At 42.3% G+C, this 56,637-nt stretch overlaps 3 protein-coding genes and 1 long non-coding RNA gene across 4 annotated transcripts; 2 read left to right on the top strand and 2 right to left on the bottom strand.

The window, feature by feature from the left end:
* Window positions 1–3,174: 3,174 nt before the first annotated feature.
* On the bottom strand, window positions 3,175–10,049 carry prdx6 (peroxiredoxin 6). The gene is made up of 5 exons (XM_052098224.1): window positions 9,898–10,049; window positions 7,405–7,561; window positions 4,306–4,452; window positions 3,731–3,877; window positions 3,175–3,514 (listed from the first exon to the last, which is right to left on the bottom strand). Exons 1-5 carry the CDS (start codon window positions 9,987–9,989, stop codon window positions 3,389–3,391), a joined length of 669 nt encoding a protein of 222 aa, XP_051954184.1. The 5' UTR covers window positions 9,990–10,049; the 3' UTR covers window positions 3,175–3,388.
* A 3,828-nt stretch (window positions 10,050–13,877) lies between these two features.
* Window positions 13,878–24,416, top strand: plpp6 (phospholipid phosphatase 6). The gene is made up of 2 exons (XM_052098216.1): window positions 13,878–14,361; window positions 20,236–24,416. Exons 1-2 carry the CDS (start codon window positions 13,878–13,880, stop codon window positions 20,601–20,603), a joined length of 852 nt encoding a protein of 283 aa, XP_051954176.1. The 3' UTR covers window positions 20,604–24,416.
* A 4,641-nt stretch (window positions 24,417–29,057) lies between these two features.
* Window positions 29,058–37,173, top strand: LOC127623665 (uncharacterized). Its single transcript, XM_052098078.1, has 13 exons — window positions 29,058–29,316; window positions 29,924–30,460; window positions 30,556–30,767; window positions 30,853–30,903; window positions 31,074–31,147; window positions 31,318–31,775; window positions 33,833–34,151; window positions 34,268–35,066; window positions 35,164–35,376; window positions 35,466–35,731; window positions 35,814–36,040; window positions 36,146–36,394; window positions 36,496–37,173. Exons 2-13 carry the CDS (start codon window positions 29,925–29,927, stop codon window positions 37,097–37,099), a joined length of 4,008 nt encoding a protein of 1,335 aa, XP_051954038.1. The 5' UTR covers window positions 29,058–29,316; window position 29,924; the 3' UTR covers window positions 37,100–37,173.
* A 1,618-nt stretch (window positions 37,174–38,791) lies between these two features.
* Window positions 38,792–41,002, bottom strand: LOC127623745 (uncharacterized). The gene is made up of 4 exons (XR_007968088.1): window positions 40,568–41,002; window positions 40,297–40,460; window positions 39,530–39,770; window positions 38,792–39,031 (listed from the first exon to the last, which is right to left on the bottom strand). It is a non-coding gene; the product is annotated as an uncharacterized LOC127623745 (long non-coding RNA).
* Between the last annotated feature and the right edge of the window lie 15,635 nt (window positions 41,003–56,637).

Genomic DNA, 56,637 nt, shown 5'->3' on the forward strand with positions numbered 1-56,637 from the left:
GCATCATAAAGTGTGTTCTTCTGGGTCCTGAACCACCAGTTAAAAAAAAACACTGTCCTAGTGTGTTCAAATGTACAATGCAATACACAATACTAAATATTATCTACATTGGGTACTAGACGGACTGAAAGAGCAAAGTTAAATCTGTGTAAATCACAGTGAAATGCTATTACAATCTAGTGGTACTTGTTCTTAAAAATCATCATTTTAACCTTTATATTGACAGAATAAAGGCACAAAAATACTCTACGCAACTATGTGAACGCAGACGCACCTTGCAGCACAAGCTCGATTTTACACGCCGTTGCGTTGTGAAATGTGTCAGCGCTCAATTCATAACACAACGCAAGTACACGCTGCATTCTCAGCGTTGCTGCAGGGGGCGCTAGTGGCTTTTCTTTCCATCAACAACGGTCTTAGCGGACTCAGGCAGCCATTTGAGTTGACATTTTTTTGAAAATGTATATATGACTTTTTGTCCCCAGTCCATTCAAATGAACTTGTTTTGTTCTCTGTGTCCCTCCCCACTCCTGAACTCTCTACCACATCCGGGCTGCATCTGAAAACGTAGGCAAATTAATTACAGTCTAATCAGTTAATGGCTGAACTGACAACTGTTTTTAATGAATGGAACTCAAGGAAACTGGTGCCCAACAGTTTGAAAAGCACCTTATTTTCATCCTCCATATACATTAGGGCTGAAACGATTAGTCGACGCTATCAATAACATAGTCAATAAAAAACTATTTATGACAAAAATTAAGTCAAGAGTAGCATGGAGGTTTGCTCCTGACTCAGGAGAGGAAGAAACCAGCTCACGGTCCAGATGCACAATCATTCCGGAAATAGTTGCCATCAGGGGCATGGCTTTCCATGAGCAAGCACATGTCATCTGCATTTTAGGGTCCTTCATAGACAATGAGGGGAATCCCTGTCCATTTTCATAACATTCTGGGGGAAGGAGAGTGAGACAGAGTGCGCAAATCTGTCCTCTAAACTGAAGCCAAAGAGCATCTGGCTCTCAACGTTGAGCTGCATAGCTTCCATGACCTTCACCCTGTTATACGAGCACAAGTTATGTAGATTGAATAGTTGTGGAAACCCAAACCCTGTGCTAGTCCCTGCACTCTCATCTCAATGGCTATCACCTGCTTCTCACAGCCCAGGGCCAAAGCCGAGGAGAGACCTTCCTGCTGGTAACCCTGGAATGTAGATTGTGTGTCAATGATTTACTCTGCTAAATGCCTGTGTGGGAACATTTTTCTGTATTTAATGGACACACTGAATGCTTGTGATAACAAGGCGTCCTTTCATGCCTCATTAATACCCAGCATTGATGTTTGGCTTCACAGTTTGAGAATGCCTTCGAGTCTTAAGCGGCCATCAACAGTGCATGAAAGTCCTACAACACACCAACAGGGCATTAACATGATTTGCCATCTTAAAAGGAATAGTTCACCCAAAAACTGACCCTTTGCTTTATAGGGGAGATCAGGGAGTGCTGTAACATGGGGTAACACAATCAGTTACATCAGTAAGAAATTAGCTACAGGGGTGAAATCATTATCATACACGACTAGAATTTGAAGTGACTTTGTGAGACAAAAACTATTTTGAGGAAGAGTAAAATGTCACATTGCTTTGCACAGTCAACACATTTTTCAAATTTGTTCGGCGTTTTGATTTAGTTAATCTTTACCATTTTAAATTAAAATGTTTGTCTAGGTTTGTCTATCCTTCGTACTACCCGGGTAGTAGATGGTAACAACACCACTCTTTGAAACAAAATGTTAGAACACTCCCACTGATCTCCACTAGTTTGAATGAATCTTGAGACTCTGAATCAGTGATCCAACACTGACACCTATTGGTAGGCACAACCAATGTTCTTTGATTTCTTTACATGAATACACAATTTCATTTAGTTTTATCAAAATAATGACATCACTAAAAGCCATCTGCCCTAACACCGTACTTTATTTTATATAAATAGCTATAAAAGAAAAAAGAATGCCCAGGGCTGCGTTTCCCAAAAGCCTAAGCAGATTGTAGAAACCACTGGCGTCATGGTCTCTATGATCAATTTAAGCTTGCGATGATTTCGGGAAATGCAGCCCAGGACATGGAGGCTGAAGGTTAAGTTCACCCTTGAGAGCATCTCGACATATCCCAATGGGAACACTTTTTCCAAGTCCACCGTTATTTGCCATTACAGTCAAAGCCTTTAATATATAACTACTGTTGGTTAAATTTGAGAAAGGCTGCAATAACCTACAACAGTAGCCTAAATGCCTAAAAAGCTATTTAACTATAGATATGGAGAACATACTTTCAGGTGACATCGTCTAAAAGCAGTTTAACAAGCACTATTGAATTGTCCACAATTAGACCAAGAACGTGGATTAAAGGAAATGGGTTCAATTTTGACCATGTTGATTTTAAAATCAAAGTTCATGTTTTCATATGTCTCTCTTTAGGGTGTTAAAGTACATTTAAGTTACTCATTCACTTCCAACCTACTACTGAGCTTTATTTTTCATTATTTCCATAATTGGAGCAATTCAGGGAACACAAAACACCCCCTCTCTCTTATATTTAAGATGACAAGACAACGGTCAGGCTTCCTTTGAACCAACAAATAAAATAAAAATGCTCTTTGGAAAATGATCAAATTATGAATTATAAAAGTTATAAAAGTAAACCATGACTCCAGTGCTTAAATCAATATCTTTAGATGTGAGATGATAGGTGTTGTTGAGAAACAGATCAGTATTCAAGTCCTTCACCAGCCCTCCCAAGCCTCTTCTCTCCTAACAGTTCTTCTTTAGTTTACCTACTCTGCATTTATAGTACATTTATATTAAAAAAAGGACTTCAACATTTATCCATTTCTAATCCACACCAATCATATCACTTCTGAAGAATATAGATTTAACCACTGGAGTCATGTGGATGATGCAATTATTTACTTTTTGGACCTTTCAAAGTTCTGGTCACCATTCACTTGCATTTTATTGACCTACAGAGCTGATATATTCTCCAAAAAAATCTTAATTTGTGTTCAACAGAAGAAAGAAAGTCCTACACTGAGCAGGCCCAAAAAAAATAAATAAACCTCTTGGTATCTCAGATTGGCACATTCAGCTCAAAAGAACAGTCATCAACATCTTTATAAAAGTGGTAAGTTTTTATTGAATTTAAGGCACAATACAATTATTATATTATATGTAATGAGCCTGTGATGTGTCATTTCGCCAGTTTAACAAAATCATGATCATCACTCAGCGACAAGCAGTTTATCCCAAACCTCAGTAAGTGTACACCACATCAGTCCATGTCAGGTAAGTGCCATTTCTACAATACAGCCCCTCTGTAGATTTACTTTAAGTTATGGTTTAGTGTAGCGCATGTATTTCTTCCCAGAAGGCACCTCTTTTGCTGTAAAACCAGCTGGGAACAGCTTGTTGGCCTCTTCATCTGAGAGGGAAGGGATGACCATGACTTCTTGACCGGGCTTATGTAGGGAGGGAAAACACATTTATTCAAGGCATCGATCCAATTTAGTCCTGTTAAATTTACATTAGCTCAGTTTTTATCCCACTCCCCACCTGACCACATAGGAAAGTTAACAGAAATCCTATTGAATGCAGCATTGAAGGAAATAAGTCAATCTACTCTTGACGGCTCCATACACCTAGCATAGTTGCTAAGGCTTAAATTAAATTCTTACCTTCCAGTCCACAGGTGTAGCCACCTTTTTCACTGCAGTCAACTGTAGAGAGTCTACGGCACGGAGAATCTCATCAAAGTTGCGCCCCGTAGTGGCCGGATAGAGAATAGACAGCTTCAGCCTCTTATCAGGACCAATAACAAACACCTGAAATATAATAAAAGGTGGTAAATAACTGAACCATACAATTGTTTAAAAGTTTCACCTAGTTTCTAGCTGGTAGTTTAACTGCATAACACCATACCAATCTTTTTCAGAGGTTCTTGTTCAGCAGTTTTAATACTATACAGTTCAGTCTTCTCTTGGCCAGTTTCTTGTGGTTTTCTGGACCTGAACACTTTTACAAAGGGCTGCTGTGAGGCTAAAGTGCAAGTTGTAACAGAGACTAGATAAAACAACTCTGGAAATGTTTAACATTGCAGAACATTATCAGAAATGTAGTCAGGCAGATCACGGTTTCACAATTTTGTTTCGCTTCATGCATTGGCCGTGACTGAGGAACTGCAAGCAAAAATCACATCTTTACAAGCACAAAATTGCCAAGAGCAAATACTAAGAAAAGAATGAAAACTCACACAGCGAGCAGTGAGGGGCATCCCTAATTTGTCCTTCTCATCAGGGTCCAGCATTCCCAATAAGACAGATAACTCCCTCTTGTCATCTGCTATGATAGGGTATGGCAATAGACCGCATGCTTTGTCTTGGTTGAATGCCATAATGTCCTTGAGAGATCAAAACATATCGGAATAAGAATAATAAAAGTACATAAAAAAGGGGGGTGGGGGGAGAGAGAGAGAAAGATCAAGCATACTTAGTAACACATAACACAAAAAGTTTTTATTTTTTTGTCATTTAGTCACATTTTTAGATATGGATGAAACAGTTCGTTGCTTAAACAAGACCACAAACGAAGGAAAATATACAGTCCATACCACTATGAGCATTATTTCAGTAAACCTTTGCTTATTTGGAGTGTGATGTTGCACTCGTGCTCTCGCAATGGAGTAAACAATGACTAATATCACACAAAACTAAATACTGTGAGAATTGGGTGTCTGCTCCATTCACAGGAACTCAAGAGTTCAGCCAAATGTGCATGTAGGAGTTTGTCTAAAAAAAAGAAGTCTAAGTAAAAGAGACACTTTGCACATATAGATTGGCCATCAGTTGTTTAAGGCATAGTTCACAAAAAAAATTTAAAATTCTCCTCTTTTACTCATGCCATCGCAACTGGGTATAACTTTCTTCTGCTGAACACAAAAATATGTTTTTAGAAAAGAAAAAAAAAATCTCTGCTCTGTAGGTACAATGCAAGTGAATGGTACCAGAATTTTTAAGCTCTACAATCCACATAAATGCTGCATAAAAGTAATCCAAACAACCCCAGTGGTTAAATCCATGTCTTCAGAAGCTAAATGAAATGTGTGAGTGAGAAACCGATAAATATTTAAATCCTTTTACTATAAATTCTCCTCTCTGCCCAATAGGTGTCGATATGCATGAAGAATATGAATCACCAAAATATAATTTGTGTTCTGCAGGAAATAGAAAGTCTAGGGAAGCACCAGACCAAAGAATTTCCTTGTCGACTAGCAGGCATTAATTTAAGCCATTAGTCGACTAGACGCATGTTTATGATATTAATTTAAATTACTTAAATATATATATTTTGGGGGGCATCAGAAAATAGTTGGAGTTCCAGGACTGAGAAAGAAAATTATAAGTAATATTGCTAACACTGTTCTACATTACAGAGAAATACTAAACCATAATAATGAGCCTTAAAAATATAAATTTTTTGAAGCGCACGCACGAAGCAAGCCACAGCTGCACCAGCAAAAGCGGTAATGATTCTGAATGTGTCGGAAAAACCGGCAAGCAGACTGTCTGAACATTTTGTTAATTCATAGAGAGAAATGCACATTAGTGTTGTGCCGACAGACGATTATCTCAGGTATTGCCAATAGCTGCTGCCTTTGACGATGCCAAGATGATATTTGGTTTGTTTTCCCATGCATTTTATTACTATTATGATGATACTATTATTACTATTATTATTATTATTATTATTATTATTATTATTATTATTATAACCAAATTAATATTACAAATAATTTGCCTGTAGACATACAGACACACACTTGAAGAAATAATTATATTATTAAGAACCGATGACAGAAAAGCATCTATGGACATATATGACACGCTGATAGGGAGCCGTGAAGTCTCGTGGAACACGCTTATCTAAAAGGTTCTCACTCTTTGTTTCTGACTTAAATGTATGTATTTTTTGCAAGAACAGTATCGTCTATGAGTGCTGCTCTCAGTTTGCTGATCTCTGTTCAGGAGGTGCTTTGAGTTCAGTTCACTTTATTTCCACAGCAGTTCATTGTGAGCGCAACTCTGCAGCCTGAACATCAGTGATTAAAACATAAAATAACACAAACACGTTCACCTCGAACCATGATTTATATTTCAGTGATTATCATTGTAATTATTATTTTTACATTTATAATCCATAAAATGTAATCATTTTTTCAATAAATACATTTTCAATGCAAAAATCACTAAAGCAAGAATAACCGATCCCTCAGCCCAGGGGTTGCCGATTAATTGGATATTGCAATATATATATAAAAAATGAAAGGAGGGAACAAAACTAATTTATTCACACACATTATGCATTTTCCTGACACAACGAAATACCCAACAGGTCGATAATGCACAGATGAAGTAGGTTATTTGCAAGAGATGTTGACAACTGTTGTAAAACCATCTTTCAAAGAGTTGAACACACATTTTACTTGCACTTAATTGTTAAAATAAATAAAAAATTGCTTTATTGTGTAGGCTTAACCCCAACTATGCTTAATGAAAATTACCCCACAGTACCACCTAGCATCCCACCAGCAGTAATACCGTAATTTTTATGTGGGGTTTTTCTGCGACCAACAGACTCTTCTCATCGACTAACCTTTGGTCGACTATCAGGGGGCAGTCCTAAGAAAGTCATACACATCTGGGATGGTATGAGGGTGAGTAAATAAGAATTTTCATTTTTTGTGAACTACCCCTTTAATGTCTGTGGTCAAAACAGCTTTCGGTGCTTTAGCGCCACCTGTTTGGCTGGTTTTGAGAACTGCAGCAGCTCCTGACACGTGATTCACAGCTCAAATTGTATTCTGTGCTGTTTCTTCACTGGGAGAAGAAAAAAAAAAGTAGTATACACACTCATCGAAATAAAAGCTTCACTTTGTCGGCGAGCAATTTGGCGAGAATGTTCGTTCCAGGTGTGAAGGGCTCGTTAGGAATCCATTGTTTCCATGAAAAATGTAAATCACGGCAAGAAATTGTGGCGAAGGCTCGCATTTGGTGTGGAAAGGCCTGAAGTCAGCTGAAGAAATTCTTCAACTTTTGCGATTATTGTAAGGTGGTCTTGTCTGAACCAATCAAAGAAACCCTTTGTGTCCACTTTTAAAGTTCCAGGCCAACGAGCTACAAGATTATTAAAAAGTGCAGCATTCATCATTTGCATGGAATTAAGGAGGGCACATGTGACCTCGGGAATGCGTGTATGAGCATAATAGACATGTACAGTATCGCCGGTGTATGAGATTTAGGCTAGAAAAGAATGTGTTGCAGTTGGTGAATGCATGCGTGTTATAATAGCAGACCTGACTCCATTTGTGGTGGTCCTCCACACTGTCAATGGACAGTGCGATCATCTTCACATCACGTTTCTTAAACTCGTCACTCAGCTTTGCAGCACGGGCTAATTCAGTCGTACATACTGGAGTGAAGTCACGTGGATGTGAGAACAAGATACCCCATCTAAAGAGATAAAAGAAATGGGGGGCAACAAAAAAGAAAGGTTAGAATGCATGCTTTTCAAGAGTGAAAAAGGTGCATTTAAAAGGACAAGATCAATAGGTAAGGGGAGATTAAGGATTGATATTAATGGTCACTGCCTAAAAAAAAATCATGCTAGTATTTGTCCTCCAACAGCAACAGGTGGCAAGTTGCGCCAATACAACAGTAGTGTCTGAAGAGCGTATGGGTGAAGTGTATTTTCAGTTTTGTTTTCTAGAAATGTATAGGGCAGCACTTCTTATTCAAGAGCCAACAGAGATGTTAGGACTGCAGTTAAAGAATCTGCACCAAACTATATGGACGTCACATCGATTAATGATCACAATGGAATGAAGTTGCAAACTTATTTGCCATCTGTCACAGGTGTCCATGTTCACAGTATATACAGACTGCATGGCAAGTCTTGAACATTTTAGGGTAACTCAACTTAAAACGGTCAAAAACAGGATTTTGAAAGTCTTTTGCATTCTTACAAAACTTAAATTGGGAAATGCAGATAAAGGGATGCTGCTAATCATCCTTTTCAATTCTGCCTGCCTATGAAATAAAAAAAAACATTAAGTATTTGCATCTGTTAAATGCTTCAACTCCATCTTCTGCTATCTCTTCTCTTGGGAAGGACCTCTGAGACACACCATTTGCATTATTTGGCTTGAAACAGAGACCACAGAAAGGCACCCTTCTCTGTTAGAGAATACATTAGGGCCAACGGAGGACAGTTACACAATCTGAATACAAGGATGCAAAAAACTTTTCAGTCAGTTAATTGACCCCCCCAGATTTATTTACCTCTCAGCTCTGAAAAGTCAATAGGACATAGGAGTTCACCAAATTCTCTCATTTACTCACCCTCATGCCATCCCATGTGTATGGCTTTCTTTTATCTGCTGAACACAAATTAAGATTTTCTAGAAGAATATTGTAGTTCTGTAGGTCCATACAATGGAAGTGAATCATTTTTGGGTGAATTATCCCTTTAACGACTCCTTTATTTTCCTTACTATGAATGAATATTACATTTATATAGCACTTTTCTGTCACTACACTCAAAGCGCTTTACATGGTGAACAGGGGACTCTCCACCACCAGTGTGCAGCATCCACCTGGATGATGCGACGGCAGCCATAGAGCACCATTACACTCAACACACACCAGCTGTTGGTGGAGAGGACAAAGTGGAGAGATATAGCCAATTAATGGATGAGGATTATTAGGAAGCCATGATTGATTAGGGCAAATGGGGGGATTTTGGCCAGGACACTGGGGTTACACCCCTACTCTTTTCGAGAAGTGTCCTGGGATTTTTAATGACCACAGAGAGTCAGGACCCCATCTTACTAGCATATTAGGCTACATTTCAAAACATCTAATACCCGATTTTATCCAATTTATGCACTTATGAATGATATACCAGGCTGGCTTGCACAAAAGTGTGTGTGAGATTGGATGTCCATTACATTTGTAGACACATATGCATGTGATGGCACACTTGTATCATCAAAGTGCATGATGCATCATGTGCATATGATGCATCATGTGCATGCATCAGTGTGCATGAGATATGCCTTGTGTGATATCTCAACTTACATAACTGTTCAATCTTCCATAACCTTCATTTATTAAGACTTAAAGGAATATGGGTGAGTTCCAAACACTTTAAACTTCGAAATGTGCTACTTGCAATGACTCGTCAACATATCATGAATTGGTGAAATGGAGCATACAGATTTATTGCATCCTTTTTCAATAGTTACTGCTACAATATACTAGATATAAAAATAACATAATACGGTTTGTTTTGTGTAATCATACGGAGTGCATACATGTGCTGCTTATGTCATCTCATGCAATAAAAACAAGATTTGTGCCAACACTCGCATAACAATAGACAAAAGCCCTCGTGACAGCAGATTACTTGGCCTCGTGAAAACTTAACGTGATATCGATGATTCTGTCCTATGGACTTTCTTTAAAGAAAACGAAAACATTTTGAATGAAAATTTCTACTTCTAAAACTATTTGAACTTGACTGATTTGTAAAGCGACGTCAATAATGACGTACAACGCTGGAGGGGGACATGTATCACTGTGTATGGGGAGTCTATATGGCATTTCAAAGCTTGATGCAGTAATGTATTGATATTGCTCAGGTGATATTTAGGCTGCACATCAATCACCTGATTAATTCGTGACTGTCTTTATAAAGGCGTGGGCTATTACACCGCATTAAATATGAACTATCATGCCCAGCTGGGCATACACTCTCAATATATTAATTAATATATTCTGCTACTTACGAATTTCCCAAGAATTCATGAAATTTGATCTTCCCGATCGTAGTCTCTGCTTCAAAGTCAGGGAACACGTCTCCCAACAGAATTCCTGGCATGTCTGCAGTCAATCTTGTTGCCACATGTAACCATGGAAGATAAACTTATGTAGCAGGAAGACGAAGTGGGCAGCGAAGTTTTTATTGGACGAAACAGTGTTACGTCATCCTCGTGTCTCGAGTCCCAAGATTAAACGAGTAACTATATTAATTTTCAGCGTTTGAACATTTGCGATTATGCTGTCTGTTAAGTATAAGGTATTATTTAAGCAAAACTGAATTGAGAACATATTTATAAAGGGATGGTTATCTTAAAAATGTAAATTATCTTACTTCTGCTAAACACAAATGACGATTTTTATTAGAATATCTGAGCTATATTCATCCTCACAATGCAAGTGAATGGTGACTGAAACTTTGAAGCTCCAAAAGCACATTGTTAACAGTACACGTGGGTTGTTTTTCCAGTGTATACACGCAAAATAATGCTTTTTAGCAGTACACTTAACACACACACACACACACACACACACAGCTTTGTGTGTGTTTCTCTCTCTCCCCCTCCAGCAGATTGGACTGTCCTTTTATCCCTCTCTCTCACCGAAACACAAAACGGCTGTTAGAGTTGATGATTTACCACAGGTGACAATTTTTACTGCACTTTCACTCCTGGCTCGATCACACCCTCGCCGCCATAGCTTGGTATGTACCCCACTTAATACTCAAAGGTATACAGTATGCTCCTGCTCGATCGAGGGCGGCTTGTGGTGCATCTGGGATTCGGACCAATGTTTCTACCTCCATCGTGGGCATTGGTTCTGGAAGTGCCCAGGTTCCCCGCAGCTCCAGCAGACTGGCCCAAACTTCTAGCCCATGGCAGAGGATTCACCAGCCTGAGGGGAGAGTGGAGAGGGTTAGGAAAACTGGTGCATTCAAAGGTCTACGGGACTGGGGAACCGGTTTTGGGAAAACAATTTCCCGTTTTCCCCGGCCCCCGGATACGCCGTCATATGGTCCTCAGCCAGCTGGACTGCCTCATCCAGCAATGCCGGGTGGTGGCACTGGACCCACTCTGCCGTTTCTTTCTGTATGCTGGGTGATGAACTGTTCCAGTATCACCAGATCAAGCACTTCCCCCTGTTCCATGTGCAGGTCAATCAGAGCCTGATGTTGTGGATTGTGGATACCGGCAAGGGTCTTGAACAGCACCACTGTGAATGATCTCTTGCACTCATGTGAAGGAGGAAGCGGGGGTCAGGTTAACAGTATATGTGGGTCGTTTATTTTCAACACTTTCCAGTGTATCACACAAAATAATGCTTTTCAGCAGTACACTCAACACACACACAGGTTCTTTCTACAGACATCGCTTGGCCACACCCTCATCACCGCACACATAAAGGCAGCATAAAAGTCATCCATATGACTGCAGTGTCTAAATCACTGATATATACTGTATACAGTATGTATGTATATATATATATATATATATATATATATATATATATATATATATATATATATATATATATATACACACACACACACACACCCCTGAACCCTCATAATGTATCTTTCTTTAGTCACAAGTTCTGCTATGCCCCTTATGTATCTAAAATATTCCGTTGCTAGACCTTTGCTGGAAAGGAAATGTAGAGACCGGACCTCTTGGAACTTTAATTGAATACCCCTGCTTTAGATATGAATCAGTTTCTCACACACACTTATCATATTGTTTCTGAAGACATTAGTTTAACCACTAGAGTCGTATGGTTTACTTTTATGCTGCCTTTATGCGCTTTTAGAGCTTAAAATGTTGTGTATTTATTCACTTGCATTGGAAGGACCAACAGAGCAGTGATATTCTAAACATCCTTGTTTGTGTTCAGCAGTAGAAAATAGTCATAAACGTCTGGGATGGCATGAGGGTGAGTAAAGGATGAGGTCATTTTCATTTCTAGGTGAACTACCACCTTTAAGAATTTTTTTCACAATTGATTTCAGTTGCATCCTTTAAGATGATTTTTCCCATTTTCATTAGAAGGATGATGTGATTTTAATGTTACTAAAGCTGTTCATGTTTATAATCAGTGTTAAGGTGCGTACACACTGCCAGCGACATCGCGCGCGACAGCGACTCAATACCATTCATTTTCAATGCGAGCACAGCGACTTCCGGCGACACGAGCTGTCGCGACCGTTGGCGCTAGATGTGGGCGTGTCCAGCGACGCGACAAAGTTGAGAAAAGTTCAACTTTGAAGCGACTAACGGAAGCGACAGCCAATAGGAGAGACAACGGGAGAGCTCACGTGATCCTTCTCTCTCTCTCTCAGTTCCTGCAGTAACGGAAAGATGGATGAAAGGCTAATTCTTGTTGTTAGAAATTTTCCAGTGCTCTATGATATGTCTCTTCCCACGTACAAGGACATTTTTAAGAAAAATACTGCGTGGAAAGGTGTATCTGAGATCGCGGGGATTTTATGGACCGGCATTTGCATTTTCGCCGCAGATAAACAGCCACTCTGGCAAACAGCACGCCTTGTTTCTCATTCATCTTTGATATAAAGCATTTTATGTACTGATTCCATTTATATTTAGTCTTTTCCCTCCAAAATGTTTGTTTTTAGTGGCAAGAAAAGAGATTCGCTGTCAACAGCAATGGAATGGCATCCGTGAATGTCATTTATAAACGTTACTAGGCAACCAGTAGTGGGAACGCCCACTAGCGACTTCACCGCCAGCCACTGGCGACCTGGAGCGATAAAGTCGCTGGCAGTGTGTACGCACCTTTAGGCAGTTCCTCAAAAAAGTAACCCACTAAACATTACTGATTACTTATCTTAAAAAATTTAATCAGATTACTTTACTGGGTACTTCATGGGGAAAGTAATCAGATACTAATTTCTTTCAAGTTACTTTCTAAACTCCATCAATCCAGCAAAAACTGCAAATGTGACACTTATATGTTTCAGTTCTTTAATATTGACTGAAACAACAAAAATTACAGCAACATGACATAGCAACTTGACAAAAGAAAGATCCAATGCATTTCCAAAAAAACAACTTAACTTTCTTATCTCAAACATATGTTTGTTTATGTGTATCTACAACATTCTTTGCTGTGAGTGGCATTATGTACTATGTGTTTGCTTGATTTCCTGTGTTTGTGTTCATGAGAATACAAAATAATAATAGCCTATATTTATACAACCAGATCTTTATTTCTTTAAATATATTGTTTCTGTTATTCAATATTTAAAAAATAATTCACAATATAGCATGGGCCCTAGACAGAATCCGTTTACATTATAGGCCTAGGCAGCGTTTGCTGATCATAAAACACAGTGCGTCAATGTGGGATATGTGGGCAAGATACAGGACATGATGCTTCACACTAGTGTTCATCATGTCATGGAAGTGTTTTATACATAAACCAACATCATGCACCCTTTGCACCAAGTGACTTAGTCTAACACTTTTAATGTAATGTACTGTATTTCTAATACATACATTTCAAATGTTCAGCAAATTATCCTGTTATCTGTCTCTAAACTGTTTGCATATCCAAAGAATGCTGTGTTTCAGTGACAATATTTTCAAGTAAATTACATTTTGTACAAGCAACTTGTGATCTTTTTAATTTACTTCATAATTTTTTTGTGGGGTCAAACCACGATTGTTCTTTAAGACTCAATAATTAATTCAAAATAATACAATTAGTGTAATTGATTTTATTACAGTCACACGGTTGAAGAATACAACATTTCCCAGTGTACATTGCTCATAGAGCTGCTGTTTACAGATGGCGCTGCACGGAAGTACTGTTGGACGAGATCTCTGTTGTCACCTGTAAAAACCGATGATCTGAGAAACGATAAACACAAAAGACATATAAAAGCGAAGACACTCAAGTTATATCGCTCTAACCTGCACATACTTGAAGTAAAATGCCTTCTCCGAAAGCGCGGAGCAGCTCTGGGCGCAGCGGCAGTGTTCCGTGTCCCGGCGGTGGAAGCGGGCGCTATGAGTTCATTTCTTTGAGCCGAACTCCTCCGCCAAACCTGCTGCAGAGACAGGGCTCCGATCCCACCTCAGCGCGGCTCCGAGCCTCCGAGAGCCCCAACCGACGCCGCGGCTCGAGTTCCTCCACCTCTTCCACCGGCGGGCAGCAATTACCGGAAGAAGACTGCATGAAATTAAATCCGTCTTTCATCGGAATAGCGCTCAGCTCTCTGCTGGCGATCGATCTGTGGTTGTCGAAGCGGCTCGGTGTATGCGCTTGTGAGGACTCGTCCTGGGGCAGCGTGCGACCACTCATGAAGCTCATCGAGATCACCGGGCACGGGATTCCGTGGCTGGCCGGTGCTGCGTACTGCCTGTATAAAAGCGACAGTGCCGCCGGTCAGGAGGTCATGCTGAATCTCCTCATGGGTAATGCGCTCCTACAGCTGGGTCTTTCTGATAAAGTGTTCCAGGTTCAAAATAGCTTTACCACAGACAGCAATTGTAAATTGCTCGTAAAAACAAACACAAATCACGTTTACAGTAATGCTCTAACAACGGAAATCTTATGGGGAAAGCCTTTCCAGAGGGGTCTACAAGTAAAAATGCGAAGCCCGTATATTTGTTAAAGCACTTATTGATTCTTTTGTAGCCTACAAAAATCGGTGTTATTTGGGCAGTAAAGTCTAAATCGTCCATTTAGCTGTGAATATACTGTTCTAGGCAGACGAACTAATGATTATGCTATATGAGATTATTTAGTGGCTATAAGTGAAAAGTGCTTTGCTTGTGAAATCTTATGTCGTTTCCATTTCTAGTATCCTTGTGTATGCGAAAGTTGGCGGGTCATGACATGAGTTGAAAGTTTGGATATGTAACTTTGCACATTAAAGGGATAGTTCACCCAAAAGATGAAAGTTGCCTCATCATTTACTCACCCTCATGCCATTCCAGATGTGTAGGCTTTCTTTCTTCTGCAAAATACAAAGATTTTTAGAAGATTATTTCAGCTCTGTTGGTCCATGCAATGCAAGTGAATGGTGACCAGACCTTTGAAGGTCCAAAAGGGACATAAAAGCAGCATAAAAGTTACCATATGACTCCAGTGGTTTAATCAATGTCTTCAGAAGTGATATGATGAGTGGGTGAGAAACAAATCAATATTTAAGTTGTTTATACTGAAAATCTACACTTTCACTTCCACATTCAACCACCTGCTGGTCAGGGCTGATCAAATATAGAGATGTACAGTAGAGCCTGACCGATATGGGATTTTTGAGATGATACCGATTTTAGAAGGGGAAAATTCACTGATTACCTATATAGTTAATTTTTGAGCTGGAATGAAAACTGACCTTTTCTATGTGGATTGTGCACCGATTTTGCACCGATATGACTTATGCAAAGGTACTCAGAAGGCTGCTTTCTTAAATAAATATTTTTATCAAAGAATATTTGACATTACTATTATATATTGTCAACAAATTCTAAAAATAAAAATACAATAAATAGCTAAATAAACATCAGTACTGTATGTTCAGTATCAGTCAATTGCTGACCATTTAAATAAAGAATAAATACAAATATAATAAATAGCTAAATAAACATCAGTACTGTTTAGAATCAGTCAAATACTGACTATATTAATACTGCCAGTCAATTATTGGCAGGTTGTAAATCAAGAAGCATTTACACCTTCGGAGTCAAGAGATAAACAGCGGCAGCGGTGTGACACTGTATTCTGCTATACAAGTTCAGGGGAAACTTTCAACGGTGGAAAACCAGACTTTTAAATATTATATTTTATAAATGCAATGACTGGAATTGTTCAGTTGAAGGAGGTACCAAACTGTGAATCCTGAACAAAACAGTTTGATGAATACATGTTTATACACATTAGCTTCTACTCAGCTGAAAATCAATGAAAGTAGCTACGTGGTTAGCTAGTTAGCTATTAGCTCATTGTGATGGAGAGTAAAATATGGACATTGTTTATTTACTTTCCAGCATTGCGTCTCACCAACTAGGTAACAACATAGCATGAAATCAACACTCAACAATCCACCACAGCACTGTTGTCTTCTGAGCTGAAAAAGATGCTTTGGTGCTTACCTTTCAATCTGCTACATTACTGACTGCACTGACAAACTATAGCTGGCTAACACTGCAAACAGATGTTATATACATTTTTGACAAGGTTGTCAGGGACAGGGTTAACGTTATATTAGTTTTATTGAAAAGAGAAAATGATGGGGTCAGTTTTTATTAACTTTTCAGTATGTATTTCACAAACTAGTTAGCAACTTACCAAGAAGACACCACTTAACTCCTCACAGTCAGAAGAACCACAGTCAGCAGAACCACCGTCAGCTCAGCTCTGTAAACAATGAGTTGGAGCATGCTCTGCTGGACAAACTACGTTATGACACTCATTTTAAATCCCCCAAGCATTGTTTACAAAAGTTTTTGTATCTGCGCATATCGGAAAACTGATACATCTGTGAAAGGCTAATATCGGCCAACCGATAAATCGGTTGGGCACTAATTTGCAGTGAAATAAGGATGTTAATATTGGTCTGTTTCTCATCCACACCTATCGTATCATTTCAGAAGATATGGATTTTTACCACTGGAGTGGTATGGATTACCATTATGTTGCGTTTACATGATTTTTTTGAAACTTGTTAGTTCTGGTCACCATTCCCTTGCATTGTAAGGACCAACAGAGCTGAGATATTCTTCTAAAAAATGTTGTTAGAAGAAAAAAGAAAGTCATGCACATCAGGGATGGCATGAGGGTGTGTAAATGATGAGAGAATCTTCTCACTATTCCATTTAAGTACGTTTCATCTGGAATGCATAGCACACGTACATCAACATGTACATCTATTTGATGTGTGTGATTACATTTGGAAGACATATTTTTTACCTTGTTTGCTCAACTACAATACGTCTATAAGACGTATGTCAATATATGTCTCAGAGTTCAATAAGACATTCAGCAGATGTCTTTGAGACGTTTATGATTTTGAATGTTGTCTTTTTAGAATGTTTAGAGGAATTTAATTAGATTGTGATGCTTTAAAGATGAAAATATCTGAAACAGACATCTCTGAGATGTACCTATCTGGGATATAATATTTAAGTATTGTGGATATGTTTGTATTTTTTAAAGCCTATTACAGTGTTTTTGGTTTGCTTTTCGAAATTGAGGCACAAGTGGTAATGTGTAATTACAGTGGTAATTGACAGTTTGCCACAGAGTAGAGCTTACTTGTATTGAACACTTTTTAAACATTCCTTTAAAAGAGTAATTACATGATCACCGGTGTCACCCTAATATACCATCGTTTTAATTAAAAATTCATGAGGCATCATATAGACTGACAATAGTCTGTGTCATTTTTTATTTCTTGTACACTTCTGCATTCTCCTCTCTTTTTTGTCCTTTTTCAGACTCATTTCCCTCTAAGATGTAGGAAGCAAACCGATATCCACTTCCTCTCCTCACTCTTGACCGGCTATACACTCCTGATCTTTTTCTTTTGGATCACTCTTTTCCTCACTCATATGTTTTAGTACCAAAGGTATGTCCAGATTAGGCAGGTGTCAATTCATCTCTGCTTTCCATTATTAATTAAATTAAAACGCAAAAGGCTTCTTGTTTGTTGCATGTGGAGGTCTACGTCTTTTTTATCATGGATCTGGCAGTGTTGCCAAAGAAGAAATAGAGTGATAGTCATCCACTAACCAATCCCAATATGGCAATTATGTAATTCAATGGACATTCCTTACCTTGCCTTGCCGCCCAACTTTGACTACTTCCAGAAGTAATTTGACAGCACACGTCTTTACATACCATTGATTCAGAGAGACGTCTCTGTGAAATGTTGTCTTTGACACATTTGATTCATCCTGATAATCATAACATTTCATGTGACCTAAGGCAGTTGTAATTTGTAGGTATTTAAGTAGGTCTATACATTTAGGCTTTGTTCATACAAATGTATCAAGTTAACAAAGATGATTGGGCAGCTTTAAAGTGTTAAAAGTTCTCCAAGAATTGGATTATGGTAATGGAAATGATGAGAAAGTGGTGTTGCTATGGAATGGGATAAAGAGGACAGTATAAAAGGTCACCTTCAAAGAGATGAAATGATTAAATGCACTGACTGCTTACATTTGGCACTAAAGTGCTGTGTGCTATTATAGAAAGGAGAAAAAGATGTATCTGTTACAGGTAGACTAATATAACAGTATTACAGACAATCTGTGCCTGTTGCCGGTGCCTGTGATAGTTGCTTTGAACGATCAGTTATCGGCAAAATTCGAATATTCCTCCTTGTTCCTCTGTTGCCGTCGCTAGAGGATTCTACATCTAGATTGGCTTGGTTCTACAGTATAACAGCGACTTCTAGAAGGAATTAAAAACAATCACTGACACCTTGTGGGAAATTGCTACATCTAAGTCTGTCGTCATTGACAATATTCATCCATATTTGTATCCTTACTTCAATGCGAATGTTGTGATTTGGATACAATAATCAAGTGTTCTAAATTGAAGCGAGGGCATGCAAAGAAATTGGGAGCCTCTAAAAACGTGCCCCGTCAGCACATACATTTTGTCTCTTCATATCTTGTGAATAATTATTAACTTTATTCCTTATTAAAGCTCAACTAGTCTATTTACCAAATTTGGATTTGTATAGCCTATATAAACTATAGATAATTTTAAAAGAGTCAGGTCTGAACTCTCAATTAAAAATGAGAGTTCCCAGTGTGTTAAGGCTTGTTTAGAGGTAAAAATCCCACGTTTATGAACCTAATATTATTTTTTATTATTTTTTATTATTTTTGTGGTTATTATTGAGATTTTGGCTGAATAATAAACAGTATCTGGGACTATTATTATTTTGGACTCTTGTACCCTATATGTCTGTGCATGGTATAGCAAGGAAAGACTAAGACATTTTTTTTAAAGTTCGTTTTTCAAAACTATTGGCCCATTAATCGTTTATCTCTCGTTTCCACCAACTCCATTATCTGTATTGGCAAAATCCACTAATGGTCAGTTTCTAGTATCCGTGTTATAATCAGACAAATCAGAAGTGCTTGCAGCTAACAATGTCTGAATGGATGATGCTGCATGGTTTTATCAATTTTTGTCAGTTTATTCTCTAAATAACTCTGTTGTAAATGTAGTAATATGTCCCATAATCCCAGCATCACCTACTTATTATCTGAGCACTATTTAAACAAACCCATAATCCTAAATATTTGAATTTGGTGTCAGATTTGCCTGTTGAACAAAAGCTTACAAGTGAAGTTGGTTCAAGTCATCAATTTTATTTGTATTGGCACTTTTCCCAATACAGATAATTTCAAAGCAGCTTTATAGAAGATCGTGCCTTAAAGGGATGGTTCACCCAAAAATGACAATTCTCATAATTTACTCACCATCATGCCATCCCAGATGTGTATGTCTTTCTTTCATCTGCTGAGCACAAATATTATTAGAAGAAAAGTTCAGCTCTGTAGGTCCATACAATTCAAGTGAATGGATGCCAACATTTTTAATCTCCAAAATCCACATAAGGGCAACATAAAATACTGTGCTGGTTAAATCCATGTCTTCTGAAGTGATATGATAGGTGTGTGTGAGAAACAGATCAATATTTGAGTCCATGTTTTCCTTCACTTTCACTTTCTCCTTCTATTTTTGGTGATTCTCATTCATCGTGCACATCGGGGCGATGGGAGAAGAATTTATGATTAAAAAAATTACTTAAATATTGATCTGTTTCTCACCCACACCTATACTATCATGTCTGAACACCACTGGAGTCATATGGATTACTTTAATGATGCCTTTATGTGGATTTTGGAGTTTCAAATATATTGGCAACCATTCACTTTGTATGGACCTACAGAGCTGAAATGTTCTTCTAATAATCTTTGTTTGTGTTCTGCAGAAGAAAGAAATTCATACATATCTGGGATGGCAGGAGGATGAGTAAATTATGAGAGAATTTTTAAATGTTTATTTTTCCCAGTGTACAGCTTTGTAGAAAATGTCTTATGTCTTTGTCTTAATTTCTTATGGTCCCCAGTGAGCAAGTCAAAGGTGATTGTGTTAAGGAAAAAAACTCCAAAGATGTTAATTAGAGGGAAACTCAATAAGTTATTGGAGAGAAAAAAAATCCTTGAGAATTCAGACATAGCTGGGGGAGCTCACATTATTACTCAGTTATCTAGTTTCTCACATTTCTGTATTTAACTCTCTGTCTCTTCCCTCTTTTTCAGCCTTGGTTCTGGACCTGGTGCTGGTTGGCATGGTGAAGGCCGTGGTGCGCCGCCGACGTCCGAACCATAACCGCATGGACATGTTTGCCACGTTCTCTGTGGACCGCTATTCTTTCCCATCAGGCCATGCCACACGTGCCGCAATGTGTGCCCGCTTCCTATTGGCCCATCTGGTGCTGGCGGCCCCACTCCGTGTGCTTGTCCTGCTCTGGGCCACTGTTGTTGGTTTTTCTAGGGTTCTCCTTGGGCGCCATAATGTGACAGATGTTGTGTTTGGTTTCTTCATGGGCTACTGGCAATATAATTTGGTTGAGATGCTCTGGTTGTCACCAGTCATGTTGCAAAACTCAATTGGACAGCTTGACTGAGAATCTATGAGAACTTAAAGAGGTCTTGATATCTTAGTCTCATTATATGTTGGATCTCGACTCATTCAGTTGCTGCCAGTATGCTGGTAATAATTCCATGTTGTCAGTCAAGTTGCTTAACATGGGTTTACTACATTTGTTTTTGCATCTTCTAACTCGAATGTAAGATCTCATTAATAATCTCCCAGCAATGTCCATGGTTTTTGTTTGATTTGGATTGTTAGGGAGCAGTGAATATCGATTGCATTCCTTTACTTAAAGTTATTTGTCATTCTTCCTTTCTTTCATTACTTAATTTGTGTCAGTACTCTTGAGACTGGATAGATTTTAGCAGTTTTGATGAAGCATCTGGCATCATGTCCTGCCCTTTTGAGAATTGGCACGCATCAAGAAAGGATAGGGAAGTAGTTTTAACTTTTGGGGTGGAGTATGGCTTCTGATATGTTTGTTTAACTGTAGGATATGACAACTTCACCATTGTGATATGACACTTATAAAACTTGAAACAATAGCCATCAACTTGAAGATTCTGCCTCCATTTTTTACACCAGCCAGAGTTTACCTCTAATTAATACAAAAACTCTGAATAAGTGAAACTTTAATTAACAGGGAATTTGAAAATCATGGGGTGAACTTCAGTGTGGCTCCAATGCCTTGATGATGTGCAGTATCCTCAATAGAAATTTACAGGGGAGTATTTGTGTTTGAAGTTCTGTTGAAGTTTGGGGGTTCTAAAAAATTAATGTGTGGTGCAATTGCTGGGTTTTAATGAGTGCAGAAATGCTCTGTTTAATTGTTCTGTGTTTGTGTCTCAGTATAGTCGTTGTCTGTATAGATGACCACACTTGTCCTGATAAATGTTATTGCACTTTTTGACTCCATCTATGAATCTTAATCTATGAAGTAGAATTTTTTTTTTGGACCTATGGTCTTTGAAACTTTACAGTTTTTTCTTAATGTATGCATGATATGCTTCAAAACTGATGCCATATTTTCAGGGGTTTGTCCAGGATTTATTGCCAGGGGTAGCAAGAGTCGAGCTAGAGGTGTCATCCAGTAAGTTTGTGGGGAAGTTTCTGCAGAAGAGCTAAAACCTCTATGAATTCTTAACTATTTTAATTGCCCCATATGTTCCCTTTGACCAAGGATATCAAATTAAATTATTCAAGTGCAAGGCATTGTGGGTATTCCCTGTAGTATTAATTTTGAACTCATTAATTTGAGTTATTAAAACTTAAAATCTGAAGTCTATGGATTTTAAAGAAATAATTTTTTATTGATTTTTATTTATTAAAAATATATACAAAATAGAATTTACACAGACCAGTCACAACATTAAAACCACCTGCCTAATATTGTGTAGGTCCCCCTCGTGCCGCCAAAACGGCACCAAGATGCTATTCTTCTCACCACAATTGTACAGAGCGGTTATCTGAGTTGCCGTAGACTTTATCAGTTCAAACCAGTCTGAGTATTCTCTGTTGACCTCTCTCATCAACAAGGCATTTCTGTCTACAGAACTGCTGATCACTGGATGTTTTTTTTTATCACCATTCTGTGTAAATTCTAGAGACTGTTGTGTGTGAAAATCCCAGGAGACCAGCCCATCTGGACCCCCTCCAGATTGTATTGGAGGGGTCTTAAAGACACACCCACCTGCTGGTAATGCCAATCAGATGATGGGGACACAGACCATGTTGTTTGGTGTTGTGTTAAGATCCAAGATTTTTGGTTGAGGGTTCAGAGTTTTATGTGTGACATATTGGACACTCAAATTTCATTTTGCCCCAGACTCTGTATTTTAAGCGATGGGGCGTCATTAATATATGGGATAAATATATTTAAAAAAATTAGGTCCAAGCCAGTGTTCTGGTCAGCAGGCAGTACATCCTTAGGGGATGGAGGTTGACTGGATCGCTCTCATTTCAGGAGTGGGGCAAAGAGTTGGGCAGGATGGCGGCATTCGAAGAAATGTCATACAGAAGACAGGGGAACTTGGAATTTTTTAATGGAAAATGGGGCAGCTATTTGGCATAATTGGATGGCTCTCAGGGAGGGGAAGTGCAGAGAGATGTGTAGTTTTAAATGTGTGTGATTTTTATTTATATATATATATATTGTGTATTCTCAAGTTGGACCACAGGGATGTTTGTTGGGGGTTGGGTTGGGGATTGAGAGGGCGAAAGGGAATTATGTGGGTTAAACATTTAATCGATGTATATATGTTTGCTTTTCTGTTTCATGTGTCTGAAAAGTGTTAATCAGAAAAAAACTGCTCTAACAATCATCCATGCAATTACCAGTTAATCGTGTGGCTGCAGTGCATAAAATCATGCATATATGGGTCAGGAGCTTCAATTAATGTTCACATCAACCATCAAAATGGGGAAAATGTTTAATCTCAGTGATTTAGACTGTGGCATGATTGTTGGTGCCAGACGGGCTGTTTTGTTCTGTAACTGCTGATCTCCTGGGATTTTCACGCATCAAATATTTTTTGACAAATCCACCCCCAAAATCCAGATATTTAACTTTTCTTCATTCTCTGATATTACATATTTCTCCTTTGGCAGCCCAAGTAATACATTTCTGGTGAAAGTTATGGGTGTTTTGACTGTTCTAGAGAACCATTTTGCACATTTCTCCTTTGCAATAATTGAGTTATATCTTCATGAAAGTACAATCATTGGTCATTTGTGAAATATTATAATACAAGTGACAGATGGCAACCAATAAAAATAATACAAATTATAGTTTTAAATTGCAATAACATTGTAACGTTCTGGTGATTTTTTGTTTTGTTTGCTAGGAACCGTGTGTCTTTTGTTTGACTGAGAGGAAATTTAGATGAGGTTTTCATTTGATATTAAGGTTTTTGGGGTTTACATTCTTCTTGAGTCAGTTAAAGTGGCTTCACCAGTTATCACTATATACACTCACCTAAAGGATTATTAGGAACACCATACTAATACTGTGTTTGACCCCCTTTCGCCTTCAGAACTGCCTTAATTCTACGTGGCATTGATTCAACAAGGTGCTGAAAGCATTCTTTAGAAATGTTGGCCCATATTGATAGGATAGCATCTTGCAGTTGATGGAGATTTGTGGGATGCACATCCAGGGCACGAAGCTCCCGTTCCACCACATCCCAAAGATGCTCTATTGGGTTGAGATCTGGTGACTGTGGGGGCCATTTTATTACAGTGAACTCATTGTCATGTTCAAGAAACCAATTTGAAATGATTCGAGCTTTGTGACATGGTGCATTATCCTGCTGGAAGTAGCCATCAGAGGATGGGTACATGGTGGCCATAAAGGGATGGACATGGTCAGAAACAATGCTCAGGTAGGCCGTGGCATTTAAACGATGCCCAATTGGCACTAAGGGGCCTAAAGTGTGCCAAGAAAACATCCCCCACACCATTACACCACCACCACCAGCCTGCACAGTGGTAACAAGGCATGATGGATCCATGTTCTCATTCTGTTTACGCCAAATTCTGACTCTACCATCTGAATGTCTCAACAGAAATCGAGACTCATCAGACCAGGCAACATTTTTCCAGTCTTCAACTGTCCAATTTTGGTGAGCTCTTGCAAATTGTAGCCTCTCTTTCCTATTTGTAGTGGAGATGAGTGGTACCCGGTGGGGTCTTGTGCTGTTGTAGCCCATCCGCCTCAAGGTTGTGCGTGTTGTGGCTTCACAAATGCTTTGCTGCATACCTCGGTTGTAACGAGTGGTTATTTCAGGCAAAGTTGCTCTTCTATCAGCTTGAATCAGTCGGCCCATTCTCCTCTGACCTCTAGCATCAACAAGGCATTTTCAGCCCACAGGACTGCCGCATACTGGATATTTTTCCTTTTCACACCATTCTTTGTAAACCCTAGAAATGGTTGTGCGTGAAAATCCCAGTAACTGAGCAGATTGTGAAATACTCAGACCGGCCCGTCTGGCACCAACAACCATGCCACGCTCAAAATTGCTTAAATCACCTTTATTTCCCATTCTGACATTCAGTTTGGAGTTCAGGAGATTGTCTTGACCAGGACCACACCCCTAAATGCATTGAAGCAACTGCCATGTGATTGGTTGATTAGATAATTGCATTAATGAGAAATTGAACAGGTGTTCCTAATAATCCTTCAGGTGAGTGTACACTGTGTGTGGTAATAAGTGGCCATGTACTTGTATTGATGAAAATCACTACAAGGGATTCACAGCTTAATGTGTTGGCTGCTTTGACTGTTCATTATATTTGTATATGTTATACAGATTTGTTACATGTTAAATATATTTGCATTGATCATAATGTGATTGTATTTTCTAAATAAATATAAAGATACCTTGGCTTCTTTCTTTTTCTTTTTCAAATAGCTATTATCCCTGAGAGGAAAATAAATCTTTAAACCCAAGAAACAGTCTGGGAAATAAATGAACAAATAGTCTTTACAAGCTATTACAACAGCCTCCTTTTTAATTCAGTTGGATGTCCGAGTACTCAGTCTGACTTGAAAGACAAGACTTTAGTGAAATAGACAGTTTGAAATTCCTTTCTGGGGCGGTTTCAGGGATGGCTTTGATTTGAGGTAAATAAACCCAGCAACAAAAGAAATGTCCCTTTTTCAGGACACTGTATTTTAAAGATAATTTTGTAAAAATCCAAATAACTTTACAGATCTTTATTTAAAAGGGTTTAAAAAAATGTTTTCCATGCTTGTTTAATGAACCATAAACAAATAATGAACATGCACCTGTTGAACAGTTGTTAAGACACTAACAGCTTACAGACGGTAGGCAATTAAAGTCACACTTGTAAAAACTTAGGACACTAAAGAGAACTTTCTAGTGATTTTAATGCACACAGTACATTGTGGGGGAGTGGAAACATGGATCAAAATGGGTTAGTAGTGGAGGAACTGCTAGATTTGAGAGGGTTAGTGTGTATCAATGATGGGTCAGGCACAAGAATAGATATAGGTCGTGGAAAGGTTTCTGCGATAGATTTGACGTTGGTATCAGATAATTTAGCAACGAAGAGTACATGGAAAGTATTGACTCAAAGTAATATAGGAAGTGATCATTTTCCTATTTTCTGTGAAATAGGGATTGATATTCAAAAAGGGAAATTAGAGAGAATGAAGAGATGGAAGTTTAAAAAGGCTAATTGGATAAATATAAGGAGATTTTTAAAAACAACATGGAAGGGTTTTTGGATAAAATGGAGGATGTAGATTAATTTAATACAAAAGTAAGTGAAGTGATATGGAGAGCAGCATAAGAAGTAATTGGCAAAAAGAAAGCAGGAAAAAGGAAAAAAGTGGTTCGTTGGTGGAATGACAAATGTAGTGAGGTAGTGTCAAAAAGAAATAAAGCTCTTAGGAAAGTAAGAAGAAGCTTTAACTATATTGACTTAATAAGCTATAAGAGGGCACAAGCAATAGTTAGGCATGTAATAAGAATAGCAAAGAGGAAATATTGGAGGGTATTTTGTGAATGCGTTGGAGAAGACATTGAAATGAATGATATATGGGGGATGATTAGGAAGATGAGTGGGATTCAGAGATATAGTATACCAGGATAAATTAGCAATTACAGATAGTGAAAAGGCAGAAGTATTAGCAGAAACATTTATGAAGGTGCATATTAATGACAATATTTCTGAAGAAATAAGAAAATATAGGGAACAATGTCTAAGAGAAAATCCTAACATTTTGGAAAAAAGAGGGTATGAAGGTAATAGAGGCAGAGTTAACATTATATAAAATGAAGAGAGCGCTCGTGGGGGTTAGACAGACTTCTCCAGGAAAAGATGAAATTTGTGTTGAGATGATTACAAATTTATCGGAAATATCATTAATGACAATACTGGGTTTGTTTAATAAAATACATGGGATTCTATAGTGTCGATTGTTAAAACAGGGAAATATCAGTACCAATCAAGCAGTTATGCCTATAGCACTGACCTCAAACTTGTGCAAACTTATGGTAGTGTCAAGATTGATGTATTTTATTGAGGAAAAGGGTTATTTTCCCAATACCAGAGTGGTTTCAGGAAGGGGAGAAATACAATGGATTCTGTAATTAGCTTGGAGACTGCAATAAGAAAGGCTCAAGTGAATAAAGTATTTTTCGATATAGAAAAGGCATACAATATGTTGTGGAAGGATAGGTTTGTTAATGAAACTTGATAAAATGGGAATTTCAGGAAAGATGTATGATTGGATCAAAGATTGTTTTTATTTTACAGGACCATTCAAGTAAGAGTTGGGACTTCATATTCACAAGTATGTTCTATAGAAAATGGAACTCCCCAAGGTAGCGTATGCAGTCCAGTATTGTTTAATATAATGATTAATGATATTTATTCACAAATAGACACAGAGTAGGTAGATCATTGTACGCAGATGATGGTGGAGGGGAAGAAATGAGACCTATGTAGTGAAGAGCATGCAGGGGGTAGTAAACAATGTTGAGAGTTGGGCAAATACGTGGAGTTTCCGGTTTTCAGTAGCAAAAACGCAGGTCATATGTTTCACAAAAAAGAGGAAAAACCCTAGAGTGAGTATTACAATGTACGGACAAGAGCTGTAACAAGTAGCAATAATACGATTTTTAGGTATGTGGATAGACTCAAAATTGACATTTGGTGTACAAATTAGTGGACAAGTGCAAAAAAGGAATTAATGTAAAGAGGTGCTTGGCTGGGGCTGGTGCTGAGTGGGGAGCTAGTTGACAATCACTAAGAAGAATTTACAATGCATTGATTAGATCTGCAATAGATTATGGGAGTTTGGTATACAGTTCTGCATCCGCAACATGGCTTAAAAAGATTGACGTAGTTCAGACTCAAGCTCTAAGTTGCGGAGCATTTACAACATCTCCAGTGTCATCAATTCAAGTGGAGATGGGGGAAAGGCCTCTAGACAATCATGGGAGAAAGCTAAGAATGAGATACTGGATCAATGTATAAGGGCAAGAAGAAAGTCATCCAGTTAAAAAGGTACTGAAAAACTGTTGGGAATATGAATATGAAAGATTAATACGTTTTGGTAAGGAGGCACAGGAAATGGGGGTGAATGAGATAGAAGTAGCTCCTTCTGTGATAATTTCAACTATACCCCCATGGCTATACCAGATGCCAGAAACAGACCTATATTTACATAAAGACGTACATAATAAGGAACAATATATGCCATTACAAATAATTGTTCATCAGTACATTAATCAAGCATATAACAACATGACCCAAATATACACAGATGGATCAAAAGACCCAAAATCAGGTAGAACAGCAGCAGCAGTATATATTCCTCAGCACAATGTTAAAATAGCAAAAGAGTGATTGATCATATATCTGTATTTACAATAGAATTGGTAGCTTTGTCCCTGGCATTACAGTGGGTGGAAGATAACAGCCTGAAAGATATGTGATCTGTACAGATTCACAATTGGCACTGGTAAGATTAGCGAGTGGAGTATCTTCAGCAAGACCAGATATTTTATTTGAAATTCTACAGAGTTTATATAATATTAAGCAACTGGGAGTTAGGGATAGTTTTTTGTGGGTTCCAGCGCATGTTGGAGTAAATGGGAATGAGGAAGCAGATAAACTGGCTAAGCAGGCATTGAAGGATCCTGATATTAATATCAGGGTAAAGAGCAGTAAAGCAGAAACTAAGGGACTGATTTGAACAGAAGTAAAAAAGAACTGGCAGAGAATTTGGGATAATGAAATAAGAGGAAGGAATATGTATAGTATACAAGGAAATGTAGGGGTGGATAGAAGAAAAATTAATAACAGGGAAAAGGATGTGACAATGACTAGATTGCGAATTGGTCATACAACACTTAATCAAAGTTTATACTCAATAGGGAAACACGAAACGGGTAAATGTGAAAAGTGTGGACATCCAGAAACAGTGAAACATCTATTGCTAGAACTAACAGCATACAATAAGCAAGATTGCAATTATTCCAAGCACTTAAAGAAAGGGAAGTAAGTAATTATTCTCTCGAGGATATATTAGGGATAAGAAACGGATTATAGAATTCATCGGGAATTATAAAAAATTGTAATGTTACAGGATTTAAATGTAGGTGTTTTTATTATTTATATATATATATATATATATATATATATATATATATATATATATATATATATATATATATATATATATATATATATATATATTATTTATTTATTCCTCAATCAAGTTGTGCTCAATACTCCAGTCCAGGAGGTGGCGGAAATGCGCCTTATAGTTGGCTGTCAACCGCCATATAAACAACAGAAGAAGACGTATTGAAGACTTTCTTCTACGGAGGTTTGTCCAAAAAGTCACTAGATTTGTCGCTGGTCGCTTTTTGGAATAAAAGCGGCTTAAGAGGTCTTTGAAAAGTCGCTATGTTGGCAACGTGAATGTTGCATTTTGTTCCAGACGGACCCGCCTCCTGATTGGCCGCCGGACGAATTGTTTCACCATGCACCGCCCAGGGCCCCCTCGGGCCATTGGACGGCCGACGTTTCAGGGGCACGCGTCTCTCCCATTGGCTTGAGGTCTCGCCAGCGCAATCTCCAGAGACACACATTTTGTTTTTAAACGCACATTTGTTGTTCATCAATAAAATTCAGCATTTTTGCTACGCGATCAGAACTTTGATCATATTTTATTTTCTGACATTTTGCTCGCTTGCATTTTAGCGGATCACGTAAGTAAACATATTCCACCCCTTTCTGTCTTGTCTTTAAAAGATGCATAATATAAGCGTTTCAGATATGTGTAATGCATGCAGAGGCGGCGGGAGAAATAATGGGGGTAATACTGAGTCGTTCGTAAAGTTGTGAGGACGTTTGTCCCGCCTAAAACATAGATTTCAGTATAAAAAGTTTTTATATTCACTTTTTTTGTTGTTGAAAAAAGTCAACAAAAAAAATTGTTTTATTTCTTTTTGCAATATGTGTAGCCTAATGCATTGAGAATGCTGATCCGTTCGTTTGGTTTGACCCTTTACTCACTTTATGTCCGTTTTCTTCCGCGAATAATCTACAACCTATTAAAAGAAAACGAAATTCGTTTAAAAACTATTTTAACAACTACAAAAAACTACAAAAGAATCCTTTCTTGATTTGAGAAAATCTGATGGATCTGCTAAATATTTACTTTATGTATGCCAATTAATAATGTACATTTCCCATAAATATTTATTTTGTGTATGTCAATTAATAATGTACATTTTCCATAAATATTTATTTTGTGTCTGGGTTTTCCAGTGCATTGTTTATCATAACATCAGGTGCATTGATTTACTGTTGCAGAATGGAAAGCAAACCCAACCTGCGTTTGGAGGCTGGAGAGCTGGTGCTGAGGGCATCTCAGGGGGCACTCACTGTGGAGAAAATCCATCTATCTCAGGTGTCCAAAGGAGTGCCCTTTGTGCCTAAAGACCCAGAGGCTGTACTGGGGGAGGCCAAGGTCAGGGTTATCCGAGGTGGAGGGGATCCCTTTGATGACCTGCTGCTGGCAAGTCAAAGCGCCATGCAGTTTGGTCAATACAGGGGGAAAACCTTCAAGTGGATGCTTGAAAACGACCTTGGTTACTCCCTCATGGTCCTGTCTGGGCATCAGTGGGACCGTGAGACTGGCAAACTGGACAGAGGTGCCCTCATGGCCAACAAGGATGCCTTTCTCCAGTATGCCTACACATTTAAGAAAATAGCAGATGCCATCAAAGTGCGCAGGCAGAGAGAGGGCACCTTACCTGGCTGTGAGGGTGACTGTCTGGTGGGCTTTGGGGTCCACAAGAAGAGCACCTACAAGGAGCTCTATGAGGCTACGGACAGGGATAGGAAAAGGTAATATATGTCTATACTTGCTTGTTAACTGTATGCTGTTTTGTATTTATTTTATTATCATTTGTATTATTTCATTATATACGTTTCCTATGCAGCTACGTGAGGTTAATCAGGAGCCAGGACACCAACGCAGGAAGCAAGATGGATGCCCTACAGAAATACATCCTGGGGAGGGACCAGCAGAACATTAGGGCTGAAGGGAAAAGAAAAACATCTTCCGCATCCCAGCCTGTTGTCCCGCACCCTTCACATCCGGCATCTCCTCCTCCCACCCAAAGCTGGCATTCCCAGCCAGCCACAGCACACGGTGAGTTTTTAGATCTATTCCTTGCTTAATTCTATGCACGTTCTAATGTAAAATATGAATAACATTATACATTTTCTGCCCACAGAGCCAACAGATGATGATCTGCTAGCTTCAGCCATGGAGGTGGAGACACAGGGTGAGTGTTGTGTGGTGAAAAAACAAATCCATGCTTACCGTATATGATCACAAATAGATTTACTAACATCATATTGTATTGTTGTGTAACCATAACGTCTTCAAACTGAAAATGATGCCAATTATGACTAAATTATTAATGATAAAGTTAAAAGGATGTGTTATTCACAGTACTTCCACCACCTTCCACGCCGATCTGCTCACCTCGCTTGGCCGCTCAAAGTCTGGTGTCAGCGGCATCTGAGGTACAGTTTCCACACCACAAGTGTGCTTTTATGTCTCATCAGTAAATATTGAAAAATGTTAATTGTATAATTTTATCATATCAATCTCTATGTGTGTATATATATATATATATATATATATATTTTATTTATTTATTTATTTATTTATTTTTGTGTGTGTGTATATCTAGGTTGTTCTCCCCGAGGCCTGGAAGCGCTCCCTTCCAAAAGAACAGCACGAGTGGATCGGCCGCTCCCTCTTCCGAAAACAGGGTGGAAAGGCAGTGCTGACTGATAACCTGCAGATGTGGTGGTACCCTCCCCAGCCACGTCTGCAGTATCATCAGCCTCCAGTATCGCCAGACGTGTTCTTCACCTGGCCGCTGTGTTTGTGGATGCCCTACAGGATGTGGTCCTACAAGCTGATCTGCAGCTTGCCAAACTGCAGGCAGTCCGGTCAGCAACTGACATCTTGTGGGCTCTACAAGACAGTGAGGCGGGTGCTGAATTTACACAGCTGGTATCTTCTGGCAACAGAATACCTGGAGTGTCAGCGCTGCCATAAGAAGCAGGCCGCGTGGTCCTATGACATCCTGGGCCAGCTGGATCCGGCTCACCGCAGGATGTTCCCAGCTATCCTCACTTACCGGTGAGTCGTGAAAATGTTTTTCTTATTATAGGCAAATATGCATAGGCAGGTGCAAATGTTACACCGTTAACTAGGCTTTAATTGCAACAATATCACATAATTATTCAAATAACATTTTTGTAATACTGTTAAAATTTAAAAACGTCATTTTAGTGGAGCTGCTCAGTGCTTATGTTTGGCAGAATCGTTCAGTTTATGATACAAGCGTGAAAATTGGCATGAGCAGTGTCCATGGGTCACTTGACAAGAAAATTGTCCGAGCCACTTGAAATTTCAGGATGGCGGCCATTTTTCAAGATGGCCGACACCTTAGTGGAGCAGTTAAGTGATATAGTGGTTTATTTGGTGATACAAGCATGAAAATTGGCATGAGCAGTCTCTGATGGGCACATTCATTGACTCTTTCATTAAGTTTCATCGTCATTGCTTCTCGTAAAGGGGACATTGCACTCTCATCTTCACATATAAAGCACAAAGCTTTCGAGGGCTGGGATCCTCTTGGCCTCTTGACATGGATATCTTTGGTATCTTCAGTGTCTTTAGCAGCAGTAGATGCTCTCTTTTGGGCCCTTTCCAGCTTTGTGTTATTGAACATAAGTTTACAGCTTGAATGATATTTTGCTCTGTTTCTTGTCAATGTGTTTTCTATGCCATCAACTTCATCTAGTCGGGTTGGACTAAGTAAGATAGGCAGAGCATTGATCTTATGAAATAATGGAACATTTCTTGCAATGGTATCATAACCAGTACGATCGTGCTGTCTGTTGAATAAACTCGGATGAATGAGTTTTTCCTTGGTGTCCTGCTGACAAATGAAACATCTGTCCCAGTTAGTTTTCTCAACTGTTATGATGGCTTCTGCCATGTCTGCAGCAAATGTATAGGCAGAGGCCGAGGGTTTATACTTTTACCACCTTTTACCAAGCACTTTGATGTATGGGATACAACTAAGTTCATGCCTTAACCCTACACTTAGTCAGATCGTTCATCCAATGCCATTTATATCCCGTGCAATCTGTACACCATCCGGCTAACTAAAACCCCATTAACCTTGGCTCGGCTCTCCCGCGCTGGCACAACCTGTCAATTCAGGTGCGGCTATCTAACTGTTTTGGGGTAGATTAGACAGCATTTGGGATACTAACTTTACAATTAGCTGACATTGAACCCCACTCTGAGTTTAACAGCAGTGGTATATCACCAGTGTGCCCTGGTAGTGCAGATATTCACTCTTATCTAATCTATCTATAATCAACAAATCAACACAACTGTATTTTGATGCGTTAAGTTGTTCTTTAGAATAATCTAAAACATATAAAATAAAATGACACCAAATCGTCCTTAATGAAAAAAAAACAATACATTTCTATCAGAAAATTTATCTTTTGAGGATCCAGGGGTCGGCCATCTTGAAAATAGAAATTTAAAGTGGCTGAGAGTGTTTTCTTGTCAAGCAACCCTTAGAGACTGCTCATACCAATTTGCATGCTTATGTCACTAACTAAACAATTATATCGCTTAACTGCTCCATTTAGGTGGTGTAATCTTGAAAAAAAAAGGCCGCCATCTTGAAATTTCAAGTGGCTGTGGGCGGTTTCTTGTCAAATGACCCTTTGAGACAGCTCATGGCAATTTTCATGCTTGTATCACCAACAAAATGATTTCTTAAGCCTAATTGCTCCACTAAGGTGGTGGCCATCTTGGGAAAAAAAGGCCGCCATCTTGAAATTTCAAGTGGCTCGGACAATTTTCTTGTCAAGTGACCCATGGAGACTGCTCATGCCAATTTTCACGCTTGTATCATAAACTGAATGATTATATCACTTAGCCGCTCCACTATTTGTACACAGAAACTTTTTGTAGTTAAAAACTCACATTTGTAGTTCTTTCAAAAGACACTGTGTCTGACAGTCAAGGTTCTATTCAGGTTGTGTAAACGGCCCATCCCTATTCAATATTGCTTGAACAATAAAAAATGTCCCTCTGCTCTGGGGAAAAATGTAACACTTTAAACAAATTTTAATAAACATTTACTTGTTTTTTCTGTGTTTTAACAGGTTCTCTTGTGATATGCATGTGGCTAAGTTGATGAGGGAGCGCTCTCTCTGCAACAGTGCCTCTATGTTATATCACAAGCTATGTGAACAGCATAGTGAGGACTGGATGGAGAGGTCCCTGCAATACCTCTCTGTGTGTGACCGGTTCCAGGGCACCACCACACGACCCATCACACCTCCACCACCCATGCCGCCTGTACCGACCGCTAAGTGGCTCCTCTATGTCCACGCGGAGGATGTCCGGTCCCGGTATGGTGAGCTCAAAGCCAGGGTCACCTCTGTCTTTGGCTCCATCCTGAAGATGAGCTCCACAAAAAAGGTAACATATTAATCACAGATTATTTTAAATACATATAACTGTACATATACATTTGATCCTTTGCACATGTTAGGCATGTTTGTAGCTCATTGAATTATTCTGTTTTCCATCAATAGGTGGCCAAAAAACTGGTGGGAACTGCAGCTGAGACCACAGCCTTGGTCACCAATGTGGGCAATGAGCACGGACAGGTCCTCATGTCTGTGCTTATCTCACATGAGGGTCAGGGACTGCTGCCCATGACCACAGGCCTGGTGAACAGGTACAAGGCGGCTGGAGTGGCTCCTCCCGCACTCCTTTATGTGGACAGAGACTGCTGCTCTTCTGTGGGCACATCCAGAGCGGGTGCCATGTTCAGCAGCTGGAGTGATCTGGTGGTTCGTCTCGATGTGTGGCACTTCATGCGGCGCTTTGCCGCAGGTCTGCACACTGACAGCCACCCACTCTACGGTCTCTTCATGGCAAAGCTCTCTGCCTGCATTTTCGTCTGGGACGAGGGAGATGTGGCCCTGCTGCGGGATGCCAAAAGGAGGGAGCTGAAGCAAGGTCAGGGCATCACAGGCCTCACAGATGAGCTGCTAACCAGCAGGCTCACCTCCAGACAGCTGGCGCAGCACTGTCGCCGCTGCACACGTGGCGTGGAGGTGACAGTGAAGCTAATTGGAGAGATGCTGGAGGCCTTCAAGGACGCCAGGGAAACCATGGGCATCCCCTTGGTGGACCAGGAGAGGATGGATGTCATTTGGGGCACCCAAAGGCGGCATCTTCCTTGTATCCAGGATCCCCCTGGAGTGCAGCTGTACACCCAGACAGGAAGTATTACAAAGGGAGGGCTCACACTTCCTGTCTACCGCTGTGTTCGGGGGTCCACTTCCCTGGAGTCCTTCCACAACCACCTCAACCGCTTCATACCCGGTAAGATTCCACCTCAAGACGTGTTTTCGTGATGATTCGTTCATGTCTTTGGTAATTATAAATGAGTTATTTAATGTTTACTTCTTTTTTTAATCAGGAACTAGCGCAAACCTGGAAAATTTCCAGGCTTATTTGCTTGAGGGTTTGGAGCGTTGGAATGAGGACCGTGCTGCTGCTGCCTTCGGGCATAAGGCCCCATCATCGCTGCGCTGCTACAGTGCCTCGCTCCAGCACAGCCTCAATGAGCTCAGTCAGTGTCTTCTTGGCAAGACTCTTGTACAAGACTCCTCCAAGCCAAGACAGTACACCGGTATGTGTTTTTAATGCAATGCTTATTTGTTTTCTTTGTAATGCACAGACATCTGTTTCAAATTCTATCCAAAAAAAACATTTTGTCAGGCGAGCTCATCGGGGTGGAGTACCTCTGCTCGCAGCAGTCCTGGGAGTTTAGGGATAAATTTGGGAGGGACCCAGATGCCCCAGACGGCATCCCAGACAACTTGGTGGAGGTAGAAGATGAGGGATTTGTGGATGAGGTCGAGGAGCAGGACCGCACCATCTCTCCTCTTTCTTTGCTGTACACCAAGGAAGCAATACGCTTGTCTCAGGATGTACCGTCACCCTCTCAGTCCTCCCAGGACCTGCCACTGGAGCCCCAAGAAGAGGTATGCATGCAAGCATCCTTTACCATGCCATCACTTGGAGGACATTTTCATCCATACTAACTGATCTTCTTCCTGCGTGTAGGTGTGCAGAGGACCAGATGGCACTCCAGGGTTTGATCGAGTGGTGGAGCTGGCCAGGTACCTTGTCGAGCTCAGGGAAAAGCCTTGTGTCTCAGATAGGGAAGCTGCTGACATTGTCCGGCTGTGGGACAGACTGCCGGACAGTGACAAGCAGGGGGTTTCCTATCCGTCGAGGCACAAGGACAGACTTCTGCAAGGCAGGTTCAATGGAAAGGAGAGCCTGAAGCGGTTAGTTAAACATTTGTTAGATAGCTAAACATTAGTTAAACAGCTGTGATAATGTGAAAGATGGTACACTTTCTATGCTATGTAGCCTTTCAATTTATTTTACAGGTGTGTGCTGGGACAGGGGTCAGGCCCTGCGCAATGGCCCAATATTAGTAGGATTGTGGAGGCAGTATGTCTGGAGCTCTGCTCCATTCATCCAGCGAGGAAGGTGAAATGGGGCGTTTCTATGAACCGCTGGGCTGCCATTCTACATGACTACCAGGCCATACGGAGGCTGGTGGGGAACTGCCCTGCACTTAGGGGAAACACCAAGATTCAGCTCTTTGATCTCAATCAGCGGACGCTTTCTGTCTGGTAAGTCATTTCTTTGAGAGCCAGTTGAATACGTCACTTTAGAATGTAGTGGTCCAATTCTCAGATTAATTTCATCCTATTAACTCTGCCATTTCACATAGGTACAATAACTACAGTAAGAAGCTGGAAGTAGATGTGCTGGCTCTGAGTGTGCCCTTACCTCAGATCAGCATGGTGTCTCACACCCCGCTTCCAGCAGCCAAACAGAAAGCATTACTGCATGCTGAGTCTGGGACAGAACTTCCACCCTTCCCCTTTGTTGAGAACCCTGACATGTCAGGTCAGGCCATACGATGTGGGCAAAGACCTCCTCACCCTGTACCAACACTGCCAGCAGCCGCTCCTCCAGCATCCGCTCCTTCTGCTCCTCCGGCAGCCGTTCCTTCTGCTCCTCCGGCAGCCGTTCCTTCTGCTCCTCCGGCAGCCGCTCCCTCTACTCCGCTGGCAGCTCCAAGAACATCCTTGAGCAGAACAACTCTGTGGAGGAAGAGGAAGGCAGCAGAGCTTTTAGCTCGAGAGCAAGGGCTGCCCCGTGCCCAGCAAACTCCAAGAAAAGACTACACGTGCAGTCAATGTGGGCGGCCCGGAAAAAAAGAGTTTGGGCACACCAGGGCGGGAGGCTTTTTCTACTGTGCCACAGCAGAGGGAAAGACTGTGGAAGAGTGGATGCAAGAGATTAGAAATGAAGGAAATCCTTCATTGTAGATAGTTAATTATTTGTAAATGTGTGTGTGGTGAAATTAAGGAAATTCTTCACTCTAAAACATTATTTATTTATTTCTTTAGGTGTGATTTTTTTTTATTTTTTTATATATATATATATATATATATATATATATATATATAATATCCTGTTTCTATATACTTATTATTTGCCTTTTAATGAAACAGTCCTAAATGATTGTTCTTTATTTAGAATGTGTATCTGCCTTCATAAAGATCATGTAAATTGTCTTACCCATTTCTTTTATTTGTATTGCTCATTTTTGCCTCTATTTATTCATTAGCATTTTAATGTAATTAAATTGTAATACAAATTTTTAGGAACCTTGATTCATTTAATAGCAATTCTACCCTTAAAATATCTTTAAGTCAAACACAGTCTGTTTGTTTTCAGTTTTATTTATTAAGTATTTCACACCACAATCAAAATATATATAAATGTTAACAAAATATTTAAATCGTTTAACAGAAACTTTAAACAGAATCTATTTAAAAGCACACAGTACAAAATTAACAAAGATAAATGAAAGATAACAGAATATACAGCCATTTATTTGGTGGAAGCTGAAACTTTTCCCTCGGAATAAAACTGTCCAAACTCCAATCTCTTTGGCTGTCCGCACAGTCTGCAGGGATATCCCTTCGGGTCTGCTCGCAATGGCTTTGCCATGGATCAGGGCCTTCTTGTCCTCTTCGGCCCTCTTTCTTCTCCAGCCTGTGGCCCTTGGCACCTGTTTAAGGGCTGCATCAACCACAGCAGAAGGAGGAGAAAGCACAGCCAAAGATGCACAAGGAGGAACTGTAAAAGACAGAAAAAAGACATGTATTGCTTTTCATATGAATTCATTCTTTTACATTCAGTCATTCATAGTTTAAAAATCTTACCTGACACTTTCACGCCCTTCAGCTCTGGAGGCCACTGCCAACTGCTGGATGGTGTGGCTTGGGGAGAAGACTCTCTCTGCAGGCCTTTCCGGGACTGTCCGGTTAACTGGGAGGCTTGGAGAGAAGACTTTCGCTCCAGGCTTTTCAGGAACTGTCTCCTTGTCTCAAGTTCCACAGAGGAAATCACTGGAGGCCAGTGAGATTTGCAAAATTTCTGCTTTTCTTTTTCTTTCAGCAGAGATTCAGCCCTGCAGACTCGCAAGGTTGTCTTGTCCATGTCCCCTGAGAGCCTCTCTCTTTGAAAGAACAGGAGGCCATCAAGAGAACTGCTCTTGTGACGTCCGCAGTGACAGTTACATGAGCAAACAATGTTTGTACATCAATCGTAACAAAATCGAATTGAAGTTCATTGCTTTTTAATACTTCTGTGTACAAATATAAAGGATGCTTATTGGATCAATGCAGGTAAACTTCATATTATGCGACTACACATCACTCTACCAGTTAAGACTTGCCTTAAGAACAGGTGGTGCAACCAAATTAAGCACTGTCTTAGTTACAAACTAACTTGTAGTAACTAAGCCCTTAGTGTGAACTTTATACCCCAACTTACGTAAGGCCTTACACACAGCTATTTACTCAACCTCATGTCCTTCCAAACCTGTATGACTTTTTCCTGTGGAACACAAAAGATGACATTTTAAACCATGTTTTTGTCCACATAATGGAAGTTGATGGTGACCAAAACAAGTTATTTTGCTGGAATACAAAATGTAGTTTTTGGGGGGGTACTGCAAAAGAAAGTTGAGGTTGAGTATATGATGACAGAATTTACATTTTTGGGTCAACTTTTCTATTAATATTAAAAGTTATAACTATCTGAAATACAGAGATTTTATAAGACAAAGTACCTTCATTGGCAATAAAAACTGATAGTATCATATTTTTCATATATTCTCTTACCTGTTAAAACAGCTCTTCAGTGAAGCCAGGCTGACAACTGTCTGCTCATTTGTCGTCTCATTCCTCCTGTTGAAAACCAATTCCAGTTTTATCTAACATACAGTGGGATGTTTATTGAAATCCAAACTGCAAACTTACCTTGTTTAACTTCTACTATCCCTCATCTTCTACCTCCACCAAGTTATATATATATATATATATATGTGTGTGTGTGTGTATTCTATATATACTTTATTTTCTACTGAATTTTATTTATTTGTATTGTCTATGTCTTGTTTTGTATTGTTGTGCATTGGAAGCTCCTATCACAGAGACAAATTCCTTGTATTTGTGAGCATACCTGGCAAAAAAAGCTGAATCTGATTCTACAGCAGCACGTACACAGAGGGACTCTTATTTATTTTCACTGTGGTTTAAAGTTAACATACAATGCTCAAAAAACTAAGTGAAGTGAATATGTGCACAAGAACTTTGGTTGTACATTGGTAAAAAAAAAAAAAAAAAGATTCTTTATGCCCAACAACACCAACAGAGAGGTAATCATATAATTTTGTAAAAGGTTACCTGAAAACTGCATTTATGAATAAAATTCTTCGACCAGCCAATGGGGTGAGGGGGACCCGTGCGTGAACGCTGGTAAGTCGAGGTAGACCTACCCGTCACAGAGACACGGGTTCACAAGAGAACCTGTTAAAACACAGAGGGGAAAAAAAACAAGTCTACCCTGTTGTCGGAAGAGGGAGCGTCCGATCCACTCGTGCTATTGTTTTGGAAGGGAATATTTCCAGGACTCGGGGAGAACAACCTAGACACACACAAAAATATATATATATATATATCTCTGATCCTATATATATATTTATATTATACACGGTGCATCTGGAAAGTATTCACAGCACTTCACTTTTTCCACATTTTGTTACGTTACAGCCTTATTCCAGAGTTAATTAAATTCATTATTTTCCACAAAATTCTACAAACAATACCCCATAATGACAACGTGAAAGACGTTTGTTTGATATCTTTGCACATTTATTAAAAATAAAGAACGTAAAAAAAATCACATGTACATAAATATTCATAGCCTTTATATATATATGTGTATTTGGCAGATGCTTTTATCCAAAGCAGCTTACAGTGCTCTAATTACAGGGACAATCCCCCCGGAGCAACCTGGAGTTAAGTGCCTTGCTCAAGGACACAATTGTGGTGGCTGTGGGGATCAAACCAGTGACCTTCTGATTAGCAGTTATGTGCTTTAGCCCACTACACCACACACAGTGTATTTACTGACAAGACATAAAAGCACACTTGTGGTGTGGAAACTGTACCTCAGAACCTGATGATACTGCAGACGTGGCTGGGGAGGGTACCACCACATCTGCAGGTTATCAGTCAGCACTGCCTTTCCACCCTGTTTTCGGAAGAGGGAGCGGCCGATCCACTCGTGCTGTTCTTTAGGAAGGGAGCGCTTCCAGGCCTGCGGGAGAACAACCTAGACACACATACACATATAGATTGATATGATAAAATTATACAATTAACATTTTTCAATATTTACTGATGAGACATAAAAGCACACTTGTGGTGTGGAAACTGTACCTCAGATGCCGCTGACACCAGACTTTGAGCGGCCAAGCAAGGTGAGCTGATCGGCGTTGAAGGTGGTGGAAGTACTGTGAATAACACATCCTTTTAACTTTATCATTAATAATTTAGTCATAATTGGCATAATTTTCAGTTTGATGGCATATTATCCTGCACCATCTGGACAGGGACATATGCAAGGATCCTTTTTGTGGACTTCAGTTCGGCTTTCAACACCATCATCCTCCAGACTAAACTACACCAGCTCTCTTCCCATGTCTATCTGTCAGTGGATCTCCAGCTTTCTGACGGGCAGGCAGCAGCTAGTGAGACAAGGGAAATTCAAGTCAAGTGGTTTTTATTGTCGTTCAACCATATAGAGTTAGTACAGTACAGAGTGAAATGAGACAACATTCCTCCAGGACCATGCGCTACATAAAACAACATAGGACAAACACAGAACCACATGAGACTACACAGACTATTTCTACACAAAGTGCAAGTGCAAACGTGTGCAAACAGTACGGGACAGTACAATAAATTACTAAAAGGAACAGGACAATAGGCAGAGTGAGAGGCAGTGCAGCTCCGACCAGTGAACATTTGTAATCGAGTAGTCCAAAAAGATGACGCTTTCTAAAATGCCAAATGTAAACATAACATACTATGAAATAGTGTACTAGCAGCCAGGTATAAAGTGACTATGAATTAAAGTGCAACTCTGGACATGTGCAAAAGCTGGATGGTGTACAGGTGTGTGTGTGTGTGTGTGTGTGTGTGTGTGTGTGTGTGTGTGTGTGTGTGTGTGTGTGAGCGTGTATTTATCACTTTGTGGGGACCAAATGTCCCCATAAGGATAGTAAAACCGAAATTTTTTGACCTTGTGGGGACATTTTGTCGGTCCCCATGAGGAAAACAGCTTATAAATCATACTAAATTATGTTTTTTGAAAATGTAAAAATGCAGAAAGTTTTCTGTGAGGGTTAGGTTTAGGGGTAGGGTTAGGTTTAGGGAATAGAATATAAAGTTTGTACAGTATAAAAACCATTATGTCTATGGAAAGTCCCCATTAAACATGGAAACACAACATCTGTGTGTGTGTGTGTGTGTGTGTGTGTGTGTGTGTGTGTGTGTGTGTGTGTGTCAGTTCAGTCTCTGAGTATTGAGGAGTCTGATGGCTTGGGGGAAGAAGCTGTTACACAGTCTGGCCGTGAGGGCCCGAATGCTTCAATACCTCTTGCCAGATGGCAGGAGGGTGAAGAGTTGGTGTGTGGGGTCGTCCACATTGCTGGTTGCTTTGCGGATGCAGCGTTTTATGTAAATGTCTTTGATGGAGGGAAGAGAGACCCCGATGATCATCTCAGCTGTTCTCCAGCACCTGTTCGATCAGCACTGGTGCCCCCCAGAGATGTGTGTTCTCCCCACTACTCTTCTCCCTCTACACCAATGACTGCATCACTATACACTTTCAGAGTGAGGAAAAAGGCTGGAAAAATCACTCTGGACCCCCACTCACCCTGCCCACTACCTGTTTGAACTGTTGCCTTCTGGCCGACGCTGCAGAGCTCTGAACACCAGAACCGTCAGGCACAGGAGCAGTTTTTTCCCCTCAGGCTATCCATCTCATGAACAGCTGAGCAATAATTATGTGCAAATCACAGTCTAGTCTTTTTTTATATTTATCCAACTTCTTCTTTATTCTTCCAACTGTATTTGTATTTAGTTTTGCTCTACGTTGGATAAATAACACAGTTTATACAGTGAAGAAAACATATTCTTGCGTTCAAAACACTTGATGGAGCGCAAATGTGATCTTTAAGGGATCTTAAGAGGTGTTTAAAGATTGAGTATTAAACTATATTTAACTCGACACAGTGACCTAAACATTTTATTTTTATGAGGCAACACACCAGAGACGCGACACAAGCATGTATGACGCAGGTCGTACGGTCTTTACCTCATACATATTTAATTAACAATGAGGTTAAGGAGGTGTCCTTTAAACTGTTACAGCGTTTTTACCCAGTCAATCTTTATTTAAGAAACATGCTCCCTGAAATAGATCCACTTTGCTCCTTCTGTAATGCTGTAGATGAAAAGTTTGTTTGTTTGTACATACCTCTATTTTTTCTTTGCTTTATAAAGACGTTTTATTTGGTTTTCACAGATTTGATAACTTAAGTTCATATTTTCTGATTAATCTGTTTATTTTTCTTGCCAAGTTTTTAATACATAAGTGTAAATTTATGTCTATAAAGCCCCTATTTGCACTTTTTTGTGAAGACTTGAAATATTATTTAAATGCTCTTTGTACCTCCAACAACTCCAACAGCATTGAAAACCATTGCACTATGTAATGAATATAATGTCTTGGCATTATTGTAAAATATATCTGTAGTATTGTGTACTATGTATACCCCTGGCTTGTTTCTAAAAAAAAAAAAAGTCTAACGCAGGTGTAAATTGCCAGGTCCCTAAACAAACCCTCACAATAAATCTCCAACTGATTGACAAATTCACTTGTGAAATTGACTGATGTGAACTGTATGCCAACGATTGACTTATAATAATATGGTAGTAAACAATACATTGTATTCTAAAGCCACTTTTTATATTGTCTTATCAATGATGAACTCTTCTGCCACAAGAATATTTGTTTTATATATATATATATATATATATATATATATATATATATATATATATATATATATATAATTTTTTAATATTTAAAGATAACTATGTATAATTATTTCATCATTATATATTGAATTATTGTTATATGAGGGCTTTCTCAGCAAATATTTGTATATGCGATTAATCACGATTAATTAATTATTAATTAATTCGATAAAAAATTTGAATCAATTGACAGCCCTAATATATATATATATAAAGAAAAGGAGCTTACAGGGGAGGGGCTATGAAGAACCCACCCCCAAGACAGAATGAGCTACCGGTGTCCTGGTAACATCTAGCCGGTAGTAACGTACAAAAGTATGGGGAGAAGCCCAGCTGGCAGCAGAACAGATGTCCTGCAATGAAACTCCCCTGAACAGAGCCCAAGAGGCGGCCATGCCCCTCGTGGAGTGGGCTCTGATGCCTTCCGGAGGCAGCACTGCCCTAGATTCATAAGCCAAAATTATAGCTTCCACAAGCCAATGCAAGAGGCGTTGCTTAGAAATGGGATTCCCTGAGTGAGGGGGGGCCCAAGAGATAAAGAGCTGATTATTCTTCCAAAAAGCACTGGTTCTATCCAAGTAAGCCTGCAGAGCATGGACCGGACACAGACCATTCAGCCTCTGATCCTCCGCAGATGAAAAAGGAGGAGGGTGAAAAGCGGAAAGCTCCATTACCTCACACGAGAATGCTGGGAAGCATTTTGGCATAAATGCCGGGTTAGGCTTAAGGAAAACCTTATCTCCACTAAGAGAGAATTTAGTGCAAGAGGAATGAACAGAGAGTGCATGCAGGTCAATGACATGTTTAGCTGATGCTAAGGCCAGGAGCAACGCTGTCTTGAAAGACAGCAATTTTAGGGAAATGCTTCCCAGGGGCTCAAAAGGTGGCTGACATAAAGCCTCCAGCACCATGTAGAGGTCCCACTCGGGAACAGTTCTCCTAGTAACTGGGAGAGAACGGCGGGCACCCTTCATAAATCTACGAATGAGGGGGTGCTGACCTGCCGTTGAGCCGTCAAACCCAAAATGACAAGCGGAAATAGCCGCCAGGTAGACCTTAATAGTGGAAAAAGACCTGCCTTTATCCATAAGGTTTTGTAAAAAACACAAAATATCAGAGACTGAACACTGATATGATGTGGAACCACGCCCATCACACCACCCTTCAAACACTTGCCACTTACAGTCATATAGGGACCTTGTGGAGGAGGCCCTAGCATTCTGTATAGTGGCAACCACCACAGTAATTATCATTGTCAGCCATGGTGCCTTGGGCCACCTGGGTGCTATCAAAATGAGGGACAGACCCTGCTCTCTCACCCTGGTCAGGGTAGGTATTAACAGGCACAGGGGAGGAAATGCGTAGAGCATCACTTTGGGCCATGGGTGGGCTAGTACATCGATGCCGAGGGGCGCGTCCTCGTCCTTTAGCGAGAAAACATAGGACAATGGGAGTTTTCACAAGGCGAAGAGATCTACATTCGCCTGACCGAATCTTTCCCACAACATGCCCACTATCTGGGGGTGGGGTCACCAGTCTCCATAGAGCGGGTTCCCCCTCGACAGAAGGTCCGCGCCCCTGTTCAAAATGCCTGGAACATGGGTTGTGCGTAACGACAGGAAGTGCCGCCTGCTCCACACTAAAAGCCTGTGAGCTAGGGCATGAAGCTTGGGCGAGCACATGCCGCCCTGGCGATTGATGTGTGCCACTGCTGTGGTATTGTCGCAGCAAACGAGCACATGATGCCCCTGCAAGCGGGGCAGAAAATGATTCAGAGCTTTCATACAGTCATGAGCTCCAAATAATTTATGTGGGCTGAACGAAGTTCGCTCGGCCACGAACCGCTCACCGTCTTGCCCTCCTGAGTGGTTCCCCACCCTGTTAAGGATGCGTCTGTCGTTACCACTTTTCGCAACATAACAGCCCCGAGAGGGGTCCCATGTGCATAAATGTCTGTGCTCCTCCAGTGGCACAAGGCTGCTGTGCACGAGCACGTCACTGTGACAGAGCGACAGAGGTCGCGTAATGGGCTGAAGTGGAGGGATAAAACCCACTTCATGAATGCCCTCATTCGCAGAAGGCCCAAAGGCAAAACCTGAATAGCTGATGCCATAAGACCCTGTAATCTGAGACATGTGCGATATGGCACTTTCGTCCCCTCTTTGAATTGTGATAGACAATTCATTAGAGAGCGAACATGTTCTTTTGAAAGGCACGTGCGCATGGAGATTGAATTCAGCTCCAGACCCAGGAATATAACACTCTGGGCAGGTGTAAAATTGTTCTTGTTCACATTCACTCTGAACCCGAGTGATGTGATGTGCGTGAGCACACAGCGAGAGTCTTGCACCACTTTCTCCCTGGAATTGGCTATGATTAACCAATCGTCTATGTATGTTAGTATCCTTAGACCCGTTATTCTCAGCGGCGCTAGGCCCGCCTTCGCACATAGACAGAACACCCTCTGACTCAACGAGAGGCCGAAAGGGAGGACTGTGAATTCGTAGCATATGCCCTGATAGGCAAAACGAATAAATTTCCTGTGCGGGGGTAGATACTGATGTGGAAAAAAGCATCTTTCAGATCGACTGATGTGAACCAGTCATTCTGATGAATTGAGCACGCGAGTGTGCCGTGTGTTAACATTCTGAAATTTGATTTCCTCAAATGTTTGTTTAACACTCAAATAGTTATTTCCTAGTTCTTTGGAACTAGGAAATAACGGGAGTAAAACCCCTGATTGCATTGATCTAGGGGTACTACGTGAATCGCCCCCTTCACGAGGAGGGAGGAGATTTCTTCTTTCAGAATGTGAGCAGCGCTCTTCTCTGTGTGAGAAAAGATTATGCCCGATTTGCTCATTTGAAATGCAATGGCGCCATCTAGTGGACAACCTAGGGGCGACATAAGGGGTTGCAGAGAGATGTTCTCTCTCTGTAATGGATTTATTAGATTTTTTGTGTTTTTGTGAAACACTGGGGCCGAAGCCTTTATTGAATGCGTGGTGTGGTGACACTGCTCTCATACTTTTTCCCACTGTAAACACTTCCAGCACGGGGAGGTTCCCCGACATGAGCTGGACAGGGGAACACACATTGTTCTGAACTGAACACACAGGGTGGGCACCCACTGGTGGGGGGGGCTGACCCCACCGAGTGAAAACCTCCTTTTTTTTGTGAACTAGGAGGGTAGGATAAGAGTCCGGGGGGCTGGTGGCCCGAGAACGTGGACTCAAAGCCCCCTAAGGCCGTGTATCAGGCCGGCCCCTTACGTTTAGAGTTGAAGGGGGTAGAGTTGGGGGGTTTCTTGGCCGCAGCCGTGGCGAAAGACATTCTACCCCAGGGCTTAGCAGAGGATGGGTTACTCTGTTGAGGAGGTGGCTTATTGCGTGGCTTTGCCTTACCGGGGTGCTGGAAAGGACGCCCCGAGGCAGGGGGGTTGGGTGGTCGAGCGGGGGGCACCTGCCGCGGTGCCGCTTTCCTAGGAAGGCATAATTTGAGCGCTTCGTCCTCCTTTTTCAAATCGTCACAACTATGTTGCATTAAAGCGATGGCAGGGCCAAAGAGAGCCTGGCCAGGCTCTACAGGGACACCCGCAATGCGCCGCTTCTCACTGTCAGGGAGGCCCGACAGATTAAGCCAAAGCGCACATTCTCCGGCCACTGAGAAAGCCATAGAGGCCCGCAGGCTTGGACGGCCTGACGGGCATTACGGAGAACAAGGTCATTGACTGTTACAATCTCCTTCCACAGAGAGGGTGTGGAGGTTCCTTTCTCTAGTTGCTGCCCCATGTCGACAAGGAGTTCAGCCTGGTATGCAGAGAGAAGGGCGGAGACGTTGAGGGCCCTGACAGCCAAGGCCGAGGCTTTGGAAGAGGCCTGGTGTATGGAGGCAGAAAATCTGTCCATTTTGTTGGGGAGAACAGGCTTGGGGGGGGGCAAGTAGGCCACCTTGAGAGGGATTAAGGTGCCTGGCGATAGAGGGCTAGATGGCGGGGGTGTCACCCATGCCAATGGCCATCAAGTCCTTCACTTCGAGGCGCGCGAGACCGTGTTTGAAGTCGAACGGGTCCACCCAAAAATACCTAATATGCTTTGCGCATGCAGGGAGGACGGGGAGAAGTTGTTTTCTCAGGCTGGGAGGGGGTCCCAGGAGTTTTCCATCATACACATCCCTCTCTTGGTCAGTGGCACTTTGTAGGGCTGGCCATTCGATATTGAGGCGAGCGGCCGCTCGCTCACAAACCTCGATGAGGACGGACTGGGGGAGGGCCGCGGGGGCGTTAGCCTGGGGAGTCTTGGAAGACGGGATGGTCTCCTCGTCCTCCGAACCCTCGAGAAGGCCCACATCGTCTTCGTCACCAGAACCAGCCGGCTCATTGGCGAACGAGGGGTCCCCTGAGAGAATGACCTAAGAGCTAAGAGAGGCTGCGCCCTGGGAGGGACCCAGGAGCGCGTCGTCATCACCGTTTCCCCCATCGGAGTCGGAGAGTTCGAGGTCGGTGCACTGGGTAGCGGCGACCTTGAGCCTCCGGCCTCAGGCAGTGGCTACAGTTTTCTGGAAACTCTAGAGCCTCCTCCGCGTGTTTGAGACCCATGCACACGACCCATGCACAAGGATGAGGGTCTCTGGCTGCGATGAGGGCACCGCACGCTGCCGGGCAGGTACGCAATAGGCTGACCGTAGGTTTGGAAAATGCCATATTAGGGTGAAACTCCGTAAAATCCTTTACTTGGAGCAGGGGAAGTGGTGAGAGAGAAAGGTGGGCAGTCTGGTGGTAGTTTAAGCGAGCGTGGGCGGCTTGCAATAAACAAGAAACAGCTAACCTGGCTGGAACAAGACAGTCACGTCTGGCGGAGGCTGATCTGAGCGATGTGTCCTCCTGTAGACAAATTAGTGAAAGTCAAAATCTAACCGAGCTGAGAGAAAAAACAGAGGTCGCGAGAAGCGAATGTCAACTGAGGAGCAGCAGCGCGTGCAGATCGTTATATGCTCTTAGGTAAGGGGGTGGGTCCTTACCGAGCATAGGTCATGCGCTTCTGTCTGTCTAGCCAGACTTGGTGCAATTGGATGCTTCTGCAGAGGTCAGGTACGGATGCCCTTCCCATAGGTGGCTCTCGAACACGAGATGATGAAAGAGAACTCGGTTCCCAGAGATGCTGGGAACGAGACATTGCGAACACTAGCCACACTACAAGACTCAGTTCTTGATGTATGAGCGATGCGCTCCCTTGTTCTCAGTCAGAAATTCTGAGGAAATGGTGTCTGTGCACCTGTTTTATAGCAGTCAGTTTCATGGCAAAACAGGCAGGCCTCAAACACCATAGCTAATATTAGAATTTTGCCATTATCGTAGAGAGGTTTCAAATAGGTTGTGTATGAAGGCACTCCCTATATGTGTTAATAAATGCAATGTCTCGTTCCCTTCAACTCAGGGAACCGAGGTTAAGAGTATTTTGGAGAAACATGTTTAAAATAGTGTACTCTCACTTGAGATAAAGTCTTTCAGAAAAATAAACCGCTTTATTTTACATATGGCACTGTGTGCTGATTCATGAGCTTTGCCACATTGAGATCATACAGCCAGCTAAATATTAATCGCTTTATCTCAATAATCCCATGTAACTAGGGGTTTTCACTTTTTACAATGACTAGGGTCCGAAATTAACGGGGTTTGGGGCAAAAATACCCATAATACCCACAACATATTTTTAGAAGTTCTTAATATTCTATTCTAATCAATTGACACTATCACATGACATGTGACTTGATGTTAGGATAAAACATATTCTCAGTCCAATTACTCAGATTAGGAATTTATGTTCATGAATTGATTAAACTGAAGTATCTGAGGAAAAGAATGTCAGTAAACTTTTTTAAAACAAATTTGCTAAAAATCCAATCTAACGCCCGTTTCTCACATCCTCCGTGTGCAGTGCGTATGCGGTGCGTATACGGTACAGGAGCAGTATGGCGTTATATATGTGCCTCATTCCTGAGTGAGTAATTGTAAGTTTTGAGCACAGAGAACTATATTTTGCAAGCACATTGCATTATATTTTGAACAGAAATTAACAATAAAAAAATCGTTTGAGCAAAGAAAAAACGATTCCGTGCTCAATAAATGTATTTGCTATTATCCATATTAACGTGCAATAATAACCCTCTCACGCAGTTTACTCAGGTGCTCTCACAAATTTATTCTCTGCGCTCTGTCAAGTCCTCTCTCTCGCTCAACCTCTTAATTCTGTGCGGCTCAACTCTTGACACACACACACGCGCGCGCTCAACTCTTGACACACACGCGCAGCTCAACTCTTCAAACACACGCGGCTCAACTCTTTACACACCACGCTTCAGCTTCAACTCAACAGCGTTACAAGTGTGCCACAAAATCAACCAATCGGAAAAGTAAAGGTCAATTGAGATTGGCTGTTGGTCTCCAATCACCACGCAGCACAAAGATGACGAAAAATGTATTTTATGGATAGATGTCTTCTCTAGCCACCATCAAACATGACAGAGTCAAATGGTGAAAACTGCAACAATATGCCACAACGTCAGGTGAGTTAGTAATTTCTAGTTCTCTTACGAGAGGTTCTCTCGTATTGCGTAAGCTAGCTTACGCTACGGGAAAGATTCATCTTTTCTGAGATATTGAAGCCAAAAAATTATCCTTAATTTTTGTATCCATTGTCAACGCAGTGCGGAAGCTGCAGACCTTGAGCGGGCTAGCTAGCGAGCTCATAGGTTGCTCTGTGGCAACTGCTGCAGCCTATAGACGAGCTTGGGCGAACTCGCATCCAATGAGAGGCGTCCGCGCTCACTGCATCAAAGCCCGCCAAAATGGGCGTGACTAGAGTGCATATAAGCGTAGTTCAGTAGGCTGGAACCCTGATTTTCATCTCTTCAGCGAAGCTCTTCGCATCGCTGACCTGGAAGCCGCGTCGCCGTTCGAGGGGCATCAAGCAAGCGTGGACAGCGCTAGAAGAAGCCGGCCGTCTCAGCCACCTTCAGCCATCCTGCGAACTACGCCATCCGACGACGTATCCTTTTATTCAGCAAGCTAGTCCTCACAAACTATTCACAAAAGAGTATGAGCGTCTTTTTCAAGATGCCTCGCTCCACTTGTGCCTCATGTCGCGCCCTTCTCAGCACAGGAGACCGCCACATCATCTGCGCTCTCTGCCTGGGACTGGGGCACGCAGAGCTCGCCCTCACTGAGGGCGGATGCGATTTCTGCGAGGAGCTACCGATGTCGACCCTGCGGGCTCGACTCGAGCGCTCAAAGCAGAAACCGCCGCGCCTTACCTTCAGCCGCGCAGGAAGAAGCGCTGCTCACAATGGCTGCCGGAAACTGTGGTTGAAGGGACTGCCTCGCCGAGCCTCTCCCTCGAGCATCGCTTTCACCCTCTCCGCCCCTCGGGACGCGCAGTTGCCGCCGGCGGCCGCACTGCTGCCATCTCGGATGACGAGGCGGAGGATAAGGGCTGCTGTTCCATCATGGCTTCGGACAGCAGGAGTGGTCAGGCTCCCAAGCCTCCTCCTCGGCCCAGGAATCCAGCAGGACCAGCGCCGGAGTCGAAGGGGAGTTAACACGCCTCCTCACACAGGCTGTCGACCGCCTCGGGCTCGAGTGGTCACCGCCCCTGAGCAGGCACCCAACAGACTCGACGGCTGCTTTCTTCAAAGCCATCGCCGCTCTACACCCGCGGCCGGGCCTCTCCCTTCCTGCCGGAATTACATACGGAGCTTGCAAAGTCGTGGAACGCTCCTTTTTCAGCCAGGACCCGTTCCCACGTCTCCACCTCTCTCGCGTCGGTGGACGGCGCCACTGAGAGAGGCTACTCCTCCATCCCCCTGGTCGAGGACTCGGTAGCAGCACACCTTTGTCCGCCCTCCACGAGATGGCGTTCCAAGCCTGTGCTCCCGTCTAAGGTATGCAGAGCGACTTCTGCCTATGTTGGCCGCGCCTATTCCGCCGTCGGCCAAGCCGCATCTACTCTGCACTCAATGGCCATTTTACAGATCCTACAAGCAGACATTCTTCGGGAGTGGGATGAGAAAGGCAGGCACCCAGAGGCTGTTACTGATCTACGAAGCGCGACAGACCTCGCCCTTCGAGCTACCAAAGCTGCAGCCCAAGCTCTAGGGAAGTGCATGGCCTCGCTGACTGTGACCGAGAGACACTTATGGCTAACACTAGCCGACATGGGAGAAGCAGAGCGCTCCACGTTCCTCAACGCACCGCTCTCTCCGACCGGTCTCTTCGGCTCCGTGGTGAGTGGCATTGTTGACCGCTTCTCAGAAGTCCAGAAAGCCACCCAAGCCATGAACCTCTTCCTGCCGCGTCGCGCTAGCTCCTCTGCAGGCCGCTCACGTGATCAGCCTCCTGCACGAGCCTCTTCACAGCGCCCAGTTCAACAAACTCAGACTTCTCAGCGTCGACAGGGCAGCCGCCCTCGATCGCGCTCAGACAGCCGCCGCAGACCGCCGCCCCCCCGCGGGCCTCGATTTAAGGTAACGCTGAAACCAGAGCAACCGAAGTCTTCCTAACTTTGTTGAACAAGCGACGGCTCAGTCCGCCGCGGCGGACCACCGTCAAATCTTTGCCCCCTGTCAGTCCCCTTCTCTCAGGCTACTACAGTGGCGAATTTAGCAGCCAACAAGCCGGTGACACTGCCCGCTTGCCTGCACTCAAACGCCGTTTTCACGGCGACCCAAATAAATCTTGTAAAGAGCAAACATGTCTTATGTGTAGAAAAAGTGCCCACAACCCAGTGTTCGCCCCTACACAGCATAACACATCCCGTGCCCCTATCAGAGCACGCTCTCATAAAGCGGTTACGAACGCCGGCGTCAGAGTCAATGAAGGCCCACAAATGCGTCGGCGCCCATTCTCTGCCCGCTCTGTCACACGACCAGCCCTATGTGTAGAAAATGTGCCCACAATCCAGTGTTCACTTCTGCACAAGCACTGCATGTCTCGTGTCCCCACCAGAGCACGCTCACATAAAGCGGTTATGAACCGCTCGGCGTCAGAGTCAATGAAGGCCCACAAATGCGTCGCGCCCATTCTCTGCCCGCTCTGTCACACGACCAGCCCTATGTGTAGAAAATGTGCCCACAATCCAGTGTTCACTTCTGCACACAAGCACTGCATGTCTCGTGTCCCCACCAGAGCACGCTCACATAAAGTGGTTACGAACCGCTGGAGCGTCAGAGTCAATGAAGGCGCCCACAAATGCGTGTGGCGCCCATTCTCTGCCCGCTCTGTTACACGGCCAGCAACCATTCCTCTGTGTGTAAGTCCCGTGCCCATGACTATGCTTACGCATCACGTAACAGATGTGACTCTTTCCCCATTCATTCCAATCGGAAGTCACTCACAAAACAGCCTGTTCATGCTGTCTGCGAGCAATCATGCATGAACACACTAAACGCGCTCACACATTTTGTTCAGCGCTCTGTGTGCGGCAATCAGAGCGAATTGGCCATTCACCCTCTAGCGTTACGCTTCAAAGCGTGGGAAGCTATTCCAGGGATATCCAAGTGGGTGTTAAGCACAATACAACAGGGCTATTTGCTACAGTTCGATCGCCGCCCTCCTCGCTTCAGAGCGCGGCTCGAAACCACTGTGAACACGGAAGCAGAAAGCATGCTTCGTTCAGAAATAGCAAGCCTTCTGTGCAAAAGGGCCATAGAAAAAGTGCCACCCTCTCTGAGCGAGTCGGGGCTTTACAGCCGTTATTTTCTTGTTCCCAAGAAAGACGGCGGCCTCAGACCCATATTAGATCTCAGGGTTTTGAACAAGGTGCTTGCAAAAAGACCGTTCAAAATGCTTACAATCAGGAAACTCCTCGCACATGTGCGCCAGGGGGACTGGTTTATTTCTCTCGATCTGAAAGATGCATACTTTCAGATTCAGATAAATCCCGTCACAGGCCATTCTTGAGATTCAGCCTCGACGGCCAGGTTTATCAATACACCGTCCTTCTGTTCGGCCTGTCCTTAGCACCCCGTACTTTCACGAAGTGCATGGATCGCGGCGCTCGCACCCCTCGCGGAGTCAGGGTTTGCGAATTCTGAACTATTTGGACTACTGGCTGATTATGGCTCAGTCACATATGGAGCTTCTGTCTCACAGAGCAGTTCTCCTCAGCCATCTGAACAGTTTGGGTCTTGCAGTCAATTGGACCAAGAGCTCACTACAGCCCAGTCAGACCATTTCCTTCCTGGGAATAGAACTAGACTCCGTGGCAATGACGGCTCGCTTATCTACACAGCGTCGCGCCGTGTTCAGCGACTAGCCGCATCTTTTCAGATGAACAGCCTCACGCCTCTGAAGAAATTCCAGAGAGTGCTAGGTTACATGGCCTCAGCCGCAGCAGTACTTCAGCTGGGTTTACTGCACATGCGCCGCTTCAGCATTGGCTAAACACCGCGCGTCTCGCCGGGCTTGGGCCACAGGCCGCCAGCCCATCAAGGTGACTCAGACCTGTATATCAGCTCTGCAGCCCTGGACAGTGGCCGAATGGTATCAGCGGGGAGTGACAATGGGAGCTGTATCTCGCCGAAAAGTCATCTCGACAGACGCGTCCAACACGGGTTGGGGCGAGGTCTGCGAGGGCTCTCCGGTTTTCGGCCTATGGTCAGTTCAGGAAAAGCTCCTTCACATAAATTGTCTGGAAATGATAGCGGTCGATGCACGCGCTGTGCGCTTTCTCCCGGTCATTCAGGGTCACCACGTCCTGGTCCGTTCGGACAACAGATCTGTGGTATCCTACCTAAACCGTCAGGGCGGTGTCAGATCCAGGAACCTCTTCCATCTGACGAAACGCATACTGAGTTGGTCCCAGTGCCACCTGCGCTCGCTGAGGGCGACGCACGTGCCAGGCCACCTGAACGACGGCCCGGACAGACTGTCCAGAGACAATATTCCCCCAGGGTAATGGTCCCTGCACGCTCAAACAGTCCAGACGTTATGGCACCTATTCGGCAGAGCAGAGATAGACCTCTTTAGCGTCCAAAGAGAACTCTCACTGCCCAATATTTTTCTCGAAGCGAGGACGCCGCTGGCCCAGGACTGGCCCAGACGCCCGCTTACGCCTTCCCTCCCGTCTCGCTATTGCCACAGGTAATGCAGAGGATCAGGAAACGCGTCACTCGGTGCTCCTCATAGCCCCGCGTTGGGAGAATCAGACATGGTTCCCGGAGCTTACGCAGCTGTCACTGACAGCGCCGTGGCCCATCCCAGTGAGAGCAGATCTCCTCTCTCAAGCTCGCGGCACAATCTGGCATCCCCACCCAGAGCTGGGCGCTGCATGCGTGGGTGATCAACGACTACCCGTCGCTCTGCCAGAAGGAGTAATAAACACCATCATACACGCTAGAGCCCCTTCCACGAGAAGACTCTATGCGTTAAAATGGTCTGTGTTCTCAAAATGGTGCACCGACAGAGACCTGGACCCGCGGACATGTGGGGTGTCGTCGCTGCTCGTATTTCTACAAGAGCTGCTGGATAAGGGCAGATCCCCATCCACGCTCAAAGTGGATGGGGATCTGAACCCCTTCGCTGAACCCCTTCGCTGAACCCCTGCATGGCCAGTCATGGGGTAAAAACGAGCTGGTCATCCGCTTCCTCAGGGGAGCTAGAAGGATGAACCCCCCGCGCCCCCCATCGGTTCCTATCTGGGATCTTTCTATAGTTCTCGAAACTATGAAAGCCCCCCCTTTCGAACCACTTCAATCCGTGGATTTGAAATACCTTTCACTCAAAACCGTTTTCTGACTGCCCTGTCATCAGTCAAGCGTGTGGGAGACCTTCACGCGCTGTCTGTCAGCTGCGTGTCTTGAGTTTGGACCAAGTGACTCCAAGGTCATTTTAAAGCCTAGACACGGCTATGTTCCCAAGGTGATCGGTACTCCTTTCAGAGCACAGGTCATTTCCCTATCGGCGCTGCCAGCACCCGATAGCGAACGCGACGCCAATCTCCTTTGCCCGGTCAGAGCACTGAGATTGTATACTGCGCGCTCCGCTGCTTTCAGACGCTCTGAGCAGCTTTTCGTTTCATTCGGAGGGCGCACCAAAGGTCTCGCCGCCTCGAAACAGACACTATCTAGATGGATAGTGGACGCTATTGCTGCTGCATACGCGTCAAAAGACCTGCCATGCCCGTTGGGCATTAGGGCTCACTCCACTAGAGGCATGGCATCCTCGTGGGCATGGTCCAGCGGGATTTCCATTCACGACATATGTGTGGCAGCGGGCTGGTCTTCCCCCTCCACCTTTGAAAGATTTTACAATATGGAAGTGCCCGCTCTGCAGGCAAAACTACTAGCGGTTTAATACGCTACAGCTCCCCTGGTGAGCTGCACTGATGGGACACATTCCACACAGACCGGCACCGCCGCTCTGTCGTTCCCTTCCCACTATGTGCTTATGTATTACACAATCAATGACCCGCATTCTTGCCGGCCAAATATTATTTCCCCACTCATAAGGGCTCCCCCGGGTCCCCCTTAATTCCCTGAGGCTCATACAGTGGATGCTTGGCGCGCACGGCGTTGACAATGGGTTCCCGTAGCGTAAGCTAGTTTACGCAATACGAGAGAACCTCTCGTAAGAGAACGTATCGGTTACCTAACGTAACCTCGGTTCTCTCTAGATGAGGGAACGAGTATTGCGTAGCCCGCCGTGCTTGCGCCACGAGCAACTTTTCGCTTCAGTCAATGAAAACCAGGGTTCCAGCCTACGAACTAAGCTTATATGCACTCTAGTCACGCCCATTTTGGCGGGCTTTGATGCAGTGAGCGCGCGGACGCCTCTCATTGGATGCGAGTTCGCCCAAGCTCGTCTATAGGCTGCAGCAGTTGCCACAGAGCAACCAATGAGCTCGCTAGCTAGCCCGCTCGAGGTCTGCAGCTGCCGCACTGCGTTGACAATGGATACAAAAATTAAGGATAATTTTTTGGCTTCAGTATCTCAGAAAAGATGAATCTTTCCCGTAGCGTAAGCTAGCTTACGCAATTCTCGTTCCCTCATCTAGAGAGAACCGAGGTTACGTTAGGTAACCGATACGTTTTATGATGTTATGGTTTTCTATGCCTTTGATGAAACCCTGCTATTATCTACGGAAGCGTATTGCATTCATTTGAGAAAAAAAAATGTACTCTGTTTTTCTGAATTAACGACTTAATTAGGCCCTATCTCAGAATTACGAGATAATTTTTCATGGAAAAAAAAGTTTTTGCTCTGTTTTTCTGAATTAATGAGATCCCTCAAAATCCTGCCAGGAGCTCTATTTTAGCTGGATGCGCATGAATTTATAGAGATATATTTTAAACTTGGCCTTCAATACAAAGACATTACTGTCTATGACATTTGTAATACTGTCATGGCTG

Source organism: Xyrauchen texanus, chromosome 30, assembly GCF_025860055.1.
Source record: "Xyrauchen texanus isolate HMW12.3.18 chromosome 30, RBS_HiC_50CHRs, whole genome shotgun sequence".
NCBI classification, from domain to species: domain Eukaryota; kingdom Metazoa; phylum Chordata; class Actinopteri; order Cypriniformes; family Catostomidae; genus Xyrauchen; species Xyrauchen texanus.

Coding starts and splice junctions, on each gene's coding strand:
- prdx6 (XM_052098224.1), bottom strand. CDS start 9,989: ATGCCAGGAATTCTGTTGGGAGACGTGTTCCCTGACTTTGAAGCAGAG. Junction 7,562..9,897: donor CATGAATTCTTGGGAAATTC/GTAAGTAGCAGA, acceptor TTATCTCTTTAG/ATGGGGTATCTTGTTCTCAC. Junction 3,515..3,730: donor CTACACCTGTGGACTGGAAG/GTAAGAATTTAA, acceptor TCCCTACATAAG/CCCGGTCAAGAAGTCATGGT.
- plpp6 (XM_052098216.1), top strand. CDS start 13,878: ATGCCTTCTCCGAAAGCGCGGAGCAGCTCTGGGCGCAGCGGCAGTGTT. Junction 14,362..20,235: donor CATGCTGAATCTCCTCATGG/GTAATGCGCTCC, acceptor CCTCTTTTTCAG/CCTTGGTTCTGGACCTGGTG.
- LOC127623665 (XM_052098078.1), top strand. CDS start 29,925: ATGGAAAGCAAACCCAACCTGCGTTTGGAGGCTGGAGAGCTGGTGCTG. Junction 30,768..30,852: donor CCAGCCAGCCACAGCACACG/GTGAGTTTTTAG, acceptor TTCTGCCCACAG/AGCCAACAGATGATGATCTG. Junction 35,377..35,465: donor CAAGCCAAGACAGTACACCG/GTATGTGTTTTT, acceptor ACATTTTGTCAG/GCGAGCTCATCGGGGTGGAG.